The sequence below is a fragment of the Symphalangus syndactylus genome, chromosome 15 (genome assembly GCF_028878055.3).
Source record: "Symphalangus syndactylus isolate Jambi chromosome 15, NHGRI_mSymSyn1-v2.1_pri, whole genome shotgun sequence".
NCBI classification, from domain to species: Eukaryota; Metazoa; Chordata; class Mammalia; order Primates; family Hylobatidae; genus Symphalangus; species Symphalangus syndactylus.
The window spans coordinates 51,030,938-51,103,026 of NC_072437.2; positions in this window are offsets into that span (position 1 = coordinate 51,030,938).

The window sequence follows — 72,089 nt, forward strand, 5'->3', positions numbered from 1 at the left end:
CCCCTGTGCTGTCCATTACCCAGCAGACCAACTGAAGCTCCTACTGATGGCGGCGATAGCCCATCTGGAGGGGCTAATGTGAGGACACAGGCTGCAGTGGGGGAGGCACGGCTGGGGCTGTGTGCTTCATAAAGCCTGAGGGAGTCAGGAACAGGTGAGAGGCACGTCCCCTACCGAGTTGGCAGGCCAGAGCCCTGTGCTCCCAGGCACAGCTGCAGCCACTCAACCACAGCTCCAGACATCCCTGGCATCCCTGTGCTCTCGGGGGCCCAGGAAGCCTCCTGTCCCCACAGGCTTGAAAGTACCTGTTCCCACTCATTGGCCTCTCCCTGCTCCCAGCACCCACTCCAGAATGGAGCAAAGTTGTGGCTGAGCCTAAACAGTGTCCCAACCTGTACAAGCGTACGTGCTCAGGGAACATTGACACATCAGCCCCCTGCCACCTTGCCCCCCTCCAGACTTTGGGTACTGACAAGCGTGGTAGGGGGATCTGGGGGGGGGGGTAACGGCATCTCAGCACAGGCCTGTGGGTGCCTCTCAGTATAGACAGCCCAGGTGCCATGGATGGCATGTTAATAGCAGACAGGTTCCTGGGTAGGAAAAGGTGGGTTCCCAGTGAAATTCCACCTTCAGTCCAGGGACAGCCTGAAACCTGGAGACCAGGCTACCAGTTCCTGGGGAAATATGCAGCCCGGAGTGAGAACTTCATTGAGGACCATTTGGCCAATCGAATGGTGCTTTTTCCAGGCCTGCCTGTGGCCACCCATGGGCCAATCAGCATGGACTTCCTCCCTTCCAGGCACATAACCCCAAAATCAGTCAGGCTCAGACATTCTTTGGGACAACCTGCCTGCAGAAAGGAGCAACCCACTTCGCGTCTCCTGAGGGCTGTTCTGTGGCTCAATAAATCTCCTCTCCACTTTGCTCACCCTCCAGTTGTCCACATACTTCATTTTTCCTGGACACAGGACAAGAACTCAGGCCCACCAAATAGCAGGACTGAAACAGCTGTAACACAAATAGTGCTGAAACACGACCCCTTGCTTACCATGTTGTGAGTGATGAGGAGGAGAGAAAAGCTGCAGCCATTCAGGGATCCCAGACCTAGCGACTCCACAAGCCAGGGCTATGACACCCTCTTTGGGAATCTGCAGTTCCTGGCATCTCCAAGCTTCTGGGTACCACTGCTTTCCTCTCATCCAGACACAGGTGCCTGCTGCAGAAACCACTTGTGATACATCTGATTCAGCCACAGCCTTGCATGGAGCTGGTACCTGTGCCAAGGCCCGGAGCTGCATACCCCACCACAGCAGCTGGCTGACTGGCTGTGCCCAGTGGCCAGACCCTATGCCTGCTCACTCACACACACCACTCACCGCTCCACGCCTGGCTCACCCTTGGCAGCTGTGGGATCCAGACCAGTAGCATGAGCTGAGCTCAACCTGCCAGACCAAGTGGGTGGAACAAGTCCAGCAGGCCCAAGCAAAATGTGTAAAGTCACCATCGGCCACAGAGATTGGCTGGAAAAGCAACACCCTAAGGATCGTGTGACACTAGCATGGTCAATTGATCCCAAAACTATCAAGAAAAATTTGCAAGCTGATATGGTTTGGCTGTGTCCACTCCAAAATCTCCATCTTGAGTTCCCATATGTTGTGAGACGGACCCTGTGGGAGGTGATTGAATCATGGAGGCAGGTCTTTCCCGTGATGTTGTCATGACAGTGAATGAGTCTCACGAGATCTGATGGTTTTAAAAAGTAGCATTTCCCTGCACAAACTCTCTTTGCCTGGTGCCATCCATGTAAGACATGACTTGCTCCTCCTTGCCTTCGCCATGATTGTGAGGCCTCCACAGCCATGTGGAGGTATCATATACTCTATATGATATAACTCTCTTAATGATGAAGCAAAGACAAATTTGAGGGTCAATGCAAAAAAGTTGGATTGGGCCTAAAATGCTTTCTACTCCCTACTGAGCATCTCTTCTGCTATTAGTATTAACTACAATGTTATTAAAATGTCACAATTTTAGTGAATAGTTTTGTGAGAGAGATTTGCTGCTACTGCTCATATCTTTTGAAAATTGCCCAGTCTCAGGTATGTCTTTATCAGCAGCATGAAAACGGGCTAATACACAAGCTTTTGGGGGCTTATATTAGGAACCTAAAGTTACATCCACCACATTCTAATGGTCAAAATAAGTGACATGGCCAGGAAAGAGTGAGGACTTAAACCTTTGGCTTCTTGGAAAGGAGCTACCCACTTTGGGTCTCTAAAACATCGTCTGGGCAATTTTTGATTACATCACTGATCAGAGGAAACTACAGGAGCCCTACTCTTTATCCTAACCTGATGTTTCTAAATGGTCTTAGAAACTAGAACTTGCATATTTTTCTATTGATACAAGCTTTTTCCTCGATCAGCAAAATCACAAAGCTTGTGTTAAAAAGTATAATTTTCATTCTCACATGCTGAAAGAGAAATATATAGAACCACATTATAAACAAGGGTTTCAGGGTGATGGAAAATAAAATACATAATTTATTTCTTATTAAATTTTTAGCTTATATGCTACACATTTTTTTTCAGTGGGCTAAGATTAATTATATGTTAAGTAACACTACATAACAAAAAACTCAGCTGTAAGTAACATTTGATTAATGAATGAATATGAATGTGTGTGCTGGATGGTCATTCTTTTATAATGTATCCTGAATGATTTGTGCTTTCTAAAATCTTTGAGGTGAAAAACGTGACAGTTCAAATTTAAGTAGTAGTATCCCAGAATGATGAAATTGAGATAATGTAATGAATGAATGACGACCTGTGGAAAGTCCAATATTAGAAGCCAAAGATAGGATGAACGATATAAATTCATTTCAATAACATTTAAATACTCACTGTTCAGGAAATAAAACAATGAAGATACACAAGTACATCTTCATGGTACTATGGAAAATCTGAATAACATATTTTTTCTTCTCGTTTTTACTCTCTGTTGCTACGTAAACCTCCCTTCTGAATATGTCACCTTGTGGACTTTGTGGTTTCCACAAAGCTGCTTTTAATTGTGAATTTGAGAACCATGTAGATAAATGTGTTTAGAATATTTTCTTTTTCAGGTTTATGAGAAGTATCAAAACTACCCTAGTCATAATTAGAATGTAACACTTTCATTTTAGATTATCAGCATAGTAATATTTTTCATTTATATATTGCTGTATGTTACATACTTTAATTCATAGAAATATCTTCCTATTTAGAATTAAAATTATAAAGTTCAGTAACTAGACCAATGTGCTAGTTTGCAAGGGCTGCTTTGATAAAGTATCACTAACTAGGTGGCTTAGAACAACAGAAATGTATTGTTTCACACTCCTGGAGGCGAGAAGTTCAAAATCAAGGTGTTGGTAGGGCAATGCTCCCTGTGAAGGTGCTAGGGAAGAATCCACTCCAGACTTCTCTTCTAGCATCAGGTAGTTCTTTGACTTGTGGTAGTATAACTCTAATCTTCACATGGCGTTCCCCCGTGTACATGTCTATTGACTTTCCAAGGTTAAGTAATCTTATTTTATTCCCTTAAAATGTTATGTTAGGATTTGCAATAATATGTATTAAAGCTGATTTTTTAAAAAAATTGTTATCAGTGTTTATAATCAACGAAAATAACATTTTGGTTTCTGTGTGGCAAAGCATAGACACCACATGTGCTACTTTTGGGGTGCTCATTGTTAAATAATTTTATTTGTAAATGCATCTTTGTGGAAAGGTATACAAATATAAATACAACTATCGAAAGATATAATTATTCCTTTGGTAAAAATAAAATTACCTAAAATCTGATTGTGGTGAAAATCTAGGATTTACGATAACTACAATTAAGGTCCCTATGGCTTTAAGACTACTAAAGCAAGCCGGGCGCGGTGGCTCACGCTTGTAATCCCAGCACTTTGGGAGGCTGAGGCAGGCGGATCACGAGGTCAGGAGATCGAGACCACGGTGAAACCCCGTCTCTACTAAAAAATACAAAAAATTAGCCGGGCGTGGTGGCGGGTGCCTGTAGTCCCAGCTACTCGGAGAGGCTGAGGCAGGAGAATGGCGTGAACCCGGGAGGCGGAGCTTGTAGTGAGCCGAGATTGCGCCACTGCACTCCAGCCTGGGCGACAGAGCGAGACTCTGTCTCAAAAAAAAAAAAAAAAAAAAAAAAGACTACTAAAGCATACTGGTTGAATACGATAAATAATTCTCGAAGTTTTACTGATAGACAAATATATCAATTTGTCTTCATTATCAATAGACTAGACATTGATGTGAATATGACTACCCTATATAACTCTCTTAATGATGAAGCAAAGACATATTTAAGGGTCAATGGGAAAAAATTGGATTGGGCCTAAAATTCTTTCTACTCCCTAATGAGCACCTCTTCTGCTATTAGTATTAACTACAATGTTATTAATATGTCACAATTTTAGCGAATAGTTTTGTGAGATATACTTGCTGCTACTGCTCATATCTTCTGTGAAACTTACAACATGGAAAAATTAGCATCAATTCCTCATCCTGTAAAGGAGATAAAATTAACTTTGTGAAGAGATTCTCTTGGGCTATTTCAAATGAATATATTAATTTATTTAACGCATTGCTGCTCTGGTGTTAAGAGTTAGAAGAGTAAAACATGTTATGGACCTAAAACAAAAATCCTTAGATGTAGATATTTAGACTTAGAAGCTCCATAGATTTCATTTATATAACCTTTAATAAGTCATAAACTTCTAAACAAAATAATGAAACTTTGTTCTAGAAAAATTGACACATACTCTATAACAAAGTTTTACCAAAAATAGTCATGGATTTTACGGACTGTCTGTAGACTCTGCAAATGTACTATCTGTAGATACCTGATTTCAGGCCTCTCTGCAGACCTCTGCTAATTTTGTACAGTGTGTGTGTGTGTGTGTGTGTGTGTGTGTGTGTGTGTGTGTGTATCCCTATAAAATAAAACACTGAACCAATCAAATCCTTTAAGATTTTTGAGGAAGCTGAAATTCAAGAATTTTAATACGGTTTTATATGGGATACACTAGAATTTAAAAAGATAATTTGCAAAAACCATTGTGTTGAATTGAGTATGAAAAGTAATATTAATTTTTGGTTTTAAAATGTTTTGATGAACATTCTACTTACGAGTTGTGAGAACTATACTTAAACACTGTTATTTACTTCATGGATTATATATGTCACGTAGTATAAGCAAAACAGTGAAAATTTTAAATACAAAATGAATAATCTTTTATTATAGTATCCATTAATCCTAGAATAATGATTAGCTCAACACAAAATAGTGTCCTTCACAAAGAAATATTAGATAAAACTAAGCTGTGCTTCTAATTAGCAAATAAATTTTGCTATGACAGAATTTAAAAACAAAATAAGAGCAAAAGCATATTTAAGCCTTGTTAAAAATATTTGTCACCAGAGTACAGCAATAAATTATTATGATATTTTGACATTATTTACTCATATTCAATTTTATCTGATTGGTGTTGGGTTAATCATCAAACAAAAATATGCTACTTAATAAAGCCAATTATATACAAGTAGGCTTTGAATAATTGAAAGGTGCAACATTTTAGAAAGTGTTGACTATACAGGTAGTTAAGGTAGATTTCTTGACTCTGCTTACCTGTTTTCAGAACCAGTAAACTAGTCATAACGATAATGATTATAAAGTACATTTGTCCACTTAAATAATAAGGAAATAAATGTTGAAGTGTTATTGAAAACACTCTCTTAATTCAACCATGTGTTAAAAATTAGGCAGGTTCTGCTACTTCTCTGAACTAATTACCAGTGTCATTTCCATAAATATGTACCATATTCATTTCACAGAGCAACACTTAAAATGGAAATAATTTATACCCGTTTCAATAAACTGTATAGTTGAAAATATGCACGAATAAATTTTAAGGTACATGAGCTCTTGAATCAGTGGTGTCACAAAATGTCTGGGAAGTAAACATGAATATTGTTAAATTAGTAATTCTAACCTTGAGCTCACGACTTTTTGTACTCCTTTATGTAAATTCAAAACAGTAAAATAAGCTTCATGCAAATTATTCTATTCTGAAATCTGTAATTATGTAGATAATATCTGAGTTTAATTTTACCTTTTCAAGGAGATATTGATATAAGCATTATGGTCTGTATTTCAAGAAAAATGCTTACTTTTTGATAAAACGAGCTTTGTAAAGCACTTTTAAAGCTTGAGAATGACTTCTCATATGAAAGAAGTAACACAATGAATTTAACATATTCTTCAGTAATTAACATGACAGTTCAGAAACAAACATTTCTTGAGCTGGGGCAATAAGAGCATAAGTTCTAGAGAAGCAATGTGATTTTAAGTATATTATATCATTTAATCCTAAAAATTAAAACAAATTAAGGGCTTGGCAAAGACTTGGAGAAAAGTAAAAAAGAATATAAATATATTGGGAAATAAAGTTTGATTATCACCAACTGTCTTTCCTGCTCCCATCTTCCCCGTGCTCTGCACTCGAGTTGCCAGAACTGGAATCCATAAAATCTCACAGGCTAAACATTAACAGACAATCTGGAACCAGATTATAGTTGTAAAGTTCCATTAATGCAAATCAGCTTACTCTATTTGCCAGGCTTGTTTATCTGCTTTATCAGCCAAGACAGTTAACCAGGTTCTTCTAGAGAGGGATCCCTTTCCTGTTCTGATGGTTAATACCGAGTGTCAACTTGATTGGATTGAAGGATGCAAAGTATTGATCCTGGGTGTGTCTATGAGGGTGTTGCCAAAGGAGATTAACATTTGAGTCAGTGGACTGGGTAAGGCAGACCTACCTCTAATCCGGTGGGCACAATCTAATCAGCTGCCAGAGAATACAAAGCAGGCAGAGGCCAGGCGTGGTGGCTCCTGCCTGTAATTCAAGCACTTTGGGAGGCCGAGGCGGGTGGATCACCTGAGGTCAGGAGTTCAAGACCAGCCTGGCCAACAAGGTGAAACCCCATCTCTACTAAAAATACAAAATTAGACAGATGTGGTGGCACATGCCTGTAATCCCAGCTACTTGGGAGGGGAGGCAGCAGAATCATTTGAACCTGGGAGGCAGAAGTTGCAGTGAGCCAAGATCACACCATTACACTCTAGCCTGGGCAACAAGTGAAACTGTCTCAAAAAATAAAATACAATAAAATAATAAAGCAGGCAGAAAAAAGTGAAAAGGCGAGACTGGCCTAGCCTCCCAGCCTACATCTTTCTCCTGTGCTGGATTCGTCCTGCTCTCAAACATCAGACTCCAAGTTCTTCAGTTTTAAGACTCGGAGTGGCTCTCCTTGCTCCTGAAGCTTGTAGACAGCCTATTGTGGGACCTTGTAATCCAGTAAGTTATTACTTAATAAACTCCCCTATGTATATATATATATCCTATTAGTTCTGTCTCTCCAGGAAACCCTAATACACCTGTTTTAACTAGGCTTAGAATTCTGGAATGGAATTTCACTCCCAAGCCTCAGCCTTCATTCCCAACTGGCAGACCTTCCTAATGTTTCCCCTTTTACCGGAATCGCAGCATATTGCCTGCTTTCAGATTCCCATTGCTATATTACAAACATCTACAGAATATCCCTATTAGCTTTGCTCTTCCAAATATGTTGACATTAGAGATTGCCTCTCTGTCTAGGCACGGATCCTTGGTTGCCTTTTGCTGGTCACTGGATTTATTAGAAAACATGACTTTTTCTCATTAAGTGATGCTGAACTAATTTAATAAACCATTTATTAGTTTTTTTATTGAAGATAGATTAGGTGACCTAAATCATTTTCTTTGTTCTCTCTGACCAGTACTTTTGATTTTTTTTAAATTTGAGGATTCTTGGTAAACACAAATAGCATCAATTGTAACTAAGAATGCATATAAAATAATTTTGTCTCATTTACCTAGAATTATTCTGAGTGAGAAAGTTCAGTAATTTTATCTTAATCTTTCTACAGCTTACTTTTTGAAACTATAAAATAGTCATTTTTAGGATTGTTTAAAGGACCAGTTAATTTAAAATTACATTTTGTAAAATATACACATATATTTCATAAACAATATTTATAAAATTTTAATTTTTACTAATAAAATATTTGCATGTCAAAATGTATCTGGAATTGTGCTAGGTCCATAACTGAAATAGATGACATTGTCGGCCCCTGACTATCTTGCAGATTAGTGTAAAGACCGATATTAAAAAATAATTTCATGCATCTGGTAAATACTGTAATTAAAATATGTGTAAGGTACTGTGGTCTAAAAAGGACATCACCAATGCATGGAAAGAGTACAGTCTTGCACGCTGTGGTACAATTTTGATTTTGCTCTCTAACTAGCAAGAAGCATTAAGAAATTTAAAACAAGCAAATGAAATGCTATGGACATTTAGTATATAAAAATAATTTTACTCCTGGTCCTCAAAATGTCACTAGACGTTTAGGATTATTATAATCCTAAAATGAGTTCAAATGTGTGAAATTAATAGGTCTTTTTTAAAGAAAATATATCTTTCAGATGTAGAACATTTGGACAATATGTTACACTTAGTTTTCTTTTAGAGGTTTAGAATCCCAGGTATTCAGCAACTACTTTAATGTCTATATAGCTTTTAATAAGAATATTACCCTAATTCAACAGTAATAGTAGTTTAAACCCTAACAAAAAGGTAGGATCCAAGAGAATATAATATCAACTCTTCTTTAGTCCTCTTAGTTCATCTCTAACTGAACTCATTTTGTGTTTTCTAATTTTCTGTGTGATAGGCATTTTCATGCAGGGCTGTGCATCACGTTGATTCTGCAAAGCCCAATTTTGACTGGCACGCCAGTACTTTATAGCTCGATGCGCAGACCCGGAGAGTGTTTCATAATCTATTGTTAGATTTCAAAAGTTTTGCAAAGAAAAACAAAAATGCACAGATACTTTTTATCTTTTTAGAATCTTAAGACATCGTTCACCCTAAATGAAGGCAAAATATACAAACTCCCCCACAAAACATACATTTTTAGTAACCAGTAACACCAATTTTCCTACTTAGTGTACATCAATTTTCTCTCATTTGAATAACTGTAGTTCACATTTATCTGCCCGTTCACTCATTTCATAGCTGATTTCATTGAAAATTGAAAAACGTGAAAAATAGCATCTTTTGAAAATCAGCGTGTGTGAAATTAGAGCTTCAAAATACATAACATGGGGATACCTCATAACAGATTGGAAAAATAAGGAAAAGGTAAAATGATATTTTATATACTCAATTTATATTCCAAAACCATTATCAGTTGGTATAAACTACCAACAAGTCATTTTACTTTTTAATGTCTATTCTCATCGATAACATTATATATATATACATATATATACATATATATACATACATATATATATATACACCTATGCTGCTATAATTGCTAATCACCATTTATTTCATTTCATTTAACTCAGGCAAGTAAGTTAGTATGTGGAAATGTCTGGAATAATACCTGTCTTGTAGTATGTCTTCAAAAAACTCACCTTCCTTTTGCGTAGTCCCAAAGTCAAGATATTTCATCCTTTCATTAAAGATGGAATGACAATGATTATTTTGAGTATAACAATGGTCTTTTAAAAAAATTCTTTTCATATGCCCAACAATCTGCTTCTAACTTTACATGTATTTCCCATAACTACTTTGTGTCAATGTACTATAAAATATATAATACATTTGTATATCTACATAATTATTCAATTAGTAGACAACTCTTTTTAACTACCATATAGCAGACCATTTGTGGGATTATTTATTCATAGTCTCTAAGCTTTTATTGTCTACATTGGGAAGATATAACATGTAGAAGTAAATAAAATGCAAAAATTCTCTAAAATATGTAAAGGACATTATACAAGCACTGATAAGGGAGTAGTCCATTCTGGGAGAAAGAAAATCAGGACTAGTAGTCATATAACCACATAAACAGCTGTTAGTCAACTCAAAACATGGCCAGTGGTTAATAATAATACAAACATAATTTTAGTACCACGATTTTTATTCCTATGAATTTTTCATCTTAATGTAGCAGAGTATGATTGACCACATTTCTCATGTGGCATTGTAGCCGTCATAATTTAAATAAAATATCATTAATACAAGGTCCACAGGAAAACACAAGTCTAACTCAGCCCCTTTTATAAAAGAACTAATCCCTTTCACGAGGGCTTCATCTTCATGATCTAACTACCTTCCAAAAGCCCCATCTCCTAATACCAATGTTGAGGACTGGGATACCAACATATGAATTTTGAGAAGACACAAACATTCAGACTATAGCACAGAAAAATTTTAAAATAATTAAAATTAAGTAATTATAATCCTACATTTTCATATACAGATCTGGGACTCAAACAGATCTGTACGTGTCCTATCTATAATGAATTTTTAAATGAAGGGAAATATTTAGTAATTAATCAAATTCTGTGCAAGATATGTATATGCTTATTTTCCTTCTATTAGAATCATGTTATTTTGGACTTCCTGGACATCTTGAGTTAGAAGAATGATGTTTTAAATGTGGAGGTTAGCAATTTTGATGTGATCTTTCAAAGTTACCTCTGTAAATATCAAATTTGAGAGATTTAAAAAGGTACATTCTTTGGTAGAACAATAAGGTTATGAAGAATTGAATTCAGAGAACAATCAGTCATCCTTCTCCATTTCTCTATAGTGGTATAACCTGGACTATATTTTCTTACTTTACAGTATAAGAATTAAAGGTGTACATGTTAGTTTTAACAGCATCAATTACATATTAACAATGGAGGACTTTTAAAGGTCCAAGTTCTTGTGTTTCTATGATCTCAACCATTAATTATCAAAGGCATTTTCTCCAGGTGGTCAGTATTGTTTGAAGGTAGATGGATTTTATACTTAAGAAATTTGGGTTGTGTGGATGTAGATGAATAATGGTTAGTGAGCTGTCTTTATTCAAATTTTCTAGGGTTCAGTGGAGAATTAAACCTATCCCAGGGTCTACAATCTCAATTACTACCCAAGCAAAGGGATGGCTAACTTTTGAAGAGAAAATTACTCCTTCTGTAATTACCTACTACTTTCAACTCTCCTAACATCTGACAGCATAAGTCTTCTAATTTTATAAATGACTGCATTTTAGACAGATTTCAATGCTGGTTTTTTTTTTTTTTTTTTTTTTTTTTTTTTTTTTTTTTTTTTTTTTAGCTTTTTAAAGTCCTTTGGAAGAGAAAAGTCCTTCCTTCGTCCTCTCCAAACTTGCACGTTTCACATCTGTAATCAATGCAGTAATATAAAGTGACAAATTTGGATATCATCTGTGCATTACCAAATTTCACATCAACCATCTAATATCTTATTAACGTTGTGGCAAAAGCTATGCTAGTTGGCAGAATGGTTTACTTAAGAATTACAGTCTTTAACTTCCTATTAGAGTGGCATTGAATACATATGGCCAAATTTGTCAATTTCCCAGTTATTAGATGAGCACGCTGAGCCATCTCTGTACTATGAAAAGCACACTTACAAAAACATTTGCCTTCTAATGTTGTGATGGTTAATATTGAGTGTTAACTTGATTGGATTAAAACACGCAAAGTATTGTTCCTGAGTGTATCTATGAGGGTGATGCCAAAGGAGATTAACATTTGAGTCAGTGGACTGGGAGAGGCAGGCACACCCTCAGTCTGGGCGGGGAACTATCTAATCAGCTGCCAGCATGGCTAGGATAAAGCAGGCAGAAAAACATAGAAAGACAAGATTGGCTAAGTTTGCCAGCCTTCATCTTTCTCTCGTGCTGGATGCTTTCTGCCCTTGAACATCAGACACCAGGTTCTTCAGCTTTTGGACTCTTAGAAGAGTCATTTGTCAGGGGCTCTTGGGCTTTTAGCCACAGACTAAAGGCTGTGCTGTCGGCTCCCCTACTTTTGAAGTTTTAGGACTTGGACTGATCTACCACTGGCTTCCTTGCAGATGGCCTATTGTGAGACTTTGTATTGTGATGGTGTGAGTCAATTCTCCTTAATAAACTTCCTTTCATATATACATCTATCCTATTAGTCCTGTCCCTATAGAGAACCCTGACTAATACAAACAATGAAAAGTTCATATTTTTTAAGTAGATATGAAACACACATATATATGAACTAGAAATGTTTAGAGTATTGAGTGTGTTTAAAAACAATGCATGGTATGATGAATATTTACAGATTTAACTTTATCCACCTATATATTTTTCTGTTTCCATGGATTGTCCATCTAAATTTAGCATATTTACAATTCAATTCAGGTGTAAAGTAGACTACAAAGACAAAATATTTAGGACAATGTAAATAATAAAAAAATGAAGAATTTGACATAGGAAAACAAATAAAATACAATATGATGAAAAGGTAAATATAAAATCCCGCAAATAACAAAGGAACTATAGCTAATGATTTAAGAGTAAGGACTCAACCAATGACTTGGGTTTGAAGCTCATGTCTAAAACCGGATAGCTATATGACTTTGAGCAAATTAGGCAGCTATTTCCCCATTTCTATAGCCCCATAGTTTGTGGTGAGGTTAAAGAGTTAATATATATGCAGACCTCAGAACGACACACATCACAAAATGAAAACAATGTGTTTGTTACTCAATATGCAAATAAAGTGTCAATGATTGCCACTATTCAGCTTAAATGTAACTCAGGTCTTTCTAGTAATAAAAGTACAAAGAGCACAGATTTTTTTACATTTTCCCTTTTTAAAATTTAGTTTTCTCATGTAAGAATTTTTGTAAGAATTTTAAAGCATATAAATGTATGGTCTTGTATACAATTACTATCTATTACCTGTTTGGCATTGTTATTATCATATAATTATCAGAACACATACCAACTTGAAATTACCAAAGATTGTTTTATGTTTCTGTTTTTATTTGTTGGCACTTTTTTTTGCTAATTCATAGGATTAATTTTTGATGTTGCGATTAGGAAAATAGTATTTAAAAATGCCAAGAACATTTCTCCTAAAAACACATAACTGTCCAGGCACGGTGGCTCACGCCTGTAATCCCAGCACTTTGGGAGGCCGAGTCGGGCAGATCACCTGAGGTCGGGAGTTTAGACCAGCCTGACCGATATGGAGAAACCCCATCTCTACTAAAAATACAAAATTTAGCCGAGTGTGTTGGCGCATGCCTGTAATCCCAGCACTCAGAAGGCTGAGACAGGTGAATTGCTTGAACCCAGGAGGCAGTTTGTGGTGAGCTGAGATCGCGCTATTGCACTCCATCCTGGGCAACAAGAGCAAAACTCTGTCTGGGGAAAAAAAAAAAAAAAAAAACATAACCGGTATTACATGGAATGGAATTTCCTAAGTATCTTTTGATTAATGTTAAAGTAACAATGTTTAAATCCAACTTAATACATATAATTTGAGAGAAATTCAGTTAATATATGAAGATATATATAATGTATGTATATATACATATATACACAGAAACATAGAGAGCTATGGTCTTCAACTATATATATACACATGTATATGTATACATATACACACATGTATACATATACACACATGTATACATGTGTATATATATAGTTCAAGACCATAGCTCTCTTCTGGATAGGTTATATATCTAAATCATGTTACACATAATTTCTCTCAGGAGGTTTCAGACAACAATTGTTTAGCAGACAGTTTAAAACTGAATCACTAATAAGAGTTTACAGTCCTGAAATTGTTTGTTATTCAGTAATTATAGATACGTGTACTTTAGAAAAATTATAATGCAAAGTGGTATGTATGTGAATGCATATGAATGTTGTTCCTTATATTTAAGTCATCTAATGAGGAACCCTGTTGATGTTATGAACCTCATTATCTCCATATAAATGAACTCTAGAAGTAAAACCTTATCTCTACATAAATGTGAATAAAACTAGAGTTTTTTCCAAGAAAATGCCATGGTTTGCAACAACGAAAATCAAAACAGAAATTATATTTACCTAAATCTATGTGATATCCTAGAGCCAAGAAAATTTTAGTTTGGACTTTTTCATTGAATTTATTTATTAGTGTTCTATAATAGCTTTACTAGAGAAGACTTTCAATGGTGTACTCTTTCAATGTGAAGTTCAAAAGAAGAATTTCTCAGTTAATTCTACTGATTCTAAGGTGTTCTTACTGAAAATGAATACTATAGTCACTAAAGCACACACCAAAACATCTTACTATTTCAGGAGATTATATTTGAATCACATTTTGGAGTGTATTTTTAAGGATAATTTTTTTTTATTATTGTAGAATACACCACTATAATCCCTTCTTCAATATTGCAGTTAGCTATTCATTTTATTTTGTGATAACTTAAAATTCATTACTATAAAAACTTACATACCTATGGAATCAAAGTGATTTCAAATAATAGGCACAGAAATGAAATAGATTGGAGGGAGGTTGGCATGTCTTTCTTTCCCCACGAAGATTCCCATGTGGTTTTTCAGGATCAGAGCTGAAGACCAATGGTTTTACCATCCCAGAAACTCTAAGTAGTGTTAAAATTCAGGCTGAGACATGCATTATTAGTTAGGAGTTTTATTAAATTAGTATAGATTAGGTAGTAACTAGCTTCTGCCCACAGAATCAAAAGCCAATGAAAAAATAGTTTCAACCACTCTTATTTTTGATGAAATTCTAGAAATCGAGTGTGCAGCATAAATAGTTGAGTTGTAGTTCTAAAGCACACTAGATTTTACTATAAAATGATGACATAAAAGTATCTGTTTTAAAAAGAAAATTGGCACCACACATAGTAGACTTTCCTTCAAACTATATGTAAACACTTTTCGAGGGATTGAACTATTTCCCTTTTGAATCAAAAATAGACATGGGCTATACTTTAAGTTTATCTTTTTGAGAATATAACCATAGAATAAATTTAAATGAGCTGTTTTTTAACGTTTTACCACTATTTTGATATCTAAACATAAGAGCTTAGTATTCATTCCTAAAAGTAAAAGGAATATGGTGATACAGAAGAGAACTTGAAATACACATATTTTAAATAATTATCAACAGAATATTCTGAAAAAATCACTCCATACCCCTACCTCACTAAATGGGTAAACTATAAAGAAACCTATATTACAATTTGAGTGGGGAAAGAAAAGTTAGCATAGAGGAAGAGCATAAGTAATAATGAAAAGTCAGAAATTGGGTACTTTTGAAAGCTTTAGCCAGAAATGATCAGGATACATTAAGGGATAATGTGGAAACTATTATCTGAAGGTAAAAGTGGAAAGCCTCTATTCATTTAGTAAGAATAAACAGCTAAAGAACAAGGCAAGAGTCCCCAGTCTTCTGCTGTGCTCTGGCATGACATTGATATGTGTGGTCCAAAGAATAGGACCCAGGGATTCTATTTGTAAATGTGCAATTGTGCTTATCTATTTTGGTTTACTTTTATATAACCTGTTTGTTATATAAAAGAGACAATTATTTGTCATAGGGAGGCCCATATCTTAAATGAATTAAAAGGAAGAGAGAATTTTAAATTTTATACATGAAAAATAAAATTTCTTAGCCTACAGAATACAATGGTTACTAAAGTCAGGCTTTGCCTAGAGGGGGGGAAAAAAAGTTTACAATTGCAAATACTTTACCGTCATGAGAGAAAATTGGCCAGCCTAGGAATTAGAGAATTTTAACATAACTTACAAAATAGAAGTAAAATTGGATCTGGCATTAAGGGAGCTCTAAAATACAGGAGAGAAAATTGTCAAGGGCTTTCCTTTCTGATTCTGAGGGAAAATGTAATATTATGGAGATCAGGTGAGATAGTATCACACTTCTCTGATCTACGTTCTGTGTATGTCTAATAATTGATTCATACATTTGGAGGAATAGATAATATGCTAGAACCATGTACCTAACTAGTGAATGAGAAAATACTTGGGCCAGTGGGCTGCATGCCTAGTCTACATAAATCTGCAAGCTTTTAGTAAAAGTTCCACATTTCACTTAGTTTCTGTTCAGAATATGAGAGTAAAACTACATCATTAAGGATTTTCTACTGAGCCTAAGATAGCCCAGTGGTTGCCTATGCTTTTCATATGATGTGGGAGTTCTTACTTTTCCCTTACCCTAGGAATAGAAACATTTCTGAGAGGAAAGGTACAAATACAGAGATGAAGAATTCTTAATATGAAGTTCCCAAAAGTGACAAACTTTAAGATTTTTGGGTTACATATTTAGTAGGAGGGGAGGTAAGAAAATACATAAAAGACTTATAAAATCAACCATATCACCAAGTGATTCAGTGTGGTCAGAGACCAAGTACAGGGGAAAAATGAGATTAAATATTTAAAATAAAAGAGCAGTGAGTATCAAAAGGCCAGTGCAAGAAACTGTCATGTAAAACCAAGCCACATACCCATCAACTGAAGGCTATGTAAGTGGCAAAATTTAGGAGAGGAGAAGATTTCAATTCTAGAGAACCATATCAAAAGACTAAATGCTTTTGGCTGTGACTATCCATCTCCCGACAATAATGAAATTAAAACGAGAGATTTAAACAATATTCCTTTTATCTAGCTTAATTTAAAAAATGAAATTAATACCAATGGTGAAACAACTCAGTAACATGCTCAAGGATCCATCAAGGTCCAAAAGCATTTTTTCCTCCTGTTTGGCTATTCTGAAAGTGTTTCCATGCCATCCAATGACAGCAGGATGACTGGATTCAACAGGCTCTGCGTTTTCATTCAAGGCTAAAAGGAAAGTGATGAACAATTCAAGCAAGTACTTATTGGGCCACTGTGTCTTTGTTCAAGCTTTTTTATTTTTTCTTCCCAGAAGCTCCAACAAAAGAGAAAACATCCTTTTGTCTCATTGGATAAGGGCAACAAAGTCTGTTAAAATAAATATCTGGATATGGAGAATGCAATGAGCATAATTGGCTTTAATTCACCATAATTTATTCGCTGCAGATAAACATTGTTGTCCCTTAAAAAGTGGAAATTTTTGCTGTGCCTGGTGGCTTATGCCTATAATCCCAGCATTTTGGGAGGCCGAGGCAGTCGGATCACAAGGTCAGGAGATTGAGACCATCCTGTCTAACACGGTGAAATCCCATCTCTACTAAAAATACAAAAATTTAGCCAGGTGTGGTGGCATGCGCCTGTAGTCCCAGCTATTCAGGAGGCTGAGGCAGGAGAATCGCTTGAGCCCGGGAGGCAGAGGTTGCAGTGAGATGAGATTGTGCCACTGCACTCCAGCCTGGGCAACAGAGTGCAACTCTGTCTCAAAAGAAAAAAAGTGGAAATTTTATTAGCCTTGAAGAGAGAACAATTGGCTCTTGGTGGCTCACTAACATACCTGACACAAAAAACATTCTCTCAAAAAATGCAGACACTGGTGACAAAAAAAAGTGTTTCCCTTGCAATATAAGCAGATTCTTGCACATTGTTAATATTATAATCCCTTCCAGCAGAGGGGAAACCTCTACATAATGAAGTATTTTCTCAGCCCTTATGTGTCACTCATGACATCTGCTATTGTTCTGAATGAAAAGCTTCTCATGTGTACTTCCATAGCAGTTTATATTTTGCTGTCATAAAACTTTTAATTGATTTGCTGCTTATTTCTTTTTACTATCTACCAAGGTAAATGTGGAGATATATATATATATATCATATATATATATATCATATAGATATATTCTGTCAAAATCTGATTACCAAGAAATGACCAGAAACGAGGATACTAACAGTTTCATGGTCCTTAGCTTGAGAACAGTTGAGAGTGATAAGAGGTATTGAATCTACTGCAAAAGGTAAAGGAAGATGAAGGTGAGGATTAATAGAAAATATGTACAATCCAAGGAACTGTGTTCACAAAAATACCATATTCCATAGAGCACTGCAGAATTGATGAGTAAACAGGTAGACAAGAAAGAAGGGTGTCTGAAAAAGGTTAAGTGGTAATAGAAATCAAAGTATACGAGGAGGTTCACAGGGTGGAAGCAAGCTCTAGGCTATGTATTAGAAACCATGTGTTTTAGCCTTGGGTTTGATAAATATACACCTTCAGCCATCCGTTTTCGAAATATGGTCCACCAACCTCTAGAGATCCCTGAGAATTTTTCAGGTGTCTGCAAGTCTTATTGGAATAAAAGAAAACTACCAAGAAGTCATTTCCTTGTTTCATTAGCATTTTTATTCACAGTACAAAAGCAATGGGTAAAAAAAATGTTACCTTGGCATGAATCAAAAACGTGACACCAAATCACATTCACAATTATTATGTTACTCACCTCTGTATGTCTTAGGTAAAAAACAAACAAAAACCTCTCACATAACACTGTTCTTGATAAAGCAGGAGTAAAAATCATTAACTTCATTAAACTGCTATCATTTTAATATTCCATATGCCACAATTATAAGTATGTATGATGCAATTCTACAAAATACATGCTAGTACCCTGGTTTTCTCAAGGAAAATATGTGTGCAATTATTTTGCAATCTGAACCAACTTTTTTTTTCCCATGAAACACTATTTTTACTTGAAAAAGCATTTGACAGCTACGATTATTTTGATGTGGGAATTGATACAGTTTTTCAAAAAGGAATGAAGTGAACACTTCAAGAGAGAAAATAAATGACAGCATTTGTTGTCAATGATGAGCATTTTCTTTCAAAATCTTCATAGTTAACCTGTATGTTCAGAAAGTATTACTTTCCTGTCTTTCTCCATTAGTAGAACTTTGGAAAGCTTATTTATACTCACCATTGTGGTTTATCAATACATAAAACTTTCCTGATGAGACTGATGGTGATATTAACAGTTGTGATTCTTAAAATGTGTGTTTTATAATAAAATGTGTCAAGCTCTTGTATAATCTGTATAATTCAGTGAACTAATGTTTTCCCTAAAACTAATTTTTTACCCCAAAAATGATGGGTAAGGAAAAGTTCCATTCAAAATGCAGGATAGACCTATGGATCTTAATATAGCAGTGTAAAGAATATTTTAATAGGGTTTTAGATACCAAATCATAACCAAACTTAAAAAAAAATGACCATATGTTGAGTTTTGGCATAGTATTAAAGATAAATATCCACAATCATCCAAAAAGGATAATGGGATAGCCACAGAGATGCAACACTCCAATCCATCTTCAGGGAAACAGAAAGCAAAACAAAAACCCTGGAGTGAGGAATATACTTGGCTAAGGAGCATTCAGATGCAGTCCCACTGAGATCCCTGCAGCAATCAGGCTTAGGCCACGCTCGCTGTCAGATGCTCGCAGCTGAGGACTATCAAGCGTGGGCAGTAGAACTGGGCCACTTCTATTTAAGGTGGGATTCCTCAAATGGTCTCAGTTTTCTGTTGCCCCTCATCAGTTTCGCCAAAATTTTCTAAAAGTTACACTGATGTCTCGGGCTTTTCCTTCCAGATATTTCGTCCTTTCTTTTCCCTTATTCAGTGTCAGACCAGGAACAGTCTGAAAGATCTCTCTGACTAATCTCATACTCTTTCTGGTACATCTTTCAAAGAGGTCTCCTCCGATATATAACTTGTGCTACTAATTCTGTCTTTGTATCTGCTGCTTATCTAGTACACTGTTCAAATGCACTGCTAGTTCCAACTAAATGTGCATGGCAGGTGAATTTTCTTCATGTATGCCAACCAAAACTACATATCACAATAGGATGAATGTAAGTGGATAAGAAAATCCAGCTGTCTTGTATTAAGCCAGATATTACATGATTTGCAAAAACATAAGCTAACACCACTCTTCGCTACTCTTTTGGAAATATTTTTATAATTATGCTAACTATAATAGGTATTTATATTGCTGTTTTAAATTAATATATATTTTTAAATGTTTAAATACATTGTGTATTAGTGTTCCATTTGCCATGAAAGAAAACATATTCATAGATTCCAGGAATTATGGTGCAGACATTTTTAGGGAAGGAGCATTATTCTGCATAGCATACAGTGTAAGGATAAAGAGATTTAAGGAGGTTGTGATCTAACTTGGAAGACCGTCTTCCTGACTAAGGATGGAGAAGAATACAGGACATTACAATTTGTTTTTAGAGTTAATCACTTTTTGTATGGACAGTTGTAAATGTTCAAGCAAAGTAATAACATTATATCATCATCATTTTGGAACTAGAAGACAAGTTTTTAAATCTGTCCATTATATTGTTTTTAATTAATTGTCATATCAATCATTTATCTTCTGAAAAATCATGCCATGCAAAGTGCTGTGTTACTTGAATTGTCTTATTTCCTCCTTTAGAATTAAATAAAAAATTATCATTTAATTTCCAATGCCAAGGAGATTGAACAATCTGTTTCTTTAGATTAGACAATATCTTTCCTGTAACAATGTTTAAATAGATTTTTTCTCATTTTTTATGTCTGTGGGAAAAAAGTTGCCCTGAGGATTGTGTGAGACAGGAGTGACATAAAGAGATAAGAGTGATGAGAAAGCATCATTTGCTAATGGCTAGTTATCAGTCTCCAAAATATCTTGAACTGAGGTTAGGCTGTTGCTTAACTTTATTTCTCCAAGGTATGCTTCTAACCATGAATCATTTTCAGTTTGGCCTGAAAGTCCATTAAAAATATTACGGTATATGCCCACATGGTATGTTGGAAATAACACTGTAATATGAAGGAGTTTTACTTTAGGTTACAAAACTGTATAGCTCTGTAGCCTCTGTTGAGTTTGTCAAATTTTTTAAGTCTCAGCTTCCCCATGGCAGATGGCAATTGCTTCCCTCTGTTCCTCGAGGATTATTTGAATAAAGAATGTCATTGTTTCTGTGGAAGTGGTTTTTAACATTTAATTTTACCATTAAAATGTTGCAATTTGTCAGGAAGTTTCTATGTATTCGTTTTTTCTATCCTCTCTGTGAATATTATTGCACTAACATCTAAAAGATTTACGTTATTTACTACCCAAGGCAATGGCTGATATTACTTCATTAGGGACTGAGTCAGAATCATAAGTGAATCATTTCTATAAATCAGAGTTGAATAATATTTCAGAGACTCTCAATTACTTGAAAATATACAATAAGTATTTAAAATTTCTCTTTATATGATTATATTCAAGTGTTTTTCCCAAGGCTAAATCAAAATTTTATAGTCACCTGTTGAGAAGATGTTACATGTTATTTTATATAGCACATTTTGTAATAAATTCAATTTAAATGCAATTCATGTAGAGATTTTTGCTAAATATTTTAATTATGAAAGTAACTTCAGTTTATAGTTATAGAATTATAAATGTTCAGGTTATCAGAGTATAAATTCTTTTTTAATAGTGATAAACTAACTTTATGAAGTATTTTAAATGCGCATTTAACATATATTACATGAATCACCCCAATAGATTATTTTAGAAAAAGAGTCTTAGTGAAAATAAAGTTATATGTAAAGCTAAACTTCTTAATAATACACAGTCACCTCTCCTATATAATTCATTGGAAATACAATTTCTAAGTGTCTCAGTTATTAGACTTCTTGCATTTGAGCTTTATCAAGTCCTGCATGTTCTCTCCAAATGTTTATTTAGAGAGAAAACATTTATAATTTTACTCATGATTATCACCTGCTCTGATGCCTTCATATTTTCGTATAAGGCTCTTAGTTTGCTTGTGATTAAACCATGCTTCTTAAAACATTTCTAATTAAGCAATTTCTCCAAATATTTTCTAATTGATAATATTTCAGGCTTATACATTTTTTTTTTTTTTTTTTTTTTTTTTTTTTTTGAGACGGAGTCTCGCTCTGTCGCCCAGGCTGGAGTGCAGTGGCGCAATCTCGGCTCACTGCAAGCTCCGCCTCCTGGGTTCACGCCATTCTCCTGCCTCAGCCTCTCCGAGTAGCTGGGATTACAGGCGCCCGCCACCACGCCCGGCTAATTTTTTTGTATTTTTAGTAGAGACGGGGTTTCACCGTGGTCTCGATCTCCTGACCTCGTGATCCGCCCGCCTCGGCCTCCCAAAGTGCTGGGATTACAAGCGTGAGCCACCGCGCCCGGCCTACATTTTTATGTTTACTTTGGGGATCACAAGAAAGCGAATCAACTTTTAATTTGTAGAATGTAACAGGGCATATTCACATAAGTTTATACATACTTTCCTATATTTAATCATAAAATTCAAAAATATATTAATTTCAATTTCAGTATTCAACCAAAAGATCATTATCTATCCCATATAAGCTACCATCCTTTCCATACTAATTATTACCCAAGGGGTGGCCAAGAGGGGATAATCTCTTTGTGGGGAGGGCCAAATGTATTAACCAAATAGACTTAGGAAGGTACGTGTATAGTCCAAGACAGGTGAAAAAAAAGAATCAGAAATGTTTTTGAGTTGATGTTTCTTTTCCTGTAGTAAAATATACATAAAATTACCATTTTCACTGTCTTGTGTGTAAAATTCATTGATGTTATATACGTTCACGTTGTTGTGTGGTTATGGGAACTAAACATGTTTATCACCTATTTATTATCTCAGAATGAAACTCTGTACCCACTAAACAATAACTCTCCGTAATTCCCTAGCCCCCGCCCCACTCAGCACCTGGCCATCATTATTCTACTTTCTGTTTCTGTTAATTTGGTTGATTTTTGAAGAGGTCATTTTAATAGGCAAAATCACCTGAAGCTTGAGTATGGAAGGAAGCATGGAATATCTGTCAAACACTTTGAATAACGGTTCACTGCTTCTTAGCATTTTCAACAAAAATGCCCCATTGTCAGGGTGCAGATGTTCTGGAAAGATGAATACATAGCATAGATTACATTCAGGAGCCACAATGATGTGGGAAGAGTAGGCTGATTCGACTGGACTAATAACAGCCATAGTAGCCAGATTTCTAAGATAACTCTCAAGATTTTCCACACTCTTTCCCTTATGTAGAATTCCTCTTAGGGTTATGTTATGTTATGTGGCACAGTTAACTTAAAATAGATTATCCACGTGAGCCTTACCTAGCTACCTGATCCCTTTTGAAGCAGTTTTCTCTAACTTGTGGCTGAAGGGGAAATCAGAGCTTTAACAGCTTGAGGATTCTACCTACTGTTGCTGGCTTGAAGAGAGGAGGGATCCATGAGTCAAGGAATGTGGATGGCTGCCAGTAACTGAAAGCAGCCTCAATTCGACAGAAAGCAATGAAACAGAAAATTCAATTCGACAACCACAAGTAAGGCTTGTATCAAGAATAATATTGCTAGAAACAGATTTTCTCCCAGACTGTCTATACAAAATCCCAGACTGTTAAATACCTTGATTTTGACCTTGGAATGCCCTGAGAATCCAGCCATGTCAAGCCAGACATATAACCTATAGAACTTTGAGCCAATAAATGAGTAATAAGTATAGTTTTCTTGTGGTAATGTATTATACAGCAATAGGAAACAAATATAACAGCATAGACTGATGTATACCAGTGTCAAAAGTGATGAGACAGTGTAATTATGGCTCCAGATGTCAACAGTCTTGACCTTGGCAGTGCAGATATGATAGGCAGCTTGATTCCAGTGGGTGCCTTCAGAGGATGGGCTTTTACTGTGGACATCTATGTGAGTGATGCAGTCTTGACCATTCAGTAACCTCAAATTTCTGAGTAGTTCGTGGTCCCAAACAGGGTATATTTAATAAGGCAGTCTGTAGTCTTTCCAGTGGCAAACAAGCTGGCTAGGCCATTGGCAAAAATTCAAGAATGAGTAAAAATATAACACAGTTTATTGATGGCAATATTGGCCAGAGATATGAAAATAACCTTTGGTTCTAACTAGTGACCAGAATAACCATATCCAGGTTTATTTTTACATAGTTGGCACTAAGATTGAACAATAGTTGAATCACAACAGTCACCATCAGGTTTTAATGTAGCCAAACCAGCGGCCAGATTTTTAGGGTAAGTTGTGTCAGTCAGGGTCGAACTAGAACCAGTGGCTTGGCTTCAGGAAGTGGAATGGAAGGAACATAAAGTTTTTTCTGAAGGGATAGCTGTACTCTATTATCAATATTGAGATAGCATTAGGACCAGGCCATATGAAATTTTAATTTTTTTGACAAGTGAAGTTTAAAGTTTTTCATTTAATTTAATTGATACATAATAGTTGTACAGGGTACATGTGATTTTTTGATGCATGCATACAATGTGTAAGGATTAAATGAGGATATTTAGGATATCCATCATCTCAATCATTTATCATTTCTTTGTGTTGTGAACATTTCAAATCTTCCCTTCTTGCTATGTTGAAAACACAGTGAATTATTATTAATGATATTTATTCTACTGTGCTATCAAACATTAGAACTTATAGCTTCTTTCTTCTAGCTAGCTGTATGTGTGTACCCGTTAACCAACCTCTCTTCATCTTCCTCTTCCCAACTTTCCCAGCCTTTGGTAACTGTCATTCTTTTGTCAACCTCCATGAGATCATATATTTTTTAGCTCCTATGTATGAATGAGAGCATGCAATCATCATCCTTCTGTGCCTGGCCTATTTAGCTTAACGTGATGTCTTCCACTTCTATTCATGTTGCTGCAAATGACAAAATTTCATCCATTTTTATGGCTGAATATTATTCCACCACACACACACACACACACACACACACACACACACACACACACACACATTTTCTTTATCCATTCATGCATTGATGGATACTTTGGTTGATGTTATACCTTAGCTATTGTAAATAGTATTGTGATAAACATAAGCGAGGAGATGTCTCATCAATATACTAATTTATTTTTTCTTTTGGATATATACCCAACATGGGATTGCTGGATGACAAGTGAAATTCGTTGGGCTTTTCCCACCTTATTAGCCTTCAGTCGGAGTTGACCCATCTCAAAATAAGAATATCAGCCGGAAAGTCACAAGGTCTTTATAGGTCAAATGTTCAGTTTTAATGAGAGAACAGTAGCAGGACAATAACTGCTTTACACAGGGGTTTGTCTGGTAGCGGTGTCAGGAAAGCAATGTGTCCAAAAACCCAAAGGATACCTGTGGAGTAGGTTGCTCACTTTTTCTGGGGGCTCCAAAGAGCAATCAGTATAGATAAAAAGGGGCTCAACCCCTCAGGCTGTGGGGCTCCAAAGTTACAGTGAGCCAAAATCTGCAGGTAAGCTTCCAACACAGCCCAGGCACAAAAGGAAAAGGCTGATTTCTTTTTCAAAAAACATAATTCTAAATGTATTTATTTGCCACTATTTCAAATGTCACAGAAACCTTATTTTTATACATTTTTTTAAAAAAATTGCTTTATGTATTTTTTTAATTTCAACTTTTAGATTTAGGGGATACATATGCAAGCTTATTACATGAGTATATAGCATGATGCTGAGCTTTGGGGTATGACTGATCCTATCATGCCGCTAATGAGCACGGTATCCAATAGCTTTTAAACCCTTGTTCCCCCCACCCACTCTCTAGTAGTGCCCAGTGTCAATTGTTGTCATCTTTATGCCCATGTATACCCAAGGTTTAGCTCCCACTTACAAGTGAGAATATGTGGTATTTGGTTTTCTGTTCCACTTAAGATAGTGGCCTGCAGCTGCAACCTTGTTGCTGCAAAGGACAAGATTTTGTTCTTTCATATGGCTGTGTAGTATTCCATGGTGTATATGTACCACATTTTCTTTATCCAATCCACCATTGATGGGTACCTAGGTTGATTACATTTCTTTGCCATTCTAAATAGTGCTGCGATGAACATATAAGTGTATATGTGTTTTTGGTAGAATGATTTATATTCTTTTGGATATAAGCTCAGTAATAGGATTGCTGGGTCTAATGGTAGTTATCTTTTAAGTTCTTTGATAAATCTTCAAACTGCTTTCCACAGTGTTTGAACTAATTTACATTCCCACCAACAGTGTTTAAACATTCCAGAAAAAGGCTGGTTTCCAGGTAGCTGATATAAAGGACCAATTAAAATGTCCAAACTAAGTGCATACAATTTCTAATGCACAAACGATTCTATGTGATGCTAACTAAACGTTTTGTTTTTAGCAATGGAAGGTCAATGTGACAACAGAAGAATTATGACATATTTCCCCAAAAAAACCATGTATTTGGTGAACAGGACCCTGAATTTCGTCAGTTTATTAAGCACTCCTTTTGGTGGAAATGTGATTATACTGCAATCGGAGCTGAGAGTGAGGCTTCTGACTTGTCAACCAACTGGGCCTCCCTTATATGGTAAAAGCTATGGAGCTCAGAGAGTACAGATTTTTTGCCATGTCTTGAACCTCCAATAGTAGCAAAGGGAGAGATTTAAGTATCCTTAGGGGTGCCCTGCAGATATACATCAAAGGCCTTGTAAAATGAATGTGAATTAGTCTTGGTTCTCAAGTGCCAGTGAAAATTTTTAAGAAGTGCTGGAAATGTCCAGGACAGCATGTTATATGCCATAGATCTCTGCACCAGATAAAGTTGTCAGATTGTCTGGAACAGCTGAGACTACATGAGCCAAAACTGAATTTAGTTGATGATATTTGAGTATAAGTCTCTGGCTCTTGTCAGTTTTTTCACTGGCCATATGGGGATTGATGCATGGAGTAATGTATCTCTTATTACTACTGTTGCCTTTCATTTCTTAATCGGGATTTTGATTTTCCTTTAACCTTCTTAGATTCTATATAGTTTCTGTTGGAGCACATGGGAGAGGACAGTAATCACTTCACTGTTTATTGCATAATTAACATCCACACATAGAGGAGAATATTCTCAAAAGACAACCAATGGAGACTGAATTTGTGATAACCCAGATGTTGGAATTAACAGATTAGTAGCTATTATCACTGTACTCAAGGAAAAAAATACTAATAGTCTACAGAAAGATAAGAAATACCAACTGAAAATAAAAACTCAAAAAGAATGGAAATTTTACAACTGAAAATCTCAATTTCTGATTTGGCACAATAGCTTCTTAAACCATATGAGTGGAGAGTGTGAGTGTGTGTGTGTGTGTGTGTGCACGTTCCTGCAGAATATAAAGTTTATCCCTTCTTAGCAGGTTTGAGTGTGGAGCAAGCAAGAAGGCAGGGGAGCTTTACCTGTGGGGAATGATCTAGAAGGCTTTATATCCCTTGGCTTCTTGCTTTCAAAACAGCACTTATTCTGTGTTGTATATCTGATGGTTTCTCTCAGTGCTCAAGCCTAAGAGGGCTCATTTTGCCCTCAGCTCTGTGGATCCCTGCTTTTAACCACTTCTGCACATAGCTCTAGCTCCTCATTAGTCACAGTTCTATTGCCTCTCAGCAGGGGAGTGGGGGAATGGCTATCCCTTTGTCAAGATGACTTCTCTTTATAGTCCTATCCTAAGAAGAGAGTGATATCAAGGTACTGTCCGGGTGGCTTATCTTTATCCTAACTCATATTGCTTAACCTCTAAACCTTCCCTCACAGGCAGGACAGCAGAGAGCCCTGACTTCAGTTGAGTTCTGAGAGATGAGAAACGAGCTGGTTTGGTGTCCAGTCTCCAGGTAAACGTCCTGAGGAAAGACCTATTGTAGCAGACATTTTCTCAGATTTGAGACATAGAGCTGCAGATATCTACAGCAATTTTTACTGCTGGGATTTATTTCAAAACTGACAGGTTTTGCTGATGGATTTGATGTGAAGTGTAAGAATAAACGCAGAGTGAAAAATGACCCCAGAATTTTTAAATCTGCTCTACTGTATAGATGGAGTTGATTTTTAAAAGTTGAAAAATACTATAAGATGATTTTATTTATAGTAAGCTGACTTAGGATTGGACTTACTTTTTTTTTCTCCCATAGTCTTCACTTTGTTTTAAAATTTCCCCCCGGCTTTCTTAAGGTATAATCGACAAATAAAAATTGTACATATTAATGGTATATAATATGATGTTTTGATATATGCCAGCATTGAGGTTTTAATATCAGTTTGATAAACTGAGAAAGGCTTCAGAACAGTGAGAAAGAAGTGTGATTATAAAGATAAGCCACGGAACCCAACAAGCAAAGAAGGAAGGGAGAATCTGAAAATGTTGAGGAATGATGATGAAATAGAAACAATGGTTTGTAGTTGTGATGGAATTGAAGAACTATATGTCATGACTTGCCAGAAGGAATTATCTAGAATTCAGGAATAGAATACAAGAGGTGTTATTCAGGTGGAATGATTAAAAATGTGACTTCAGAGCTGTTTCTCTTATGAAAATGACTAAGTTATTTGTATCCAAGTGTGTTCATTTTTTATTGCTGTACACCACATTATACAAAATTAATAGCTTAAACCACATGTATTAACTGTGTTGCTATAGGTCAGGAGTCCAGGCATGACCTACCTGAGTCCTCTCATCAGAATCCCACAGCCTGCACTAAGTGTAGGCGGGGCATTGGTCTCACCTGGAGTTTTCAACACAGGATTCCAATTCCAAGTTTATTCAGGTTATTGGTAGAATTCAAATCCTTGTGGTTTTATGAGTAAGAGTCCTGGCTTCTTATGGCTGAACCTACAGTTCTCTGTCACATGGCCCACTCCTTAGGCAGCTCACGACATTGATGTTGGCTTTTTTAGAGCCAGCAAGATGATATTTTATAGCAATCTGCTAAAATGGAGTTCTATATAATAAAATATATTCATGCAAATAACATGCCGTCACCTTAGCCATATTCAGTCCCTGAGAAGCAAGGTTCCACATACCCTCAAGGAGGAAGATGATGCATTGTGGGTCGTCTTAGGGATTGTTTGATATACAATGTGTTTGGTATTTATTTTTTATTACTTAATGATAGATAAATTGATGAGAAGATACCTTCAGACAAGTACGTCTATATTTGCTTTGGATTCAAAAAATAGTATATTCTCTTGTTACTGAAATGTTACATTCCACGTTCACTAACACTGTTTTGTAACTTTCAACTAATATCTACACAGATTCTCAATCTACCAAATGAATATGATAAATATACAATTACCTGTTATTCTTTTATCGAGAATTTTTGATGCAGTAGCTATAAACTAATTTGAAATTTTTATCCAGGAAATTTCCAGTAGCTAAGCAATGTGAATGCAAAAAAATTTAAGAGTGAAAAATGACCATGACCTAAACTTTTATTAGTCATTCTATTTATGGAAACAATCTATAAAGAAATTTCTACTTAATTTGATTTATCATAGATGTTCTTTCTAGTTTTCCAAAAAAATTTGGTAACCTGACCCTATGTATGATGAAAATATATTTAAAATTAATTTCTGTTATATTGAGTTGCTTATCAATAACATACTTTAAAAATACTTGAAAATCTCAAATGTAATTAATGTTGGAATATTTCTAAGTTTTCAGATAGTGTTACTAGAAGTTTCCTTTTAGTTTCCTCTTTACAAAGAAATCGTTCTCATGGGAGAGAATTTTAAATATTTTCAAATAAGTAAATTGTTTTACAGGAGAATTAAAATTTCTGAAATCTATCTAAGGCACATAGTGAATTAAACATTTAGCACTTAGGCTGTATATTTAAATCGTATAGAAAAAAACTGACATTATTCAAGCTACACTGATGACTGCCGTATCATAATGACTAACATGATTTTTTCATTATAACTTTAATAAAGATTGATTTTTCTTATCAACTACCAGTCATTATTCTACACGTATTACATATATTACCTATAATAATTCAATTAATATTTGCAGCAACGTTTTCAGTTAAGGTCTGTTATGCCCATTTTATAGATATAGAAACCGAGATTCTGGAAAGTTAAGAAGTATGCAAAAGCTCATACAGTCAAATAACTGGCACAGTCAAAATTTTGAATATAGGTAGTCTGACTCTAAGAGCTGCATTCTTAACAATATGCAACACACCACCACCAGATATTTTCAACAACTACTAGTTAGTGTCATTTACTATCATGAGTTAGTATTGAGTGTTGCCAAAAGCTAGTATTAGACCATCAATTAGTGGCCAAATTTTTACTTAATGTAACTATATTATTCCATTATACATATATGCACACACACACCCCATTTTATCTTATCGACACAATGTATTCAAAATCAAGACAGGTCAAGATTTAAAATTGTCTTTTATTAAGTGTTTTTACACATAATTTATTATTTTGCATGAAAAAAACTGAGATACCCAAATCCCTCACAACATTCAAGTCCTAAATAACTCTAATCCTAATTGTGGAAGCTGGTTTTTTTTTTTTTTTTTTTTTTTTTTTTTTTTTTTGAGGAAGAAGAAGATCTCAGTATGTGCTCTAAGATTCTTGTCTAAAATTAACCACCTAAGCATAGTGAAATATTTACAAAAGACCATATGATATATAAAAATTTGGGTAAATTATTATTTAGCTTTCACAAGTATTAAAATATATTACCTTGAAGTTAAGCAGTTATTAATAAGAATTAATCTGGAAACTTGCTGAGAAATGCATCTATAAAAAGCTATAGGATATTTGGAAAATCTGTATAGCTAAAATGATATTGCTTTATTTTTAAAAATGAAAAGCAGTTGAACACATTGGTACATAGAAGAAGTTAAAGGAATGAATAAAAAAGTACATCTGTATGTATAAATATTTGTGAATAGTAAATAAAATATATGCAGACATATACATTCTGAAACAAAATTTCCATATGCTCTATGTACTAGAATTTTTTTTCTCCAAGAATAATTCAGGATTTATGACAACCCCAAATGTCTCCCAAACTGAAAATTGTAGTACTTTCCATATATATTCAACACCTGTCCAGAGTTCATTAGGTTCATATGATCCAAGAAAGAGGTGAGGCTAATAAAACTGGAAACTCTTTATGTTATAAAAGATGATGACCATGGAAGTAGAAGTGCAGTGTTTCAAAATGACAGGGAAGTGTCAATCTATGCTAATAGTTCTGGATATAGACCTGTCACAGATAAAACTGTGGACTAGAGAGAGTACCTAGCAGTAGTCTTTAAAAAAACTGTGTGGTGTGAAAAGGAATTCCTATTCAATTAAAGTGAGGGATGCCCACTTTTGCCCTTAAATCTTTAAATGAAAGGCAATTATTTGATGTTTTAATAAATACTTCAATGGTTAAATTAACTTCCTTATACTATTATTTATTTGATGCCCATTATATGAGTGTAAATGAATTTGTTACGTGTATTTCAGGTAGAGAGATCTATCAATATATTTATTTTCTGAAGTGAAAACAAATTTACTTTAAAAATAAGTTTGAATACAGATTTTTTTAAAATTCTCTTTTACATCTGTATAGCCAACAGTAAACATATAGAAAAAAATGTTTTGCGCATTTTTATATAGTCACTTGTTATTTTGCTATTTAGTTTTTTTCGGATTTCTATGTATGTTGTACATTAACTCTTTGTCAGATGTATAGTTTGCAAATATTTCCTCTCATCTGTAGATTGTCTTCTCATCCTGTTGTTTCTTTTGCTATGCAGAAGGTTTTCAGTTTGATGTAATCGCATTTGTTTACTTTTGCCTTTATTGCTGGTGGGTGCTTTAGTGATCTTATCCAAATAATCCTACCTAGACCAATGTCATGAAGTGTTTTTCCTGTTTTATTTAGTAGTTTCACAGTTTCAGGTCTTACATTTAAGTCTTTAATCAGTTTTGAGTTGATTTTTGTATTTCATGAGAGGTAAGGGCCTAATTTCACTCTTCTGCATGTGAATATGCAGTTTTGTCCACACCATTTATTGAAAAGATTGTCTTTTCCTCAATGTATGTTCTTGGTACCTTTGTTGAAAATTAGTTAGCTATAAATGCATGGATTTATAGCCAGGGTCTCTGTTCTATTCCATTGTTTGTGTCAGTTTTTATTCTATGGCCATACCGCCTGGTTACAGTGTCTTTGTAGTATATTTTAAAATCAGTTAGTGAGATGCTTCCAACAGCGTTCTTTCTGCTCAAGATTGAATTGGCTATTTGGGGTCTTTTGTCATTACATATGGATTTTAGAACTCTTTTTTCTATTTATATGAAGAACATTGTTGATATTTTAATAGGGATTGCATTGAATCTGATCACTTTGTATAGTATGGACAGACATTTCTCAGAAGATGTGTAAATGGCCAGGTATATGAGAAAATGTTCAACTCATTAATCATCTAGGAAATGAAAATCAAGACCACAATGAGGTATCACCTCATCCCAATCAGAGTGGGTATCATCAAAAAAATAAAATAACAGGTTTTGGTGAGAATGTGGAGAAAAGGGAACCGTTTTATACTGTTGGTGGGAATATAAACTTGCACATACTTTATGAAAAACATTATGACAGGTACCTCAATAAATGAAAAGTAGAACTACCATATGATCCTGTAATCCTACAAGATCATATGGTAGTTCTACTATATATGGTGACTTTGATGAAACTGTTGGACAAATCAATTAAACTTTGTTTATATATAAACATTAGCTACTTTTAAACATTAAATGATTAAATAGGTGCTTCATTCTGGAGGGTTACATTTCTGTAACTTCTGAAGCTTTTATTTTGTTGTGTTTATTCTTTTCATACATTTCTAATAGGTAAGCTTATATTCCCTTCATCCATGAATATAAGTCATATTGGCATATGGCAATATGCCAAAACACAATCTAATTACACAGTTTAGGAACCTAAAAATTGTTATTTTTATGACAATATTATTTATATTTAGCATAGTTTTGTGTCTCATATATATCCAAAGAGATAGCTTCACTTTCCTGTATATTGTAGGTCTATTCACAGTAGTCAAAATAGAGAACCAACCTATTGTTCATCAATAAATGAATTAATAAGGAAAATGAAGTATATAGACACAATGGAATACAATTAACTCATAACAAAGAAGGAAATCCTGTCATTTACTACAACATGAATGAATCTAGAAGACCTTATGTTAGGTGAAATAATGCACACACAAAAAGACAAATACTGCATAATCACACTCACATGTGTAATCTAAAATAATTTCATGTAATGGAAGTAGAGAGTATAATAATGGTTATCAGAAGCTGGAGTGTTTTGCGAGGAGGAGGACATGAAATATTTTGGTCAAAGGATACTTAATTATAATTAGATAAGAGGAATAAATTTATATGTCTTAAGAAAGCATACCATCTCTTTTTTTTCCTCCTGAGACAGAATCTTGTTCTGTTGCCCAGGCTGGAATGCAATGGGAAGATCACAGTTCACTTCCTGGGCTCACATGATCTTCCTGCCTCAGCCCCCAAAGCAGCAGGGACCACAGTTACACACCACCACAGCAAGCTACTTTTAAAATTTTTGGTAGAAAAGGAGACTCACAGTGTTGGCCAGACTGGTCTCAAACTCTTGGCCTCAAGTGATCCTCCTGCCTCGGCCCCCACAGAGTGCTGGGATTACAGGCATGAACCACCATACCCAGCTCACCTACTGTCTTGATGTAGTAAATCAATTGCATGCTCTCTGAGGACATAAACCTATGCTTGCATAATGTTTTGAACCAGGAAATAATGAGTCAATGCTTGGAGAATTACACTAATATGATTTTAATTGATCAAATTAATGCAAATTTCAACATAAAAATTAACTTTTGAAAAATGTCTGGGGACAGGCATGGTGGATAATGCTTGTAATAGATCTGTATATTGTAGATCTATTCACAGTAGTCAAGATATGGAACAAACCTAAGTGTTCATTAATAAATGAATGAATAAGAAAAATATGGTATATTTTGGGAGCACTTTGGGAGGCCAAGGTGGGAGGATTGCCTGAGGCCAGGGTTTCAGATCAGCCTGGCTGACATAGCAAGACCCCGTTTCTAAATAAATAAATACAATTAGCTGGGTGTGGTGGTACACACCTGTAGCCTCCAGCTACTTGTGATGCTGATATGGGAGAACTGTTTGAGCCTGGGTGGTAGAGGCTACAGTGAGCTGTGACCTTGCCTCTACACTCCAGCCTGGGTGACAGAGCAACACCCTGTCTCAAAAAAAAAAAAAAAAAAAAAATCAGGACGCAATTTCTGCCTGATTTTATTTCCTGGATCACCAAGTGGACAAATCTCCACAGGACATTATAAAAATGTATGTTTCTTTAGAGTAAAAAAGTTGTTCAATAATTTTTACTACTTAAAGCAAATATAACGTACTTTAAAGGTCTATCATACTAGCAATTCAATTTCAATTTTATTTTCTGAACAGAATATTTTACAATTTTTCTAATCACAACACAAATGCTGAACTATATATGCAATTTATTTCAACAAGAGCATCATGTATCATTCATCCCTGTTGAAATTTAAATTGATACTAATGTTTTCTGATATATCAACCTCATATTTATTGGTTCAATCAACATCCCAGTACAGTACTTATTTAAAAAAAGAAACATGTATTCTAATACACTGTGGAAATAAACCCTAAACAGTCCCCTCTGGGCCTTCAGGAATCAAAGACTAGGAAAGATAAAAATAAGCTCTACATTATGTCAATATGAAACAAAACAGTTGTTAATGTATTCAACAAAGGTTTATTCAGATCTGCACTTAGAGTTTAAGGAACTGTACCCCTAAATCACAGGAGAAAATAAAGATAAAATCTATCTTTATGGTAACAAATTATTCAAGGTAAGGGATAGTATTTCTTAATGATTTACGTAATAATACATAACCACTTAATGTGTATTATGGATCTATAGGTGTGTGTTTATATATGGGGCTGTATGTATGTGAATTGGTGTAGGTATATGTGGGGGTGTGGAGCAGGGTGTGTCAGTGTATATGCGCGCACGTGTGTGTGTGTGGCTGTTTGGATGTCAAGATGTGGACGTGTGTATGTGGGTGTTTAGGGGTTGTGGAAATAAGTGACAGTGTGCATGTATGTGTGCACTTGTATACATAAATGTGTGTGCATATGCATGTGTGGAGTTCGTTTGTGTCATTGGTTCTCAACCAGAAGAAATTTTGCCTCCCAGGCAATGTTTGGCAATATCCCCGTTAATTTTTGGTTGTCACAATAGGAAGGGAGATGTGCTACTGAATTCTAGTGAGTAGAGACTAAGGAGTTAGTCACTAGATACTGTTTAAAACCTTGCAATGCACACTGCCTGCAACCCCACACAACAAATTATCCCACAGACAGCAGAATACCAATAGTGCTGAGCTTGAGAAACACTGGTGTGTGTGTGTGTGTGTGTGTGTGTGTGTGTGGTGGGGGAGGGTTATGAGAATGTTGTAAAACTTGCACAGTGTAAGCAATCAGTAAACTTTTCCGTGATTTTATGCTTCATGTCATAAACAAAACCAGAGGCTATCTTATCATGTTGCTTTGCATCATTGTTATCTGACACCCCTGGGAAGATTTTTGCTATTCTTGCCTGACAAGCCATCTATGAAGAAACATTTAACACCTCTTTAATGTGAGTAGGAGACATAATTTTTTTCCAAAACCATAAAAAAGTATTCTCGTAAATATTCTTTTCAGAGACCCTCAGAAAAGAAACATTTTTTTTAAGCTACTGAGAGATATTCATTGAATTTTTTCCCCAAAGACTAAGTCATGCCTGATTAAATAAGAATTCTGGCATATCTAAGATTGAGTATCTATGGAAATAGTTGACTCATTATTACTGGTTTCATTACCAAACAGATAACTTTATTAAGTTGGATTCCGTGAATATTGTTGGATGTAAAATATTAAATATATTGGAATGTAAAATTATCTTTACATTTACCTTTACTTGTCTATAGTCCATGAAAAAATTTTAGTATTAAAAATAACATTCACTCATTATGTCTTTTTTTTTTTCTAAGAAATTTCTCTTTGTCAGCCATATCATAAGCTATATCCTAGGTAGATGATTTAATATTGGCTAGATTATTTAATGCCACACCTTTATTATTGTTTGTTTTTCTGTTTCTGGATTTTTTCAGGATTATCTTGATAGAAGAAAAAGCTAAAAATGGTATTCCAATTTATTACTGCATTTGTCTTGGGGCTCTTTTTTTATTGAAATGACACTAAATCCACTGGGAAGCAGAAACTATGGGTTTGATGAAGATGGAGCCCATGTATCTCTGATCAAACCTTTGACTCTGTTACTATAGCTGTCAAAATAAACTGATGTGAATTATGAAAAAAGAGTTATCATTTTTAACTGCTAGATGTCCTCCTAGAATATATTTTTTGTTCATTATATTTAACAAACATACTTTCTCTGGCGTAAATTTGTAAAATTCCTACTATATAGAGATTGTGTACCTGTTAAAGGCAAGTTTGTTTATTTGCACAAGGACATGCATGCTACAATCTCAAATATAAAGTTATATCAGGCAGCCCATATACAGTTTATTTTTAAAGCCTATATTTATAGTAGCTACATGCTGTCAATTTCTTCCTGAAATAGTAATGCTCATTGTCACAGATGATATTTAGCTGTTATTACCCTGTATAAATGTAATATTCTTTTCTCCCTTGGTTTTGGCAGAATACTAACTATAACCTTTTGGAAGTCCAGAGGAAAAAGGCACTGTTTTATTTTACTTGCACTTTCTCTCCCATCTGTAATGGCATCCAAGTGGAAATATAATCATTAGGGTAGTCCATCCATGTTCTTAGAAAGTTACTGTTGTTTAAAATAAGTCCACTCATATAAATAAGTTGATGTATTGAGTTTATGTGGTTGTCTTTTGATCTGTCAAAAATGCGACCGTTTCCTTGTCCTCTTTAAAAACATTTTACAAATGCCTTAAAAAGAAATCAGAGAGAAGGGACATACAAATCAGACTAATCTTTTGCCTGTGGGCTCATCTTTAATACATTATCTGTCTTTTTTTTTTTTTTTTCACTTTGACAAGTAAGGAAACCCAATCATGACCAAAGTCATTTATTTCTTGAGGCTACAATCAGTGCATTGCTGCTTCCTTGATGAGTGAATATATTCACTGGAAGGAAAGACAAATTGGCATCTTAATTCAGGTTATATAATATTAGACAAAATGGCTATCAGCTGTCCACATATTACTGAAAATAAAGCTATCCTGGTTTCTTCTACAAAAAATATCTGGATTTAGGCTTCTTACATGTTCCTGAAATTATTCTGGGTCATGCAAATGTATGTTGAAGAATTTAAAGGGACATGAAAAAACTGGCTTTCAGATAGCAACTGGCAGACTAAACATAGAATTAGAAAATTAGGGGCTTCCTATTTTATTAGCAAATGCTTTTTAATCAGTGCAACAGGCTGTTAATGGATGACAAAGAAGTCTGTAGTCCATGATCTACATGAAAACATTTGGCTGACGTGTGTTTTTTTAGTTTTTATTATTTATTATTTTTTATTTATTTTATTTTTCTCCAGGATAGCGTCTCCCTCTGTTGTTCAGGCTGGAGTTCAGTGCCACAGTCTTGGCTTACTGCAACCAGCTCCTCCTGGGCTCGAGTGATCCTCCCCCATCAGCCTCCTTAGTAGCTGGGACTACAGGTGTGCACCACTGCATCTGGATGACATATTCTTTAAATTTTCCCATTTATTTCATATTTCCTGGGTTCTTTAACAAGATTTTGCTGTGAAAGGATAAATATAATGCTAATTTTCTCAGGCAAAATATAAAGTCACACTGTACCAGTCATATGGAGAACTATACATGTTACCAAGAAACTCTTTAAGAGATTTAATATTAAAATGAGACTACAAAAATAAAAAGCAAATATTTCCTTTCCTATTAATAATGTATCTAAATTAATATTTGAAGAAAATAATATTAAAAGCATAATTGCATTAAGGATGTTTTAAATATTTAATGAGAACCACATGAAGAAGCATGAGGGTACAAAATGATGAGGGCCATTTTCATATAATTTTGGGAAGCAAAATACATTTGAAGTAGTCAAAATTTCTTAACTATGATGCATAATCACTAATACTGGTAGTTACTTCAGTGAAAACGTTACATATTATATAAAGCCATTAATTATTAAAATGTTTATTTATGTATTATTTTTTGATACCCACCTGCCCTTGTTGCCCAAGCTGGGGTGCAGTGGCGCAATCTTGGCTCACTGCAACCTCAGCCTCCCAAGTTCACATGATTCTCCTGCCTCAGCCTCCTGAGTAACTGGGATTACAGGCACCTGCCACCACACCTTGCTAATTTTTGTATTTTCAGTAGAGATGGGGTTTCGTCATGTTGGCCAGGCTGGTCTTGAACTCTGGACCTCAGGTGATGTGCCTCTCTTGGCCTCCCAAAGGTGGGGGTTACAGGTGTGAGCCACTGCACATAAAATAATTGCTTAAATACCTGAATTTGGTGTGAATAATAATAATGTTTTAACTGTTCATTTGTTTTAAATCTAAAAATACCATCAGGATGTGTATCAGAGATAGAGTAGAAACTCAGACTCAAACATTTATGCACTTTATATGGAGTAACCTTGGGCTTGTCACTTTGCCTAAGTTTTCATTTATACAGGAAAAAATGTGAACTTCACATGATTTATTATGATGGCAACACAATTTGTGTTAAACCCTTCATAAAGACTGAAATATGTCAAAATTCTAACAGGCATTATATGCCGTAGAGCAGAAACTATGTAACATACTGAGAGACATACAGATAAATTAAAAATAGTTCCTTATTTTACATAAGCTTACATTTCAGATAGATACATAGACGCATGGTCATAAGTTCAATGTTAATAACTAAACAAATAGCAATTGAGTGAATTAACAGCCATCAAGATCCAACTGAGTTTAAAAATGCTTTAAATTATGATTATTACCTTAAAATATTTATCATTTTCTGTTCATTTTATTCCTTGAAAGCAGAGTATTTTCCAGTGAAGGTCTGATATTAGTAAATTCTTTATGCTTTATATTTTTTGAATTTTTTCAAAATTTCATATTCATTCTTAAAGAATGCTTTTGCTGGTCTAGATTGACATTGTCCCCACCCTCCCTCCCACTTCAGCATTTAAAACTTGTTCCACTTCCTTATGTCCTCCATTTTTCTGAACAGGAGTCAGCAGTTTAAGTATTGGTAGCATTGTTCTTTGGCATGTCATTATGTATTCTCTTAATCGTTGTTTACAGTAGATTGACTATAGTATGCTTCAGTGTGGTTTTCTTTGTATTTCAAAAAACAGCCCAAACAGCAAAGACAATCCTAAGCAGAAAGAACAAAGCTGGAGGCATCATGCTATCAAACTTCAAACTATTCTACAGGGCATATTAATCAAAACACCAGGTTACTGGTATAAAAAGAGACACATAGACCTGTGGAACAGAATAGAGAACTCAGAAATAAGTCCACACACCTAAAACCATCTAATCTTTGACAAACCTGACAAAAACAAGCAATATGGTAAGGATCACCTATTCAACAATTGTTGATGTGATAAATGGCTAGCCATATGCAGACTAAAACTGAACCCCTTCCTTACACCATATACAAAATCAACTCAAGATGGATTAAAGACTTAAATATAAAACCTATAACTATAAAACCCTGAAAGACAACCTAGGCAATACCATTCTGGACATAGAAACAGGCAAAGATTTCATAAAGAAGACACCAAAAGCAATTGCAACAAAAGCAAAAATTGACAAATGGGATCTAATTAAACTGCTTCTGTACAGCAAGGGAAACTATCAACAGAGTGAATAGACAACCTACAGAATGGGAGAAAACTTTTGCAAACTGTGCATCTGACAAGGGTCTAATAGCCAGTATTTACAAGAAACTTAAAAAATTTACAAGAAAAAACAAACCTGTTAAAAAAAAAATGGGCAAAGGACATGAACAGACATTTTTCAAAAGAAAGCATACATGCAGCCAACAATTATATGAAAAAAAGCTCAACATCATTGATCATTAGAGAAATGCAAATTGAAACTACAGTGAGATATCTATTATATCATCTATTATTGTAAAGTCAAAAAAATAACAGATGTTGGTGAGGCTGTGGGAAAAAATGCTTATATACCGTTGGTGGGAGTGTAAATTAGTTCACTCATTGTGGAAGACAGTGTGATTCCTCAAAGACATAAAAACAGTAATACCATTCAACCCAGGAATCCTATTACTGGGGTATATACCCAAAGGAATGTAAATCATACTAGTATAAAGACACATGCATGTGTATGTTCATTGTAGCACTATTCACAATAGCAAAGACATTAAATCAACCTAAATGCTCATCAGTAGTAGACTGGATAAAGAAAATGTACATATACATTATAGAATACTATGCAGCCATAAAAAATAAGATCATGTGCTTTGCAGAAACATGGATGAAGCTGGAGGCTGTTATAGTTAGCAAACCAACACAGGAACAGAAAACCAACTACCACATGTTATCATTTGTATATGGAAGCTAAACGATGAGAACACATGGACACATAGACAGGAACAACACAGACCTGGGGCCTGTTGGAGGGTGGAGGGTGGGAGGAGGGAGAGGATCAAGAAAAATAGCTAATGGGTTCTAGGCTTAATATCTAAGTGACAAAATAATCTGTACAACAAACTCCTGAGATACAAGTTTACTTATATAACAAACCTGCATATGTACCATTGAACTTAAGATAAAATTTAAATAAAAAACAGTTCACTTCCCTTGAAATATCTGTAAGTTTATGTCTTCAACATATTGCAAATATCTCAACCATATTAAAAGAAAATTCCCCCAACTTTTCACTCAGCTATTGCTCCATGTAGGTTCTATGTAGCTGTGTGTGTGTGTGTGTTTCCATAAATTACTAAGGTTCTGTTTGAATTTTCCACATTTTTATTAACAAATCTACATGTTTGCTGATTATTTTCTTCAGTGTCACCTGCATTCTACTTTTAGCCTATCTAGCAAATGTTTTTATATCAGAAATTGGAGTTTTCAGTTGTAACATTTCAACTATTTTAGAGTTTCTGTTTTTCTGTTAGTATTTTTTAACTTCTCATTTGCAATTAATATTTTTTCCTTGAGTATAGTGATAATAACCACTAATCTACTAATTCCAACATCTGGAATATCCTAAGTTTAGCCTCCATTGGTTGTCATTTAACTTGAGGACGTCACACTTTCCTCTTTCTTTGCATGTTGAGAAATTTTGTATTATATCCTAGATACTGTGAGGTTATGTTTGGAGTCTCTGAATTCTGTAACTATTCCTTCAAAGAGCCTGCTTTTTTCCCTCCCTCCCTCCCTCCCTTCCTCTTTTCCTCGCTTCCTCTTTTCCTCGCTTCCTCTTTTCCTCTCTTCCTCCCTTCCTCCCTTCACAGGCAATCAGACAGGTAGGACTGAAACTGTCAGCAGCCTTGTGAGAAGTGGCTCAAATCTCAGTTCAGTTTGTTTACAGTTGGGCAGCTTGAAGCCAAACATTTGTGGTTCAGGAGTTAGTCAAATTTTGTGGATTTTGACAGAATGTATTCACAAACTTCAGAACACTTGTCCTTTTTCCTCTCCTTTCCAGAACTCCTTACCCATCCAATTTTCAATGGATGTGGTTGGCTTCAACTCTTTGCAATGGCTTTTCAGGTCAAAAATACTATGAATTTTTTTAATTGACATTTTAACCATGTGGCATGGTGAAGACTGCAGACCTCAGGCTAGAAGCCATGAATAGTGGAATACTCAATACCATTCTCTTATTCCAAACTTAAACTCCCTGTAGAATCTGCCTGTATTTGGTTGCTTTCCAGTGAGGTCAGATATTTGCTGTTGTTGTTCTGTTTTCTTTTCATTTTGTTAATAGCTTATAGTTGTTACCCTTGTTGTCTATGGGATGGTTTGGCTGATAATATCCTATCAGACAAAATGGAAGTTTGAAATTTCTTCGGTTCCAAAATTATAAATATTACTTTTTCTTTCCAGAAGAGATAAAACAAAATCTGCAATGCTACTCTGAAAAAATAAAATGACTATTTTTCTGTTACCAGAAGGATTCTTTTTTCCTCAACAAAGCATAGACTGTGAAAATTGGATGATGAGAAATGTTTTATTCACTGCCCTTCAGAAATTTATGTAACATTTAAACAACCTACTACTGCAAAATAATACTCCTATTATTACGGACAAAAAAAAACTCACGAAGCTTATCTGCCTCACCACAAAATATGAATTAACATTAAGTTGCTGGGAGTTTAGACATAGCTCTTCAGATTGTGAACTGGTTAAAGACTTCTTACTTCTCATTTGTTGATAATTCCTGCTTGAAGTAGCACTAAATTCCAGCCCAGAGCTTTACTTGGCAGTTCTGAACAGGCTTCCTCATGCACAGCCAGAACTGATATTCAAGCCGTATACAAGAGTATGAGTGTACTGGATATTAAAATATTGAAATACTTCAAAAATTCCTGGTAGGAATCTATTTCCTGTGAACCACATGCTGCTTTGACCATGGTAAACCACCCTCTGGGAATGTTTTTGGGTTTTATTTTTAAAATAAACTTAGTGAAGTATAGAAGGCAATAAGAAAATAGAACAAATCATGAATACACAAATGCACAAAAGATCTTAAAGTAAACACAACCGTGCAACTTCACCAAGATCCAGGCATACAGTAGGGCATTCCAGATGCTTCCTCGTGCAACTCCATGAAATATTCCCACGCGTTTCCTGAGGAGTAACTATCATTTGACTTCTAGTGCCAGATTAGTTTTCCTTGTTTGTAGACTTTATGTGAATGGAATCGTAACATTTGTCTTTGTGTGTATCTGGTCTTTTGGAGTCACCATTTTTATTTTTGAAGTTTATCATTTCATTGTCATAATATTTTCTGTTATAAGAATGGTGCTCAAATTATTCATTCCACTATTGATGAATATTTGTGTTACTTCCATTTTAAGGCCTTTAACTTTACTACTGTTACGAATATTCCTGTCATGTTTCTTGGTGCTTATATTTGCTAAATTTCTTAGAGTGAAAATTAAGGATCATAGATTGTGTGTATTTAGCTTTATTAGATAGTGACAGACAATTTTGAAAAGGGATTTTTCTGTTAATATCTCACAAGCAGTGTATCAGTGTTTCACTTAATCCGACTCTTTGACAATATTTAGTACTGTTGGCCTTTTACACTTTAGTCATTGTTTTTCAAGAGTATAGTGGTATTTTTTACTATTTTTTTTGAAGGCTAATAAGGTTAAATACATTTTAATGTATTTCTTGGCCATTTGGATAGCTTCCTTTGTGAAATCATGTTTAGGTTGCTTGTTCTTTTATTATTCTGTTAATTTTTTCTTTTAAATATCTTACAAATTCAAATTATTTGTCAACATGTTAAACATATCTTCTGCTACTCTGTCTTGCTTTTTTATTGGTACATAATAATCATATATATTTATGAGGTGAATGTGACATTTTGATACATGCATGCAATGTTTGATGAAAAAATCAGGGTAATTTGAAATATTCATCACCTCAAATATTTATAATTTCTCTTTTTTGGGAACATCCCAATTTTTTCTTTTCTAGCTATTTTTTGAAACATACAAGAAATTATCATTAACTATAGTCATCCCACTGTGCTATGAAATGCTAAAACTTCTGCCATCTATCTAACTGCATGTCTGTACCCATTAATCAATCTCTCTTCATCCCTCTCTCCCCACTATCCTTACCAGCCTCTGGCAACCACCATACTACTCTCTACTTCCTTGAGATCAATGTTTTTACCTTCCCACATGTGAGTGAGTACATGTGATACCTGTCCTCTGTGCCTGGCTTATTTAACTTCACATAGTGACCTTCAGTTCCATCCATGTTGCTGCAAATGTTGATCCTAAAGAGATAAAAAATATTCTATAGCTTGTTTTTTACTCTTGTATGAATTGCTTTTGCTAAACAGAAATTCTCAGTTTAGTGGAATCTAATTAACCATTTCTGTTACAGTTAGTGATTATTGTAAACTTTTAAAGAAATATTTACTATAATAAAGGTACACAACTACATTATACTCTAGTCTTTCCGATTTTACCTGTAACTTTTGTGTATCCAATGTATCTGGAACTGATTTTTTTGTGGTATTATGACGGGAATTCTATTTTCCCCAAATATTTAACCAATTTGTTTACTTCCATTTATTATAACTACCACATTATCTAAATCATAGAATTAGAGAGTTTTTCAAAATTTTACCATATATCTAAGTATGTACTTACATTTTATACAGTATTTTGGTATACAGCCTTTATTAGGGTTAGAAACTTTTTTTAATCCCAGATTTAATAACATTTTAAATTGTGAATGGATGTCGAGTTTTATTACATGCTTTCTCTGCCTCGTTGAATGTAATATGACTTACCTTCACTAGTCAATTTTAAGATTTCTTTTTTTTTGTATTTGGTTTGTAATGTGTGTGTGTGTGTGTGTGTGTTTTAGTTGGTGGAGGGCGGTGTTGGAGGTAGCTTGGTATAGTTTTCTTTTTATTTATCCTACTTGAAATTCATAATGATTCTTGAGTCACTGATACATTTTTATCATCTTTGAAAATTTTTCAAACATTATGTCTTCAAATATTGTTTCTACCAACCTCTTTTCTCCTTCTGGTTCTCAAAATATTCATCAATTTGGCCAGCTCACTGAGTCCCTGTATCACATAAATATTTTTCATCATCTTCCTTTGTTATCTTCATGCTGCATTTCTGTATGATTTCCTGACTCATCTTCTCAGTTCACTTTTTCTCTCAAATAAGACTTATTTGCTTTTGTTAAATTCTTAATTTTAGTTTTTGTATTTTTCAGTTCTGGGAATACTACTTTCCTTTTGTAATTCTGTCCAGCTATTTCTTCACATTCTTCATATACTATTGTCACATTTTGAATACATGTTTATCATAGTTCTGTTAAAATTTATGGCTAATTAAATCTGAATCTCCTGTAGTGTCTGTCTATGGTAGTAAATAGAGAAGGTTTCCAGGGACTATAGGAATTCAACTGGCTTAAGCAATCTGCCTGCTTTTATAGTTTTCTATCTTACAGCCTGTTTTTTGCAATATTAGTGTGTTGTGCAATCACCTACTTGTTGAAACCAGTTCCCAACAGACCTCAGTAACTTACAAGTGAAGCCCCGTGAACTTTTCTCATTACCATGCTAACATCTCCACCCGGGAAGGTTCTGCAGCTTCATTTCCATGACATGCAACCCACGTGGTGGCAGGGTGACTCACTGAGTTTGTGCTACAGGGATCCATCCTTTACATGAGATAATGTACCCTCTCCATTGCCCTATAAAGCCCTCTTGTCATTCTCCTTTGAGGAGGCACTGCTTTGGAGAATATTCCTGGTGTTCTTCTTACTTTTAACAAGTAATAAAACTCCTGTTGATCAAAACCTGCATTCTCATGAATGCTCGTCAAGTGAATGAACCCTGGTTTTGCGGGGGTGGGGGGTGACATCATCTTTTATTCCTCTTCATTTTTGTTAAATGACTATCTTTTCATATGCTTGGTTACTTTTTGATTCAGTGCTGGGCATTGCATAGAAATAAATTTAAGTATTTAAGCATAACTTAAGGTCATGGTTGCTGCTTTCTTCAGAGATAATGTAGTACTTTTTCTCAAAGAAAGTAAGTTTGTTGGAGGCAGAACTAATCCAATCGGGTAGTGAATGGATTCAAATCTTGGTTTCAGTCATCGTGAGGACTGGTCCCTTATGAGTTCATCCTCATATCCTGTGTGTAGCCTTTCAAGATTACCAACTGAAAACCTGGCTGTGTGTTAGGTCTCTTCTTGGACTCTTAGCAGTTAAAAATGATAACTCTCTTTTTTCATAATTCACATCAGTTTATTTTGACAGCTATAGTAAGAGTCAAAGGTTTGATCAGAGATGTGTGGGATGCATCTTCATCAAACCCATAGTTTCTACTTCCCAATGGATTTAGTGTCATTTCAATAAAAAAGTGCCCCAAGACAAATGCAGTAATAAATTGGAATATCATTTTCAGCCTTTTCTTCTATCAAGATGATCCTGAAAAATCCAGAAACTGAGAAAAACAGAAATAATAATAAAGGTGTGGCATTAAATAATCTAGCCAATATTAAATCATCTACCTAGGATATAGCTTATGATATGGCTGACAAAGAGAACTTTCCTGGAAAAAAAAATTGAGTGAATGGTATTTGTAATACTAAAATTTTTTCATGGGCTATAGACAAGAAAAGGTAAAAGTCCCATGCAATTATTGGCAACTGCGCTCAGCTTCTCTGCCCCTCACTTTTGGCTTTATAGTTGGCAAGTGCCTCAAAAAAGTGGTGCCAGTTGTTGGTCTTACCTTCCCAGATTCTCTTTTGCCCTGATTCTTACTCATTGAGAGTTTTTTCTCCCTTGGTAGCTCTCAAATACTTTATTAATTTTTGAAAAATTTTGTACAGTTCTTTACTCTCTGCTGTGAATTTAAATAAGTCAGTCTACCATTTCTATAATTGGAAATCTCCATGTGGAGATGTCTTGCCAAAATTTAGCCACTAAAGAAGTGATTTTGCTGACTTGGCACAGCAGGAGATTCACAAACTTTTCAGAAATGACAATGTTATCTGTTCTGCTATAGTTTCCAGTGAAGTACTAATGCTTTTAATATATGTAATATGATATTATGTTAAATATAATTATATTAAATAACTAAATATAATGTTATATATGTAATATATTTTTAATCCCTCTAATTTTCAGTGTAATACTATATGACATTAGTATATTTCTTATGTACATGTCTATATTTTGAGAACACTGAGCTTATAACTAATTAATACAATAAAGTTAATTTATTTGAGCTTTTAAAATGTGTCATTTAATCCACATGAATGGTCCAAACAGCATTTTCTGAATGTATGGGACTTGTTTATGAGCATCCATTATACTATCTTTATAATTTTCTTATATAGCATAAAAAAGAAACTATTAAGTAAAAAATTAAATTTTGAATGTAAAAGTACTTCAAAGCAGATGTTTAAAAACCTAATGACCACCTTAAACATTGTTATTTAATACAAATAAGTTAAAAAGAGTATTACAGTGCCCTCAATTTATATTATTTTTATATCAATATAATTGGGCCTTTTTAATCTTTCTTGATTTATAATTTCTTTTTATTAAAAATATTGAACATTGTTGCTTTACTATTATGTTTTAGTTGGATTTATAATTTTGATGTATTTCGAATGTAATATATTCTATTGCTATTTTTCTAGTGGTTAACTTCCACTTTTTAACGAATATACTTAAAATTATAATATAGTCAACTATAAGGTAGTTAGAGAATTACTATCACCTCATTACTTTTAAAATAAAGGGTTTCTTCATAATATCCTACTTCATATGTTTTGAATTTATCATCTGGAGTTGTAATTGAGATTACACAATTATTTTAATATAATTATTGATTTTTATAATTATATTATTTTACCTTTATGAGTCAAGTTTTATTATATTCTACATCGTTGTTTCTTCTAGAGAACTATTATATTTTCTATGAAGAAATATTAGTTCTGACAGTTTTTACTTTATATATTTCTGTGGCTAACATTGTTTTCTTGCTATTGAGTTAAGTTCTTTATATAAGCTGGATGATAGCCTCTTATCAAATATATGGTTTGCCAATATTTTTACAACTTATTCTGTATATTTTCTCTTCACTTCGCTTATTATTTCCTTTGCTGTCTAAAAGCTTTTTAGTTTTATGTAATCCACTTTATTTTTGCTTTTGTTTCCTGTGCTTTGGGATTTATATCCCAAAAATTATTTTCCAAACTAATGTGATAGAGCTTTTCTCCTATGTCTTCCAGCTGATCTTTGACAAAGTCAACAACAATTAGCAATGAGAAAGGATACCCTATTCAATAAGTGGTGCGGGGAAAACTCGCTAGTCATATGCAGAAGAGCAAAGCTGGACTACCTCTCATCATATACAAAAATTGACTCAAGATGAATTAAAGATGTAAGACCTCAAACTATAAAAATCATAGAAGAAAATTTAGGAAATTTTCTGCTAGACATTGACCTAGGCAGAAGCAAATTGTTTAGTTTTTGTATATTTGTGTGGTTTAAGATTTCCTTCTGGTATTAATTTCTATTTCACTGTGGTCTGAGAGATGATTGGTATCCTTTTTTTTTAATTTATAGAGACTTGCTTTATGACTGAGCATATATCTTAGAGTATGTTTCATGTGCGAACAAGAACATACATTCTGTGGTTGGGTAGACTATTCTTTAGATGTCTATTGGATCCAATTGGTCCAATGTTGAAATTAAGTCCAGAATTTCTTTGTTTCTGCCTCTATGATCTATCTAATGTTGTCATTAAGTCTTGAAGTCTCTGCCGTTATTGTGTGGCTGTCAAATTATTTCCTTAGTTCTAGAAGTAATTGTTTTATAAATCTGGGTGCTCCAATGTTTGATGTGTATATATTTTGGATAGTTAAGTCTTGTTGTTGAATTTTTACTATTATGTAATGCCCTTCTTTGTCCTTTTTTACTGTTGTTGGTTTAATGTCTATTTTATTTGATACAAGAATAGTGATCCCTGCTCTTTTTTGTTTCCCATTTTCATGATACAACTTTCTCTATTGCTTTACTTTGAGCATATGGTTGTTGTTACATGTGAGGTGGGTTTCTTGAAGACAGTAGATAAATGGGTGTATTTTTAAATCTAATATGTCACTCCGTGTCTTTTAAATTGAGAATTTAGGCCATTTATGTTCAATATTAATATTGATATCTGAAATTTTGTTCCTGTTGTATGTTTACTTGGTTACTTTGTTGTCTCAATTGTGTAGTTGCTTTATGGGATCAATTGGTTCTGCATTTGTGTGTTCTTTTGTAGTAGCAAGTATCATTCTTTTCTTTCCATGTTTAAAACTCTTAACCATCTCTCCTAGGGTCAGTCATCTAGTGATGAATTCCCTTAGTGATTGCTTATTTGCTAAAGATTTTACTTCTTCTTTTATGCAACTGAGTTTGGTGAGACATGAAATCTTTGCATGGTAGTTCTTTTGTTTAAAACTGGGCTCCCAGTCTCTTCTGGCTTGTAAGATTTCTGCTCAGAAGTCTGCTGTTAGTGTGCTAAGTTTCCTTTTATAGGTAATAAGACCCTTTTCTGTAGCTAGTGTTAAGATTTATTCTTTTGCGTTGACCTTGGATTGATTACCATGGGCCTTGGGGTTGGTTATCTTGTATAGTATTTCACAGAAGTTATCTGGATTTTTTACATCTGCATGTTAACCTCTCTAGCAAGATTGGAAAAATTTTGCTAAATTATATCCTTAAATATGTTTTCCAAGTTGCTTAGTTACTCTCCTTTTTTCTCAGAAATGTCAGTAAGCCATAGATTTGGTTGCTTTGTAGCATACCATATCTTGAAGGATTTGTTCATTATTTTTTGTTATTTTTTCTTTATTTTTGTCTGACTGGGTTAATTTGAAGGATGAGTGTTTGAGCTCTGAAATTCTTTCTTCTGCTTGACTTAGTCTGTTGTTAAGGCTTCCAGTTATATGTTGAAATTTCTGTTGTGAGTTTTTCAATTCCATAAATTCTGTCTAGTTCTTTCTTAATACGGCTATGTTGGCTTTAAAATCATAAATAATTTGTTTGGTTTATTGGTGTTAGACCCTAATGTAAATGATGAGTTAAAGCGTGCAGCACACCAGCATGGCCCATGTATACATATGCAACAAACCTGCACGTTGTGCACATGTACCCTAGAACTTAAAGTATAATTTACATATATATAAAGATTCTAACTTTCTTTTGGATTTCATTGAATTTCCTTGTTTCATTGATCTTTTGTGTTTTTTGTAATCTCCATTTCACTTATTTCTTCTGTAATCTAAATTATTTCCTTCATTTTACTAACTTTGGGCTCGGTTTGTTCTTGTTTTTCCACTTACTTGAGTTGTAATGTTAGGTTGTTTATTTGAGGTCTTCCTTTTTTCTTGATATAAGCATTTATTGCTATAAACTTCCATTTTAAATTTTAAAATAGCTTTTGCTATATTATATTGGATTTGGTTGAATTGTATACTTTAAACAGGTGAACTTTCTATTTTGTAACCTATGTATCACATTTAGTGCAAATGTGTTCCAAGATTAGTATTTTTTTAAGTCAACCAGTTTTTCTCCTGGAGAGAAAGTTTACCTTATGATGTCCATGGTGATTATTCCTCAAATTACATTTTCACTGATATTAAAATTGCTGATTCACATTCTTATTGATAAATATTGAGAGTATACATTTTACTCTATTTTTATTTGCCTTATATACATATATACACATATAGCTTTTAATTTGCTTCTTATAACTTAAAATATTACTGAGACTTTGAGTTTTTAACATTTTATTTTTAAGAATTAACAGACTAATTTGCATTATTTATTATAATGTTCTTTGCATTTTTTCTCCTTACCTTCACTAACTTGTGTTAGATTTAATTTCCATCTTTGTGAAAATATTTTATTTGCAAAACTATTTTGTAACTTTTAGTTATTCAGTTGATAATTTTCTACTTTATACCCGTATCAGAGTTTCTTATTTTGTCATTGTGAAGCAGCTTCATTGTCTGAGATAAATACCCAGGGTTCGTTGTCTGGTGCCAGGAAGATTTAGGACACCAACACGTAGGAGGAGTTTAGGAGCAGAGGTTTAATAGGCGAAAGAAAGAGAGAGGAGAACAGCTCTCTCTCTAGTGGTTTCTGAAAGGAAAGGCTGGCCAGTGGCAGAGTTCACTGGATTTTATAGTCAGGCTTGAGGAGATGGTGTCTGATTTATGTAGGGCCCACAGATAGGTTCTATCACGTGTGACATTTCCTTAGGATGGGGAAGGCTGGCCACTCCTCCCTAATCTTATTATGCAAATAGGCTTTCCACTTGACAGGCACCATCTTATCTGCTCCTTACTGTATACGTGGCTGGCAAAGGGTAGGGAGGATGGAGCTGCCATTTTGAACTTGTCTAGTCCCAAGTAGCTTTTTCCTGCTCGTATTCACCCCTGTAAGCTTCCATTGTGCTCATCTATTGCTGCAGCTCGATTTTACAGGCTGCTCTTTGTTAGAAAATGATTTTGAGGCTGCTTTTCATTAAAAAGGAAACCTTACTGAGGACTCCCATACCCTCACTATCTGCCTAAGTAATTTCTTAACTCCTAAATCAATTATTTAATAGCTTAAATTGTTTAGGAAACTAAAGCTTGAGAATCTCAGTAAATTGCTCAAAAAATATACAAGAAGGCTAAAAAATAGGCCTAAAAATCTCTTCACTGTATGTGGTCTATGTTACAAATCGTTTAGCTTATGTAAAAGCATGCACCTTTTGGTAATATGGCACAATTTATGGTAACATATAAGAAAATATTAAAGCAGATAACTGGAGAAAAAATTTAAGTAAATTAATATTGATTGGGTACTTTTTACAAGATATTTTCAGATGGATGTTCTCACATAATTCCAAGAAAAACCTTAAAATAGTAATTATCTCTATTTTCATAGATATAGAATAAATGTTTAGAAAAGATACAAAAATTATTCTCATCACAATGTTAGTAAATTGTAACCTGAACTCATAATTTAAGATTGTGAAAGCATGAGGGTTATTTTTAAAGTTTTTGTGTTTCTTTTTCTTTCCTTTATTATATTATAGCACTTTTTATTATAGATGGGTGGGGGATTATTGAAATTCCATCTCCTGTTTTTCTTATTTCCTCAGAATGATATTTTCTAAATCATATTTTTTCTTTTGCTTTAATTAAGAATTTCCATCATCCACCCACTTATACTCAAATACAAGCAGCAGACTTCAAGCTGTCCTCTTCCTGACTGATCATTCACAGGAAATAGTCTCTCAAGGGACAACACATCATTTCTGTATGAAAAATGAAATGGATGTGTCACATGGAAGGGGACTGTCAAGCATAAAACATACAAAGAGGTCCCTTCTCTCAGTTTCATGTCAGTTATTTTTTTACTTCCTATAAAGCAGGCTGTGATATAAGGTCTTAGGCAAGTATATTAAAATATTTAGAAATTCAAAAGATATTTTTAAAATTAGGAGTAATTAAGAAAACTTTGTCTTTTATGTCCATTTTATCTAAGATCTTATTACAGTATAATTTTGGATTCATAGTCAAATGTTTATTTACTCAGCCCAATTAAATATTTTGACATACTTTTGATGCATTCTGCTCCAGGCAGTAGACTATTCTACAGCAGTACTAGGGGACAAAGACTATTCTATACTTACAAAAGCATCTCATAACTGACAGAGACTCTCCTTGAGCAAACTTCAGTCAGGCTTCTGTGAATCCTCTTCTCAACTGAGGTTTGACTTTTGTACTTCCATGTTCGAAAGACATCACACAATTGTAGAATATGAGCACAACTTTAGCAAGAATCCTATTAAGCTGGTTTAGCAACAATTCCCCACCCTCGATATCTGATTATCCTCAATATTTGGCCAGCTTCCCTACTAATGCCCCACCATCCTCTGATTAATACCTGATCATACTGGACTGCCTTCCGTGAGAATCCTGTTAGGTCAGTTGCCTACTCTCTTAATAAATTTTTCTGTCCCCTGATGCCCAGATCGATCTTCTTGGCTATAGAGTTTCACTTTTCTTTTCTTTTTTTGAGACAGAATCTTCCTCTGTCACCCAAGCTGGAATGAAGTAGAATAATTATGACTCACTGCAGCCTTGACCTCCTGGTCTCCTGAGTAGCTGGGGCTACAGGTATATACCAGCACACCCAGTGCTAAAATTACAGGCATGAATACCACATGCACCCCACTTTTCTTTATTGTATTCAGAATTGAGCCTCGTTCTATCCTGAGGTCTCTTTCCCCCTACTGCATAGTACCAAATACAATCTATTCTTCACACTTTCTAGCTCTGTCTGTAGACAGTTTCTACCACTGTCTAGCTTTGGTTTTCTTTGACAAAACTCAACCACAATTTTAGTTTTTAGAGTAAGAAAAGAGTTTGACAATGTAAACTTTCAGCTTCAATTGTTTTATGGTGCAGATAAAGCAGCCTGATATCTCATGGCTTTAAAATAACAAATCATTATTTATGTAACATGAAGTTTGTGGACAACTTCACATCCACTGGATTCAGTGAGCTCCACTGGGTTTTGTTCTGGCTTTACATGTCTACTCTTTTCCCAAAGCCAGGCTGCAAGAAAAAGTCTAGAAATGAAGAAAAAAAAAAGATAATTCTGCTTAGTTTTTCAGAGCAAAAGAATGGGATCTGGATTAAAAGACAAGCCTTGACATTTAAAAAATGATTGAATAGGTAGTCAGGAAGTTTTTCCCTTGAAGTGTAAGTTTACATTTCAGTGGAGGGGTGTGAAACTCAAAGCCATGAGGTCAGTAGTTTATATTCCAAAAGATAGTAAATGACTAGGGAGCAAAGATTTATCTCCTTCTGTCAGAAGGAGAGAGGGGGACTGATGTTACATTACTATATAAACTGCCAGATTCATTATTGCAGTTTCACCCCTGTAGTGCAAGAAATCCACAGGATACATGCTGGTTTAACCATCTGGCATTCATATATCACCCCAGAAGGGAAAAGAATTGGGGTGTACTGAACTGCTTTAGTTATTGCAGTAAATTATAATATGTCATTGCTCCAGAAATATTATTTTTACATTCAGGATGATATGAGCCAATACATATATACACTAAAAACTTATTTGTAGCCACAGCAAAGGAGCAAATTAGAGTAGCACAAATATGCAGTGTCTCTTAAAGCTTTTGCTTGCAACTCTCACATTGTCGCTTATGCTTATTCCATTGGCCTAAGCAGATCACACGTCCCAGCACAAAGTCAATGGAGTCAAAGCAGCATGGCAAGGATAGGGAAGAAATGAAAATTACCAGCAAATATTACCATCTACTGTGGTCTATTGCTCTCACATAATATCCTTTTTCTTGTACATAAAATATACTTACCTTTTTAAAAATATATCTCCATATGATCTTATTCAATCACAGCACCGAGCTTAAAAGAAAAGTTGTGGCTTAAGTCAGGTTCTAATTCATTTCTGGATCTGGTGTCTCTTGATCCAGAAAACTAAGAACTAAATAAAAAACAAATGAATTGTGTTACAATCTCTCCAACACACAAAACCCTCCATAGTGGAAGAGAGAGACAATATGACTATAATGCATTTTCATATTAAGAAAGATGAGTAACAGGGTGCACATAGACAACCCCTGGTTCATGGAAATTTTGAAATCCAGGTAGAGGAACAAATGTTGCAATGTCACTCTATTCAGTTAGAATTTAATTTTTGACTGAAGCTTCTTCCTCCTTTCCCGTGAGTTTATGTAGTCAGTCCTTTATTCTTCATAATTTTTGACTCCACGCATTAAGTCCTTTATTTTCCATTATCCTTTTGGACTAGATTTGAAAAGGGAGTTGGGGAATATACCTTCCTTGGTAGTTGAGCTGCTGCTTCTGCTTGTTCCCTGCCAAGGAAGTTTGAGGTCTCTAGGTTTATTTTACATTTCAGAGTCAGCATCTCTTTTAACTCAAATGAAAGGTGTTAATAATAGAATTCTTTAAACATGTTGGTGCTTATTTTAGTCCACTCAGCATCATCTGCAAATAGTCACACCCATAATTCATTTGAGGATCTCTCTTTTTCTCTCTCCACTTAATTAGAAGTACTTTGAGCTTGTCAGGTTTTCATGGGATGACACATTGTGATTCTTCTACCCAGACCATTTATTTAACTGAAAAGATTGCTAGAGTAACTGTATTCATTTCAAATTTTTTTTTAAAGACATAGGAGTTAGACTCTTGATTTTACCTTTGCTCTTGATCTAGTTTGGACATTTGTCTTCATCCAAATCTCACGTTGAAATGTACTCCCCAATGTTGGGGGGCCTCATGGGAGGTGTTTGTATCATGGGAGAGAATCCCTCATGAATGGGCTTGGGCCAGGCCCCTTCAGGAGGAGGTCGACCTCCAATAAAGCCTGCAGAACTGTGAGCAAATTAAACCTCTTTTCTTTACAACTTAGTCCCAGATATTTCTTTATAGCAATGTAAGAACTGCCAAATACAACTCTTATGTTGCATCCTAATTGAGATTGCTGGAATAATCTTTAAGCAGACAGGTAAAGTAATAGTCTTTGTGCTTAGACATAATTTTGAGTATGCATGACAACTACACAAATCATTGAAACATGTATTTTTCACTATGCCAATCACTAATCTGAAAAGATAAACTCTTCTTTTTTTTTTATTATACTTTAAATTTTAGGGTACATGTGCACAACATGCAGGTTTTTTACATATGTATCCATGTGCCATGTTGGTGTGCTGCACCCATTAACTCCTCATTTAGCATTAGGTATATCTCCTAATGCTATCCCTCCCCACTCCCCCCACCCCACAACAGTCCCCTGAGTGTGATGTTCCCCTTCCTGTGTCCATGTGTTCTCATTGTTCAGTTCCCACCTACGAGTGAGAACATGGGGTGTTTGGTTTTTTGTCCTTGCGATAGTTTGCTGAGAATAAACTCTTCTTTTGATTTTTCTGGTGTTCTTCAACTTTGCTAGGCAAACATTTACATAACAGTTTTGCATTTTATTACAATTTGGATAATTTTTAGATAAAAATAATTATTTTGTTCTTTTTATTATGGCAGTGAAGTAAATCTCTGTATTTTCTAATGGCCATTTTATGAAACTCAAAGATAGTTTAAGCATGAAAGATCTTAACAGAGTTTATTGTTAAGAATTTGAGAAAGACAAAATCAACATTTATCTCATAACTATTTGAAGAGAAATAATTATTGGTAACATAATGAAAATAAGCAGCAATAAAAAATTTGTTATGAGGAACCTAACATTTTAATTCAAGAGATTTTTAAAAAAATTTTCTTGAAGCATACTAAAAAGCAATGAGAGTTAACAGAATAATTGGGTGACAAAAGAAAGCTCTACTAACCTGATCATTACACAACTCGGTAATTTTATAGAGAGAAGACCTCAATGAGAACATTATTCTTTAGTCATTACTCATATAAAAATTTGCCATTAAGGATTTATTATTATAACTTGTATGTTTAGGCAGTATCAGATACATAAATATATCATTTGTAATTTAAAGCCTTTAAATATAGTTTTAAAATATTAACTCATCAGTATAAAAAATAAAACTCATATAATTCATATTAAAATATCCACCTAAATAAATTATAATGGCAGTGTTAATAAGCAGATAGTAAACTCATTAATTCTCTTATATTTATATTAATTTTAATGAAATTATTGTGTAACTATAATTATGTTAATTATCAGGCTTAACTAAAATAAATAATGTATTTGTTCTCCATATACAAATGATAACTAGATAACAAATTAAGGCTAGCTGTTTTTCTCCACACTTATTTTATTTATTAAAAATTTGTGAAGCAAAAATAAGCAATTTTAGCCCAAGGTCTGGTTTCTGGCATAGCAAACAGTTCTAGTATACACACATACTACAGAGTAAGTAGAGCAATCCATGACTTGGTTAAAAAGCAAAATGAAACACACAAAAAGCAAACTTTACTTGCTAAAACAGATCCGGTTTAACTACAGGCCATGTGTTTGTTGTCTAGGCTTTATTATCTAGGTTTCTGGCTTCAGTGCTTGTTATAAAAACTAGTAATCTTTTCTTTGCCTCTGGAAACTGCATGTTACAGTTGGCCAATGTGTTATATCCAGAATCTTAAATGCTACTATGCAGCCATTGTCACATTGGATAATTCAACAGCTCACCTGAGAACAAAAGGAGCAGCCAGGATCACTTCTAGTTCAGCTACAGAAAATACTCTCAACAAACTCCTGATCAGGACAATTTTGTTCGGTACTCTGAACAAACTCCTGATCAGGACAATTTTGACAATGGTGAAAATCTGGATATCCCTGGTAAATGTCATATTGCCTAACTTCCTCTGCTGGTGACCTAAAGGAATGGAGGGGCAAGGGGCCAGGGAGAGAGAAGGAGAGTGGGAGGAATTGAGAAAGATAAAACCAGTCCCTGACATCCAGGAACTGACCTGACACAATTAGGCTTTGGTTTTTAAGGAGCTGGCATTCATAGCTAGGCTGTGCTGTTTCGTTGATCAGATGAGGTGATGACATGACCAAGATAAAGCTAGACAAAAAATAGCAGAACACTTCATATTTATGTCTGATTACAACCAAAACAAAAACAAGGTCACTGTGCAAGTCATAGAAAATATTAATATCCCTGAAACTCAGCTAATACGAGATTGCTGCCTTTTTATTAGTTACATTTTAACTTCTATTCTTCATTCCCTATAGCTAGATTTAAGATACTGTCATAGAATTAAACAAAACCACACACACCCAAGTCACATAACAAACTCACAAATCCTATAATACATTTTTTTCTAACATTGTCTTAGACATCCCATACTTATCTATTACTGTGTTCTTTTTTATTACAGCAAGCAATAAACCTAACAGTTCAGCTACAGGTATCATGAGAGTTGAGAATGATTCTGTTTGGAAATTATTTATTTGAAGAAAATAAATAAAGCTTTATACTTATTTCGAGATGCTACCTTTTCTCTCCAGTGGTACTAACCTTTACCTAAAAATGAACTAAAATTAAATATGAACTAACAGTCAAATCCATGAAAATAGATCTCAGTTAATAATGTTTTAGGATTTTAAATGTCCAAATCAAGGAGTTTACTACAATTACTACTAAGTAATATGGACCTTTGCAAATCAAACTCCTACATCTGACAGAAAAGTATGGAAAACAATGAAACTCTTATAAATGATTTAAACTCTAATCACGAACTTAAAATATCCCAACGATTAGTCTTATGCCTTGAAAGATATAACGGAGTTGTGAAACTGGCAAAAATTTAGGTAAATTAATCACTTTGTTAATTTCATCACCTGCTATATTCAATAGGAAGACATCTACAACACCGAACTATCATGTTTCAGATTAAGGTTCAAGAGTAGTAGAACAATATTTGATTTTTACTACCAATTGGTTTTTCCTCACATCCTATTTAATAGGTAACTCTTCAGCTGTCTGGGTATTATGGATGTTAACTTTGAACCTTGTATTAGGATTCTCCAAAGGAACAGAACTAATAGAATATATGTACATATAAAAGGGAGTTTATTAGGGAGAATAAACTCCCTAATTTGTGATTGTATGGCACACAATCACAAAGAGAAGTCCCACGATCCGCCGTCTGCAAGCTGGGGAAGAAAGAAGCCAGTAGTGACTCAGTCCAAGTCCAAAGGCCTCAAAAGCAGGGAAGCCAACAGTGCAGCCTTCAGTCTGTGGCCAAAGGCCCGAGAGATGCCAGCAAGCTACTGATGAAAGTCCAAGGGTCCAAAGGCCAAAGAACCAGAAGTCTGATGTCCAAGGGCAGGAAGAGAGAAAGAAAACATCCATCACAGGAGAAAGAAGGAAGCCAGAAGACTCATCAAGCCGGCTTACCCCACCTTCTTCCCTGCTTTATTCTAGTCTGATGTCCAAGGGCAGGAAGAGAGAAAGGAGACATCCATCATGGGAGAAAGACGGAAGCCAGAAGACTCAGCAAGCCAGCTTATCCCACCTTCTTCCCTGCTTTATTGTAGCTGTGCTGGCAGTGGATTGGATGGTGCTCACCCACATCGAGGGTGAGTGTCTTTCTCTCCAAGTCCACTGACCCAAATGTCAGTCTCCTCTGGCATCACCCTCACAGACAAACCCAGAAACAATACTTTACCAGCTATTTAGGCATCCTTCAATCCAATCGAGTTGACATCTAATATTAACCATTACAAACTTGCCATACAGTTGACTTTGGGAGGATAGGAACAGACTGGTTTTGTCTATACTGGTTCTATACTGGTTCTTGATGATAATGTAGAAATTACCACCACCACCCCCCACCACCACCTCCACCCACTCCCCAACCCCCGCCACAAAAATGGTCTGTGTTGCAGGACAGGCTGCATGTGGCCTTGACTGACCCAGCTTCAGCACTCCCCACCTTTCCCCTGCCTCATGCTTGTAGTTCTTAAGTATAAACGTAGAATGTGCTGAGCATATGAGAATGCAATATCCTGTGATAAGAAAGAACTGTCTAGAATATCCAGACGCTGTTCTTGTCCCTTCTAGAATGGGGGTCCTACAACAGTTTAGCCCCACAACTAATATTGCCTGTGTGATTTAAAACCCAGAGTGGAATGCCTTTCAGGGTCCCTCAGTTGCAGTTTGACATGGGGCATGCACAGTTGAGACTCCATCCACGCTGTGCAGCTATTCTGAGCCTTGGGGTACTGGCCCACCATGAATCCTAGGCTTCCATTGTCCCTGTCTGCCTGTCTGTTAGTAATAAAATTGCTTAAGTTTTTTTATTAGTACTTTTTCTGACTGGATTCCTGCAAGTTGATTGACACTGGTGTACGGTGTTGGCAAAATGTTTAGAGTTCTCCCCTGGGACTGATACCTGTGTACAGTGAACCTGCTTTGCATATGTTACTAAAAGGGTTATAGAATCTGAGTTATAAGTTGTATATCGTTATTCATACTAATATTATTTTTCACTAAAATACACATTTCTAATAATTTCTATAAGCTGTTTGTTTCTCTTTTATCATTATTTCATACTATTTGAGTGTTCCCATGTGATAAGATTATTGGTTTAAGGAAATCATTATTGGCTGACAATGAGTCACCACTTATTCAACTCCCTATGACAAGTTAGCTTTGCAAAGATCTGGAACATTTTCAACTCTGAGGAGCAGCCAGGAAAAATAATATGTATTTCAAATTAAATAAAATATACTAGAGTTTGGATATATTTGTTTCATGCAAAATTGCATATTACAGAATAAATAGTTAAACTTTAAGGCTTTGAATATCATGTAATTAGAGAGAAAGTGCTTCAATGAACATTGTTGTCTTTCCATAATTTCATACAGATGAAGGAAAAAACATTAAAAAGATGACTAAAATTATAGGGTTGCTTTTTAGTTAACAATTTAAGGTGCCTGTCAATTCATTTACTTGTCAACATCAAGAAGAGTGATTTATCACTGAAACTATTATTTTGACTACAAAGGAAATCTAAACAAATCAATTTTTCTGGATATATATTACATTCATTATGATCAATAAAATACATATTTTGATGAGGGAAACATGCCAAAATTATTCAGGAAAAGAAACCTTTTTTGGTTTATAGGAAGAAATATGAGGAAGATTTTAAATGACAAGCTCATTCATATCTATATAGAAAAAATCAATAATAACTGATAATATATATTGAAAATTCACTGTAAGTCATGCACTCTTTTGACCACTTAATCCTAATAACTCTAAGAGAAAAATTATCTTCGTTGTAAATAATTTAGAAGCAAAAAACAGAGACATTACGTAACATGCTCGAGTTAATCTGGAAAGTAAGTTGCAAAGCAAGCATTCACAACCAAGAAGATTAAGTCTGTAACTATCACTCTAACATTTGTATTATTTTTGTTAGAATTTAGGTCTACTGGATATGGCACAGACTTTGAAAACGTTACATTCTTTTTACTGTTTGGTACAAGTACATAAAATGTATTATGTCTTATTAAATAATGAACCATTTTACAATTAAGATTTTTAATTCATAGTGGGTAGGAGCCATGCACCTAACTGTCATCTTTGTATTGTTTATAAATGGTCTGAGTAAAGAAGATATTCAATGACTTGCCTAAGATCACAGAATCATTTAGTACCACAGTCTTGTTAATAATTCAGATTACTCTAATTTCAAATAGAAATGGAAATCAGAAAAAAGCAGGGGTTGCAATCCTAGTTTCTGACAGAATAGACAAAGATCAAAAAATGCAATCTTTTGATCTTTGATCAAAAAGAAGGGCATTGCATAATGGTAAAGGGTTCAATTCAATATGAAGAGCTAACTATCCTAAATATATATGCACTCAATACAGGAGCATTCAGATTCATAAAACAAATTCTTAATGACCTACAAAAATACATAGACCTTCATATAATAATAGTGGAAGTCTTTAATACGCTGCTGTCTGTATTAGACATATCATCAAGACAGAAAATTCTCAAAGATATTTAGGACTTAAACTCAGCTCTGGACCATGTGGACCTGACAGGTATCTACAGGACTCACCACACCCAAACAAGTGAATATACATTTTTCTCAGTGCCACATGGCACTTACTTTAAAGTTTATCACATAATTGGAAGTAAAACACTCCTCAGCAAATGAAAAATAACTGAAATCATAACAAATAGCCTCTCAGACCACAGCACAATCAAATTAGAACTTAAGATTAAGAAATCCACTCAAAACCACACAACTACATGGAAATTGAACCACCTGTTCCTGAATGACTTCTGGGTAAATAATGAAATTAAGGCAGAAATAAAGAAGTTCTTTGAAAATAATGGGAACAAAGAGACAACATACCAGAATCTCTAGGACAAAGCTAAAGCAGGGTTGAGAGGGAAATGTATAGCACTAAATGCCCTCATCAGAAACCTAAAACGATCTCAAATTGACACCCCAACATCACAACTGAAAGAACTAGATAACCAAGAGCAAACCCCAGAGCTAGCAGAAGACAAGAAATAACTAAGCTCAGAGTGGAACTGAAGGAGACAGAGACACGAAAAACCCTTCAAAAAGTCAAAAAATCCAGGAGCTTGTTTTTTTTTTTTTAAAATAACAGTAAGATAGATTGCTAGCTAGACTAATAAAGAAGAAAAGAAGATGCAAATAAACACAATCAGAAATGATAAGAAGGATACCACCACTGACCCCACAGAAATACAACCACTAAAGAATACTATAAATACCTCTATGCAAATAAACTAGAAAATTCAGAAGACATGGACAAATTCCTGGACACATACACTCTCCCAAGACTGAACCAGGAAGAAGTTGAATCCCTGAATAGACCAATAACAAGTTCCGCAATTGAGACAGTAATAAATAGCCTACCAGCCAAAGAAAGCCCAGAAGCAGACGGATTTATAGCTGAATTCTACCAGAGGTACATAGAGGAGCTGACACCATTTCTTCTAAAACAATTCCAAATACTTGAAAAGGAGAAACTCCTCCCTAACTCATTTTACGAAGCCAGCATCATCCTAATACCAAAATCTGGCAGGAATACAACAAAAAAACATAACTTCAGGCCAATATCCCTGATGAATATCATTGCAAAAATCTTCAAGATAATACTAGCAAACAAAATCCAGCAGCACATCAGAAAGCTTATCCACCATGATCAAGTCGGACACATCCCTGGGATGCAAGGCTGGTTCAACATATGCAAATCAATAAACGAATTCATCACACAACATAACTGAAGATGAAAAACACATGATTATCTCAATAGATGCAGAAAAGGCGTTCAATAAAATTCAACATGGCTTCATGCTAAAAACACTCAATAAACTAGGTATTGAAGGAACATAACTCAAAATAATAAGAGCTGTCTATGACAAACCCACAGCCAATATCATACAGAATGGGCAAAAGCTGGAAGCATTCCCCTTGAAAACTGGCGTAAGACAAGGATGCCCTCTCTCACCACTCTTATTCAGCATAGTAGTGGAAGTTCTGGCCAGGTCAATCAGGCAAGAGAAAAATAAAGTGTATTCGAATAGGAAGAGAGGAAATAAAATTGTGTTTGTTTACAGATGTCATGATCCTATATCTAGAAAACCCCACTGACTCAGCCCAAAAGTTTCTTAAGCTGATAAGCAACTTCAGCAAAGTCTCAGGATATAAAATCAATGTGCAGAAATCACAAACTTTCCTATATGCCAACAAGAGACAAGCAGAGAGCCAAATTATTAATGAACTCCCATTCACAATTGCCACAAAGAGAATAAAATACCTAGGAAAACAGCTAACAAGGGAGGTGAAGGACCTTTTCAAGGAAAACTACAAACCACTGCTCAAGGATATCAGAGAGGACACAGATAGATGGAAAAACATCAGCTCATGGATACGAAGAATCAATATCATGAAAATGGCCATATTGCCTAAATAAATTTATAGATTCAATGCTATTTCCACTAAACTACCATTCACATTCTTAAAGAATTAGAAAAACTATTTTAAAATTCATATGGAACCCCAAAAATGCTTAGGACAATCCTAAGCCAAAGGGAACAAAGCTGGAGGCATTATGCTACCAGACTTCAAACTATAAGGCTACAGTGACAAAAACAACGTGGTACTGGTACAAAAACAGGCACATAGACCAACGAGCAGAATAAAAATCTCAGAAATAGCACCACACATCTACAATCATCTGATCTTCGACAAACCTGACAAAAGCAATGGGGAAAGATTTCCCCATTTAATAAATGGTGCTGGGAGAACTGTCTAGCAATATGCAGGAAATTGAAACTGAACCCCTTCATTATACCTTACAAAAATTAACTCAAGATGGATTAAACATTTAAATGTAAAACCCGAAACTATAAAAACTCTACAAGAAAACCTAGGCAATACCATTCAGGACATAGAGATGGGCAAAGATTTTATGATGTAATCGCCAAAGCAATTGCAAGAAAAGCAAAAATTGACAAATGGGATCTAATTAAAGAACTTCTGCACAGCAAAAGAAACAATTGTCAGAACAAAAAGACAACCTATAGAATGGGAGAAAATTTTTTCAATCTATCCATCTGAAAGAGGTCTGATGTCCAGAATCTTCAAGGAACTTAAGCACATTTACAAGAAAGAGCCCCATTAAAAAGTGGGCAGAGGATATGAACAGACAATTTTCAGAACAAGACACACAAGCAGCCAACAAGCGTGGAGAAAAGCTCAACATCATTGATCATTAGAGAAATGCAAATCAAAACTACAATGAGATACCATCTCATGTCAGTCAGAGTGGTGATTATTAAAAAGTTAAGAAGCAACAAATGCTGGCAAGGTAGCGGAGGAATAGGAATGCTTTTACACTGTTGGTGGGAATGTAAATTATTTTAACCATTGTGGAAGAGACAGTATGGCGATTCCTCAAGGATCTAAAATCAGAAACAGCATTTGACCCAGCAAGTCCATCACTGGGTATATATCCAAAGGAATATAAATCATTCTATTATAAAGATACACACACGTGTATGTTCATTGCAGCGCTATTCACAATAGCAAAGACGTGAAATCAACCCAAATGCCCATCAATGATAGACTGGATAAAGGAAATGTGGTAATACACACCATGGAATACTATGCAGCCATAAAAGGAACAAGATCATGTCCTTTGCAGAGACATGGATGAAGCTGGAAACCATTAACCTTGGCAAACTAATGCAGGAACAGAATACTAAACACCACATGTTCTCTCATATAAGTGGGAGCTGAACAAGGAGAACACATGGACACAGCGAGGACAGCATCACACACTGGGACCTGTCTGGGGAGGGGAGAGCATTAGGAAAAGGAGCCAATGCATCCTGGCCTTAATACCTAGGTGATGGTTTGATAGGTGTAGCAAAACACAATAGCACACATTTACCTATGTAACAAACCTGCATATCCTGCACAAGTACCCTGGAACTTACAAAATAAAATAAAATAAACCACGAGTGTATTTTTTCAACTCAGAACTTTCTGTAAATATAAAGGTATGACAGGCTAATTCTTATTTTTTCATTACCAATTTAAGATGTAATATTTTTCTTTTGACTCTACGTGCACTCTAGATCAGGATTCCCCAATTCCAAGGAAACAGACTGGTACCAGTCTACTTCCTGCCAGACCCTAAACCAGGCAGCACAGCAAGAGGTGAGCAGCAGCAAGCAAGCAAGCAAGCATTACCACCTGAGCTCTGCCTCCTGTCCTGTGAACAGTGGCATTATTTCTCACAGGAGCACGAGCCCTATTGTGAACTGCAAATCCAAGGGATCTAGACTGCATGCTTCTTATGAGAATCTAACCAATGCTTGCTGATCTGAGATGAAACAGTTTCATCCCTCCCATCTCATGGAAAAATTGTCTTCCAGGAAAACTGTTCCTGGTGCCAAAAAAGTTGGGGACCGCTGCTCTAGGTCTACTGTCTACCTCTCTTTGCGTTTCTCTGTCTTCCTAGGAGTTGGATTTTCATGGACACATGAACCAGGCTCACTTCTCTGGTGGTTAGATTCAGTTACTCAGAGTTAGGAACAGAGATTAGAGAGTAGGCAGAGAAATGGAATATTATTTCCACTCTCCTTGGCTACCTTGTCATCATTCTGGCAGGGATTCTCAATCTATATCTCCCCCACACTACTTCAAACAGACTTCCCTTTCCTTTCTTCCTCAGTCCTCTGGTAACAATTCCCAGCTCTTGCTAGTTGCTGGGTATCTCACTACCTTTGTTATTTTCCCTTAACCCTGATCATTTCTTTTTAAATAGTCACTTTATTAAGTTTTCATTAATTAGACCCTTCGTATGTTTCATCTACTTCCTACCAGACTCTAAATACACATTAATCCAAAATTCAAATTTTTAGAGAAAGGTCCTCAACATACATTCTACATTTCTTATTTGATCTTAGACTCCATTAAAGCTAACAAAATTATTTGGTTATATTTTTAAAAGCCTGGACCTTAGAATATAGCTTTACATATAGAGGAAGTTTGATAATATTAATTATTTTACCTTCCTTTTTATGTCTTCTAATTAATCATTCACCTCATTCTCTCTTTTAATAACTCTCTTTATTCTTAACCTCATGCATTGTGTCTCTCACTTCATTCTGCCTTGAATGCTGTTGTAGATTTTGTTTCCTGGAAATAGACTGTGAGGCTGAGATTTTTTTGCCAAAGTTTATTGGGCATTTTATTACACAAAACAATGAGGAAAGCAGGATTGCACAGAGGGGGAATCTGACTTGCAATGTGATTTTAACTAAGGACTTCTGCTGATTTATGGGGAATGCTAGGGCTGAACTGACTTGCAGAATTCTTTCAAACTGAGACCAGGGTTCCTTCTGCATCATCCATTTGCTAACCAGAGGCCACAGTCATAAAAGTTACCTTATCTTTGGAAAGATAGTTTCCTGTGTGCAAGAGCAATTTTCAGTGAGGAGCATACCTATGAGAGTCAACAGGTCCTATCTCCAGCAAGTGGAGGATGAGAGCCTTGATCATATGGTAGAATATAACAGTATCCATTATTAACATTTTTCCACACTTTAATGATTCTTTAAAATATTATTTTAGGTGTAATTTTCTTTTGTTTTGATGTAAGCTCAGATTTTATGAAATCATCTTATTGTTGTGAATTTAGATTACTGTATAATTTTAGCATTACATTCATGATTCAATCAATTCTAAAATAATTTTATTAACAATGTTAGGCCTCTGTGTCATATCCGAGATCATGTGGAGTGGATTGGGCTTGTCCTTGTCTGCTGAAAATGAAAAATAAATGCTAATAAAATCTTTGATGTGATAGAAAATCATGGAAAGTTCTAAGTTTTCAAATCCAAGTAAGCAGGCACAAAATTCATTCCAGGTGAAACATCCAGGGTTGGCAAAATGAAAGAGGCTGTATCAGCTCCACTATGCAGAACTTGAGGCAGAGTTTTACAAAAGGGGCGACCCTGTTCTGGAGTGGTGGCTGTGGAGACCTTGTGCAAGAAGAGAATTCTCTAAGACACAGTTGTTTTTCAGATAATATTATTTCCAATCGCCATTGTTTTAAATGCCATATTTCATCTGTTTCTCATCAAGTCCATTTGGCTGAGTGATTTTACTAAGAGATACATGGAAAATAAACATTTAAGATGCAGTTTGTTTACAGTAATCAATTTTTTTTTATGTGAATTGTTTTACTAAACTTAGCCTCCCAGGTCTCACGGTCAAAATCAGTTCCTTTTGCTCCTTCACAAACTCTAAGAGATACTCTTCTACTATAGCTCTGCTAAACCAAAGAGATTTTTTTTTCTCCAATTCTAACTTTTCTACATATAGGGAGGTATCCACTAGCATTTGACATAACTTGTGGTCTTTCTTTGGCAAAACATGGTTTATGGCAAATTCCAAACATTCAGTGCATATTTTTCTTAATTTTCCTGTCAATATGCTGACTTTAATGAACAAGAAGCAAGCCACTGCCTTTTACCTTTCACCATGTAGAAGTTTAAGTATTCTGAGTGGAAGTAGGGGAAAAAAAACTGATGAGGTGGCAATTCTTACTCTGAGACTATGAGAAATTGGTGTTCCAGTTTAGGATTTCCACATGTTTTTGACAGTGACAAAGACCAAAATTTATGATAAAAGGGTATTCAGTGGCAAAGGGCAGTATGGGAGAAGGGGAATGGTTTAGATGACATTTCTTATCTCCTTTCTTTTGGTCATTTATCTCTTTCATAGACATAAATTGGGTGTTTGTTATATTTTGCATTGGCTTATCTACTCCATAAGGCTATTTCCTCCCAGTATTTGTCAGATGTGACAATATCTTAATTTCCTATATTGTTGTCAGCTAGGCTGGTTTGGTCGGCTTTCAAAGGTATTCCATTGGGAAGTGGGGGTGAGAAGATATGACAAATCTCTCTAGCTAATGTCACCACTCAGAAATCTCGGTAGTATATTCGCAAATTGTTTAATACGTTGTCATATTCTCTTTGCCAAATCTCATTAGAAGTATAATTTCCAGGTGGAAGTAGTAGATTAAAATATCCTTTAAAATAGGAAATTCTAGCCAGTAAATGAGAATCCATATGTAGTTGGAGAAATAAGTGAAACCAGCACAGATGGTATGGAAGCAATGAAGAATTAACTTGTTTTCTCAGAAGATGATAACTTTTACTAAGTAGCATGGTGTTTTTTTGTAATGACATCCATCTCACGAGAACATATTAATAGTGCACAGATGCATATTATATTCCATATAATATGCATCTTTCACATTTCAAAAATGACATGTTAAGCTGATTTTTTATTTTCTCTATCCCTTGAGTGGCATTAGAATATGTGTGAGTATGTCATAGATACTTTAGTGATCTGCCTTTTAATGGTCAACACAAATGTACTTGCTCTCTTGAGTGCTTGCATTCTGATGATCTTTTGTTCTCAAATTTGTCTAACATTTTCATAAGTGGATCTCATATATAAATCCTTACTGCAAGCAGACAGGATTGTGAGAATATAGAACACTATTGCTACTTTTACCTCTTAGCAAGATATGCTATCTTTATTTCAAAACCATGCCACAGGTTGTCAAGAAATAATGAGATCCAGGCTTCTACGATTCCAGTTTAGATTTCTAGAGGCTTTCTTTCTGGTTCTGAGAATCAAACATTCTTTCTTGTTAACATTTGCTACATGAAAAATAGTCCTCTCACAGTATTGCCAAATGAACACCCTGTTATTGTCCTATTTAGTTTAAGTCTGCACCTTTAAGAAGTCTCCACAAAGCCCTTTGGAGAACTATTCTTGTTAATAATTGGCACTAAACTCCCTTTAGCTCAGGAATTTCTAAAACTTTTTATTTATCTTTTAAGGTCTTATGACCTACACCATTTGACCAGAGCGAGTGAAACTGTTTGCACACGTGTAGCTACTCACGAGGCTGCTTTATTCTCTCATATGATTTTGGCTTTGGGATTACCATGGTATACGATTCCAGAAAGAAAGGAAATATTGGTTATTATATCTTCTATGCAAAGGTCAAAACTTACTTTAACCAAAAAGAGTACAAGAGCATCTTCAATGTCCTGAGGAAAAATAACCGTCAACCTTTTCCTGTACCAGAAAATATATATGCCATTTAAGAAAGAGGGCAGAAAATTTTGGTTGAATGAAACCTAATAGGCTTCCTAGCACCAGACTCTCTCTAAAGAAACTTTCAAAAGAAAAATAACCCCAGAAAAAAAGGAAGTATCAATAATTATCTCAAACAAGTTAAAGAACATGCAGAAAAATCATTTTTAAAAGATTATAAAAAACTAACAGCATATTATTTGAAAATTTAAATATAGTAATTGGAACTAATAACCCATAAAACAGGGGAGCCTTAATCAGAATTTAGAGTTCTTTGTATATTTTGAATTCCAATCCTTTACCAACTACACATGTTTTGCAAACATTTCTCTCAGCCTTTTGCCTATCTTTTCTTTCATACAACAGTGTCTTTCACGAGCAGAAATTTTGAATTTTAATGAAGTCTAGCTACTAGCAAACTAGGAATAGAAGCTATCCTCAACTTGAAACTTGATATAGAAACTCTACAAAAACCTATGGCTAATATACTAAATGTTGACAAACTATATGTACTTTTTTAAGGTCAGGAAAAGGTAAGGGTGTTTTCACTAATAACTCCTATTCAGCATAATGCTGGAAGTTATGTTTCATACAATAAGACAGTAAACAAATGTAAATTTGTGCTGATTGAAATGGGAGAAACAAAATTGCCTTTACTCGCAGTTAACATGTTTGTCTATGTAGACAATTTCAAAGAATTAATAAAACATTCTGCAACAACTAAGGTAGTATAGCAAGGTGGAAGGATACAAGTTAATAAAATAATGTTAATTGTTTTCCTATATGCTAGTCTCAGAGGCGTTTAAATCAGAGCAACTCCATCTTGAACAGCGGCTGGGTAAAATAAGACTGAGACCTACTGGGTTGTATTCCCAGGACGTTAGGTATTCTAAGTCACAGAATGAGATAAGGGTTCAGCACAAGATACAGGTCATAAAGACCGTGCTGATAAAACAGGCTGCAGTAAAGAGGCTGGCTTAAACCCACCAAGACCAAGATGGCAGCAAAAGTGACCTCTGGTTGTCCTTACTGCTCATTATATACTAATTATAATGCATTGGCATGGTAAAAGATACTCTTATCAGTGCCATGACAATTTATAAATGCCATGGCAACATCAGGAAGTTTTCCTAAGTGGTCTAAAAGGGGGAGAAAACTTCAGGTCCAGGAGTTGCCCACCCCTTTCCCAGAAAACTCATGAATAATCCATTCCTTGTTTAGCCTATCATCAAGGAGTAACAATAAATACAAGCCACTGAGCAGCCCAAGCCACTTCTCTGACTGTGGAGTAGCCATTCTTTATTCCTTTACTTTGTTAATAAACTTGCTTTCATTTTACTCTGTGGACTAGACTCTAACTCTTTCTTGCACCAGATCCAAGAACCCTCTGTTGGTGTCTGGATTGGGATCTCTTTCTGCTAACACCAGTAATAAAAAAATTGAAATTTTAAATTTTAAAAATTATTATTTAGCATGTCACCAAAAAATAAACTAGTTAAGTACAGGTTTAGTAATACATATCAAGGATCTGTATGAGGAAGCCTACTAAATGCTGATGAAAGAAATCAAAGTTCTGTATAAATGGAGGTGTATCCATAGATGGCAATACACAATATTGTTAAAATTCCAATTCTTCTCAACTTTCTGTAGATTCAACACAATCCAATCAAAATAACAGGAAGCTATTTTGTGGAAAGCAACATGATCCTAAAATTTAGATGAAATGGCAAAAGATGCAGCATACTCAACACAATATTAAAGAATAATAATAAATTTGGAAGATTCACACATTCCATTTTCAATGCTACTGTACTCAAGACAGTGTAGTGTTCGTGAATGAATAGACACATAGATTAATGGACCAGAGTAGAGAAGTTCAGAAATATAGTGCAGTGATCATTGACAAAGGAGCAAAGGTATTTCCTGTGGGAGCTAATGTACATATTGGCCTGTGAAAGAAAGTAGTTTTGACAAAAGTAAAGAGTCTTTTCAATAAATGGTACTGTAACAATTGGATGTTCATATGTAAAATAAATTACTTAAGACACAGATCTTACCCATTTCACAGAAGTCTACTTAAAATGGTCAGAGATCTAAATGAAAATAAAAAAACTATGAAACTTCTAGAAGAAAATTTATGTCATCTTAGATTTTATAATGAATAGTATATATAACACTAAAATTGTAATTCACAAAGGAAAAAAATGATAAAAGCTGAACCTTATTTAAATTAAATACTTCTGTCCTACACAATATACCATTAAGGAAATGAAAATAAAGTGAACAGATTAGGTAAAATATTTACAAAACACACATCTGATAAAGGATTTCTATTTAGAATATGAAAATAACCCTTAAAACTCAACAATAAATACCTAGATTTAAAAAAGGGATAATATTCTATACAGACATCATATTATATATTTATATATATACAATATAGATTAAAAAATGGGATAATGTTCTACACAGATGCCACACTATGTGTGTGTGTATATATATGTGTATATATGTTTATATGTGTGTATATATATATATATACACACAGAGCAAATAAGCACATAAAATATGTCCAACATCATTTTGTCATTAGGGAATTGTAAATTAAAATAAAAATGAGATACCACTACATACCCATTAGAATAACCAAAATCCTTAAAACTAACAATACCAGTTACCAAAGAGGATGCAGAGCAATAGAAGTTCTCATTCACTGCAGTTGGGAATGCAAAATATTACAGCCACTTTGGAAGACAGCTGAATAGTTCTGACAAAGCTAAACATAGTCTTATTATATGATCCAGAAATTATACTCCTAGGTATTTCCAACTGATTTGAAAATGTATATTTATATATAAAAAAACCTTAACATCAATGTTTTTAGCCACTTTATTCAGCTAGTAAATTCTGGAAGTGACCAAGGTGTCCTTTGCTGGGTGAAAAGGATAAACAAATTTTGGTACATTCATATAGTAATTTATCATCCAACAATATAAAAGAATGAGCTATTAAGCCACAAAATGACCCTGAGGGAGCTTATATGTATATTGGCATGTGAAAAAACCCAGTCTGAAAGACTACATACTACATGATTTTAATAAGAGGTTTTGTAAAATGCAAAACATATAGATGGTAAACTCAGGCGTTTCTATGGTTTTCGGTAAGGGAAGAGAGTTATATAAGTCAAATATAGGAGATTATTTAGGGCACTGCAATTATTTTGTATGATATTGTAATGCTGGATACATTATTCCATAA